Genomic DNA, 72089 nt, shown 5'->3' with positions numbered 1-72089 from the left:
CTGTAGGAAGGACAGCGTGAACTCCCCCCCACCCCACACTCTCTCTCACATCCGCCGTCGCGGATATCCGGGCCCCGGGAAATTCGTAGGAGGGGCATATAGCCGCCTCCTCCCCTGGAAGGGGCCAATGTCCGTCTCCCCTTAGGCGACCCATCCTTAGTGGGTGCCGCCTCCCAGTGGGAGGGGCCAATGGCCGCCTCCCCCCGGGCGCTCCCATCCATAGTGGGTGGCACCCCCCTCTAGGGACCTTGAAATTACTGCTCACCGATCATGACCTTACCGCCCGACCAAAATAAATACGACATTTGTTTACCTACTAAGGGAGAAAATATCATCCTGTCTACTTGTATCAATTGTTTACTCCTAAGGAAAACAGTACCTACAAACAGAACTTACATCTTTAAACTAGACATTCATTTTCTGCTATACGGAGGGAAAGAAGATGTTATCAGAGCCAAAACTTTATTGCAAAACTAACATTGCCATAAGGGGCTGGTGGGTGGGTCAAAATTGCTCCTTGTTCTGTCGAGGGCTCACGTGCAACGAGTGGGTGCAGCTTCCAAGCACAGGAACAAGAGGCCGCTTCTTCGGATTCCCGCTCTCTTTATTCTTCTTCGGGAGGGCGTGTACCCTCCGCCGGTACGCCTACTGGGCGTGGCCATCGGTGTAGGTGTCTAGGACAACCCTTCTTGGGTGGGAAAAGGGGCGCCCCGGCTACGCCGCTTCGGGCATACCAGCCGAGACACGCCCCCCGCCCAAAATGGTTTCCCGGGAGGATCGGGGCACCCAACCATACGTTCGGGGGGACCGAGTGGTCGCCCCTTTCCGTATGGCCGAGATGCCTGTCACCCCCTCCCAACACAATCCCCAAGGATGGGAAGACGGACGCAGTTCTGAACTTTTGGAAGGCGGGAGGGAGTCACCCTCCCGGCCGTATTTATTAAAATATGAAACAAAATTAAAACATTAAATAAAAGTTTCATATCATGTACAATTTTCATTTATTACATTTCGATGAAGACATGTTCATTGGCTAACCTTAACAAATCTCTAATACAAAGGTTTCCTAGCCGAGTCTAACATCCTGCAAATGCATACATTCTAAATAAAAATTGTACATCCTAGCATTAAGGGCCAACGGCAAGGTCACAACCGGTGTCAGATCCCTACTACCAAAACTCTCGCTCTCACGGTGTGAGTGGCGGCCGCGCAGAGGACTGTACCCTCCGTGCCAACTCCAATTTTTCTTGTCTTGTTAGGGGCCCCCATTTCAGCTCGACGCCATCTTAAAGGTCGTCCGAGCACCCGTGTGAGGTATCTGTAGGAAGGACAGCGTGAACTCCCCCCCACCCCACACTCTCTCTCACATCCGCCGTCGACCCTGGGAAATTCGTAGGAGGGGCATATAGCCGCCTCCTCCCCTGGGAGGGGCCAATGGCCGTCTCCCCTTAGGCGACCCACCCTTAGTGGGTGCCGCCTCCCAGTGAGAGGGGCCAATGGCCACCTCCCCCCGGGCGCTCCCATCCATAGTGGGTGGCACCCCCCTCTAGGGACTTTGAAATTACTACTCACCGATCTTGACCTTACCGCCACAGGCCGGATAGTTGACCGGCTATCCGGCCCCCCCACAAACTCCTCCTAAAGGTCATGCTTCCTCAAACCCTTTACCATGCTATGAAGTCTCCTATGAGTAAGACATTCCCCTCCCGGGACAGGTGAACCCCATCATTGAGATACATGTGATCACCCCGAATACACCCATGTGGAATGCTATGCAGCTGCGCAGAGCGAAACAATCTACCAATTTTGTTGTTAACCTTCTTCACCGAATGGTTCAGAGCTGATACTGAAACGCCCCCCCGCCAAACCCTTCCGGGAATCATGTGGGACCAGGCAATCGTGCACCCCGGGATTCTTTTTGCCAACCAGCTAACGGCAGACAAAACTCGCTCGAGTAATACTCGCCTACTGAGTGTCACCAAGTCATTGCCCCCCAGGTGTACTATGATTACAGATGGCGGTGACCTCTGCCGCCCTAAGAGACACTCAACAAAAGATTTGAACTGGTCAATACAGAGCCCGCACCTTCCGTGGAAGGCCACTCTGTACCCGTATTCCCCAGCTGCGTGATTCGTGTCACCTGCTTTGAATACGTCCCCGGCCCGCCTCACGTATGAGTGGCCCACGACCCACACCACTTTCTCCTCAGCAGGTGATCCATGACTGCTGGTCCCCTGGTGCTGGGCCGACTGCAAATTCCGCCCCGCATGATATGCTCGCGAAACTGTAAATCAAACAGAAGACAAGAAGCGTGAGTGCATGTAACTTGACTTCACAACATGTGCAATCGCACATACCTTTTAAAACAATTCGAGGACCATCGTCCTAACTTTTTCACCTCTTCCGCACTCTGACCCCTGGCTGCAGCCTCTGTGGCAGCCCCTATCCTAAAGGAGTGGGTCCCAAAATCGCACGGGTCCATGCCCGCCGCCGCGATTGTCAGTGCTAGCACCCTCTGGAACTGAAACCTCGTCAGTGGGGTGGCATCGATGTGCCTCAGCAAACTCCCCCCCCCCATGTATCCGCCCTCAGTGCCAAGTATTCCTCAATGCACCTAATCGGGCACGTGGGGGACCCTCGTATGCGCTGGACAACAACACTGTTTCCCATAGCTCCCTGGTCAGTCTTGGACCTAGCTATCGTGACTACCATCGAATCACCCCTAATCAGGATGTGATCTCTGCACAAGCCTCCCCCCACATCTTTCTTATTCTTTGCGACCAGTTCGCTCACCCGCATGGCCCCATGGAATGCTAATGCGAAAGCTGCCCAGAACAGAACTGCTTCGAACTGGGAGGAGCATGTCGTGACTAATTTCGCCACGAGTAGGGACAACCTTTCTAGGCCAATCGGGCGCCTCTCGTCTTGCTTACGACCCTCGAGGCGCTGCCTGCCACGAAGGGCTTTTTTCGCCAAAAAGGAACCTGTTGGGTCTTTGATGCCGTGCACCTGAGCCATGAATGAGATGGCTGCCCGGTGTCTATTGGCCGTTGCCGCTGATCGGCCTTCCCTGTGCAGTGCTACCAGGAACCCTAAGAAAGAATCCTCCTGACCCCAGTTCTGATTCCCTGACGGACCCAAAAATGCACAATAGGAACGAAACGCTCCTTCGTATGCCTTCCTCGTCCTGGGGGCTAAGCTTGCTGCCACGAGGTCTTGTAATCCGGGGCACTGATTAGCCAGAGTGCTTCGGGGAATGGTGCCGCCGCTAGGTCCGCTGTAGGTAGATAACCCCTGAACGCCTGCATATGTGAACGAGAGAGTGCATCAGCCGCATGATTCAGTACACCGGGCACATGTTTCGCCCTGAACTGTACATTCAGTCTCATGCAAAGCAGCACAATTTCCTTCAACAATCTCAAGATCCATTTGCAGCATGCTGCCTGATTGTTAATGCATTCGACAACAGTCATATTATCAGACCAAAATACCACAGAGCGGTCTCTGAACTCGTCCGGCCATGCCATCAGAGCAACAAAAATAGGGAATAGCTCGAGGAACCCTATGTTACCTGTGAGACCGCTGGTGTGCCACCACGCCGGCCATGTTTGCGCCGACCATCGATTACCCAAGATGGCGCCGAATCCCACGCTCCCCGCCGAGTCAGTCCACAAACCCAGCTCGTTCGAAGATGCTGGCGGGTTGTTCCACACTACTCGACCGTTGAAGTCCGCCAGAAATGCCAACCAGATGCGCATATCCTGGCGAACCTCTGCAGACAGTCTCGTGCGGTGGTGTCCTTCCTTGAGACCAACCATAGCTTGTGCAATAGAGCGTGAAAAAGGGCGGGCCATTGGTATCACTCTCAAGGCAAAGTTAAGCTGACCCACTGCTTGCTGTAACTGATGCAGGGTCACTTTCTCCTTACTAAGGCACAGTTCCAGGGAAGCCCTAAATGTAGCTACCTTTCCCACTGGCAAACGGAAACATCCCTCCACAGAATCAAGCTCAATTCCCAGAAACTCCAGTGAAGTAGATGGTCCAACCGTCTTACCTGGTGCCAATGGCACTCCAAACTCCCTCATGAGGATGCAAAATTCCTGTAGCGCCTGCGCACATTTCGTGTCGCCGGCTGCTCCCAAGAACAGAAAGTCATCTAGGTAATGCATAACATGCTTATGCCCTGTGGCCTCGGTAAATGCCCACTCTAAAAAACAGCTGAATTTTTCGAAATAAGCACAAGAGATGGAGCAACCCATCGGCATGCATTTATCCATGTAGTAACGTCCTTGGAACGCAAAACCTAGCAGACGCTGATCCTGTGGGTGTACCGGGAACAACCGGAACGCCGACTCGATATCGGATTTCGCCATCAGCGCTCCGGGGCCCAGGCGATTCAACATGGTGACAGCATCATCGAAGGATGCGTACTGCACCGAACAGACTCCTGGGTCAATCGCATCGTTCACTGAGAAACCCCTTGGAGCCGACAGATTATGGATCAGCCTAAATTCCCCCGGGTCTTTTTTGGGGACCACCCCTAATGGGGAACTGATGAAATTCGCTACTGGCGGGTGCTGAAATGGGCCAGGGTCACCTCTTTAGCGATTTTCCTCTCCACCACACCTGGATTATGCTGTGCCGAGAGCTGGTTTCTACACAAGGGTTCTCCCCAAAAATCCCCCGCCGGGATGTGGAAGCCACATAAAAATCCCTTCCTCAACACCCCAGCGGAGACATAATCAGGGTATTTGTTTAGCCAGGGAGTCATAGCCATGATATCAACGGGGGTAGGCAATTGTACACAACAATCCCCCTCAGTCTTATTTGGACCCTCCTCTAACTCCCGCCCGCTATTTTTTGACCTGCATGAACTCTCCGGGTGCGAGTAATTCCCACAACCCGCACACGCATGTTTAAACTTACATGCCCCCTGCGGTCTGGTACAGTTGCCTCTATTGAAGCCCCAACAGACCCCCCGCTTTCCACCGTTCCCGCCGGTTCTCGGCTGGTGATCGCCACTGGCGCCTGCTCGAAAGGGCACCGCGGGCTGCTGGCGGGAAAACCCTGACCCATTCCCACCTGGCGAGGACGTCCTCGCCGCGCCAGGCAGGAGCTGCTTTTGCCAAGAAATCGAGTCGAGGCAATCCCATGTCAGAGATGAATCATACTCTTTCGCCTTATGGGATTTCATGTCGTAACCCATCCATTCATTCCCCTCATATGTTTCATAAAAATCCATTATACGTGCCTGATAACAAGACAATTCGGGCAATACCTCGGGCTTACGCTCACCAATAATCGCAGTAAACATTGCAAAGGCCTTGGCCCAATTTGTTATCATCTCATCCACCCTGAATCCCGCCATTTTTGCTCGCCAGACACTCGGGTGCCACAAATCTTTTTGTGTCTTAGCATACTCCATCTCGCGATGGTCAGTCAACAACGAAAACATATTAACATACTTGTCTGCCCATATCAATTCTTTCGTGGCCAACGGGATACGCTGAACCACTCTCTCCCGTCTTGAGGGCAATGAGCCCTCCCCCGCCACTGGCAAAGCGAGCTTACCCGGTTCGGTCATTGTTCCCGCCGTTTTCCCGATGCCAGTTGCCGGTCCTTCCGGGGTCACCTGTGGGGAGACAAGAGGGATATTCGCCTTCGCGGCATCTCGCGACTGCTGCAACTGCTGGATTAGTAACTTGGCCTCTTCCGCCGTGTCTCCGGGCGCCGTGGCACCCCCTGCCTTTTTGTTGAGCCATGTGGCCAACTGGGTGGCCAACTCGGGAGGCATGTCCTCGTCGTCGGCAGGCGTAATCACAACCGGAATCGGTTGACCCGCGTCTGGGGTTGGTACCGGGGCATCAGCTGGTATGGCAGGGCTGACCGGGGGCACCTCAGGGACCGGAACCTCCCCTGACGCCACCCTCCTCTTGACCCGTTTCCCTCTACCCTCGGGGATGACTCCCGGCAATGACGGGCCTATTACCTTCTTCGGGTTACCAGGCTTGTTCATTGCGGCCAGTTGCTTCTTAATGCCCGCCGTATCACGACCAAGCGCTGGAATCTGACCGATGCTTAGTTCTATCCTCGTCATTCTGTTCACCAACATGCGAAGCACCTGGTCTGTCTCGGAACCCTTTCCTGCCTTCTTGCCAGACATGGTTTTGATTATCAACTCCGGGTCGATCAAGACGGTCCGGGACTCTCCTCTGTAAAATCACTGAAAGAGAAACACAAGAATTACAAGTTCTCAAAATTGCTCCTTGTTCCGTCGAGGGCTCACGTGCAACGAGTGGGTGCAGCTTCCAAGCACAGGAACAAGAGGACGCTTCTTCGGATTCCCGCTCTCTTTATTCTTCTTCGGGAGGGCGTGTACCCTCCGCCGGTATGCCTACTGGGCGTGGCCATCGGTGTAGGTGTCTAGGACAACCCTTCTTGGGCGGGAAAAGGCGCGCCCCGGCTACGCCGCTTCGGGCATACCAGCCTAGACACGCCCCCCGCCCAAAATGGTTTCCCGGGAGGATCGGGGCACCCAACCATACGTTCGGGGGGACCGAGTGGTCGCCCCTTTCCATGAGATTAATTAGCTGAGATTCCAAAACACTGTCTTGCATTTTTACTTTATCCATAAAGTCCTTTGCCGAAACATTTTGTAGATGTACTCCACTTTTCAGTATATGGTTCACTGCATAAGAAAGTCCAGGCAAGTCACTCTCAAACACTAGATGGAACAAATATAGAATGCATTGACGAAACCTTGGATCTTCTGCATATAATCTTGAAGTCCAGTATTCAGATGCAGGAATTTAAACAGGTCGGTCATCATATCGTCCACCTTGACCTCTTGGAAATAACTGTGGAAAACAACGAGCTTCCAAACTTTCTTCCCATACACTAATGGGACTTCCTTTTGCTTCTTTCATTTGAAACAAGTCAATAGCATTCCCCATTACTTCTTTGGAATGCAATGGATGAACACTATAATGTTCATAAATGTCTTCAATTCTAGAGACATCAACTTTTTCAATTTGCCCAGCTGAGAAATCACTGTCCTCATCTACAGTTGTTTCCTCTTCTCCTACATATACATTTTTGCAGTAGTGATAATATTTTACCAAATACAACGTTGCCTTTTTGACTTTCCTAACATTCACTAATTCTTGCCAGGTTTTCCTACTCTTTGTCGAAACACCATTAACTAGAATACCCAGAGGTTCCTCTTCTACTTTTTCTACACCAATTGTATCAATATTTTTCTTAAAATCTAGAGGCAAATAAACAACTCTTCCCTTTAATTCTCTCTGTAAATCTGAAGGAGGCATTTTCCCTGTCTTAGGCTCCATGCAAACAATAGCCTGAAAAGGATGCACACAATGAATCAGAATAGACTCATAGGTATTTAAATCCATCAATTCAGAAGGAATGTCTACCACCTCCAGATTAGTATGAACAGCTCTAGCAGGCATTCTGTTTTCATTTAATTTATTATAACAATATTTACAAATACGCTGATCAGAACCCAAATCAAAACAATTTTCTACCAACAAATAAGTTGCAAAATCCTTCCACTCAATATTATTTTCCATTTCACTTTTTACATATAAATCAACTAATCTAGTGTGATTCTTATAATGAGTTTTTCAACAACACACACACACAAGTAAAATTAGGCCTTTCACTTGAATTGACCTTAATCTTTGTAATTTCATGGTCACATTTTTCTGTACTTGAAATCTCTACATTCTCTTCCACATTACCTTCTATTACTGTATCAGTTTCTGCACTGTCCTCTTTTTCACCAAAGTAACAAAACTCAATTTCTTTACAAATGTTTCTCACATCTAATTCAGTTCCATCCAAAAGAGCACTGGAGTTTTTGCATAATACAAACTTTTCACTAATGTCCTCACTTTATTATGATGCAATGCTAACATCCTAAAATGGTAAAAAACACTCTGACATACTTTCTTGAAAGACAAGCCAGTGAATGTCCATGCAGACCTATTTTTTCTCTCACTCTACAAGGATCTAGCTCTTGTAAAGTTTTCATTTTGTTTTAGACTTTTCTTAGTATATGTCCGTAAGAAACTAAGAAACAAATCAATTGAATCCTGTCGCACACTAAAAATACTACTACAATTCCAAGTATACACTGGAGCCTTAGGACATCTCCCTAAAACTTCATCAGCTAACACCTCTTCTGTATTTCTAGGCACAATCTTTTCTTTTTCAACCAGGCAACCGTCCTTCACCTCATATGCTCGACCACTGGTGTCAACTGCCTGGACCAAATCATGATCCTGAAAGTAAATTTCTTCATTAAAATATGGCTCAAAACTTGAACTATGCTTCCATTCTCCAGAAAAAACATCACAAAAATTAGTCCGATTAATTACTCTTTTCCACTTACATGTTGATTTGAACACATTGATTACCTTATCTAGTGTACGAATTCTATTGATTACTAAACAAAATAATTTATTTTTCACTTTAAATGCTTCATCCACAATCTTGACTATGCTTTTTTCTTCTTGTAAAAAGCAGTCTTTTTTGATACAGCTTTACATTTTTTAATAAATTTGTAACTTTTCTGTTATAAAACATTCGTCTACGAATTTAAATAAATTGATATCTCCTTCTATTGCTAGAGACAATATCATCTCCTTCTACGGGTCTTTTTTGGAGGGGCACAGTTTTTTCTTTCTACTTAGAGATGCCTTATTCTTCTTTGAAACAACATCTTTTTTTTTTGTTTTGACATTTCAATAACTTCCTTTAAAAGTCCTTAGTTTGCTTACCAGGAGCATTATTTTTTTTCACTGAAGATTGTGTTTTGGATGAGTCTTGTTTTTCTGTTTTCTTGGACCGTAAATCTTGTTTATATTTCTTTTGACGTCTTTCTTTTGACGGCATATTCTTTTATCTTTCTATAGATGATTATAATCTGTGGTAAAGAAAGAATAATATATTATAGACCACTACAAACATTCTACATAGCAATTACAATAAGTAAACAATATAAACACTAGTTTACAACATAAGTTACTTTATACCACAGCAACTGTGTCACAGTAACAGTGCAGTACAGTTTCATTCTTAATCTCACTTTCTGTAAGCACCATCTCATTCTGTGCCTGTGTCTTATGTCACTCTGTGCCTGCCCCATCTCTCTCTCTTTCTGTGTGTTATTTGTCTGTCTGCGTGTGTCGCATCTCATTCTGGCAAATGTTTTATGGTAAAAAGTATGGCTTTAACATTTTTGGCAAGGATCACACTGAGTCTCTATATGAAATAAGGAATTACATTTTCACATTTTTAAATAATGTCACCTGTGTCTGCTCATAGTTTGCATCTCTAAAGTAAAAGGGTACTCTGTGCCTGTGTCTCACCTCACTCTGTTCCTGTGTCTCATCTCACTCTGTGCCTCCCCATCTCTCTCTCTTTCTGTATGTCATTTGTCTGTTTGCGTGTGTCGCATCTCACTCTGGTAAATGTTTCATGGTAAAAAGCATGGCTTTAACATTTTTGACAAGTATCACACTGAGTGTCTGTATGAAATAAGGAATAATATTTTCACATTTTTCAATAATTTCACCTATGTCTCCTCACAGTTTCCATCTCTCTAACTTTCATCAAAGTATTCACCCAGATCCATTTAAAAACAAGCTTGACTCATAGTGTGATCTTAGGCACATGACCAGGATGCTACATGTAATCTACCATGTCTGTCTCTGCATGCAATATGTGTGTCTCTGCTCATACTATTTCACTGTCTCTACTGGCAAAAAACAGACCACATATATATAAGCAAGACACAACATTCCTTTTTCATTTCAACAGCACACCCTGGATCTTAATTGCACAGCTTAGAGCCTATTTGTGAAGTAAGAGGCCTAACAGACATGCTGCCTTAGATTCCCTACTAGTACATATGCTAAAGCCTAACTGACCTTAAGAAAACATGTATTTCCATATTTCTTAACACATCAACTAAGCAAATTATTCACCCAGATCCATTTAAAATCAAGCTTGACTCACAGTGTGATCTTAGGCACATGGCCAGGATGTTACATGTAATCTACCATGTCTGTCTCTGCATGCAATATGTGTGTCTCTGCTCATACTATTTCACTGTCTCTACTGGCCAAAAACAGAGCATATATATAAGCAAGACATAACATTCCTTTTTAATTTCAACGGCACACCCTGGATCTTGATTGCACAGCTTAGAGCCTATTTGTGAAGTAAGAAGTCTAACAGACATGCTGCCTAAGATTCCCTACTAGTACATATGCTAAAGCCTAACTGACTTTAAGAAAACATGTATTTCCATATTTTTAAACACATCAACTAAGCAAATTATTCACCCAGATTCATTTAAAATCGAGTTTGACTCAAAGTGTAATCTTAGGCACATGACCAGGATGTTACATGTAATCTACCATGTCTGACTCTGCATGCAATATGTGTGTCTTTGCTCATACTATTTCACTGTCTCTACTGGCAAAAAACAGACCACATATATATAAGCAAGACATAACATTCCTCTTTCACTTCAACAGCACACCCTGAATCTTGATTGCACAGCTCAGAGCCTATTTGTGAAATAAGAGGCCTAACAGACCTGCTGCTTTACATTCCCTACTAGTACATATGCTAAAGCTGAACTGACTTTAAGAAAACATGTATTTCCATATTTTTAAACACATCAACTAAGCAAATTATTCACCCAGATCCAATTAAAATCGAGCTTGACTCACAGTGTGATCTTAGGCACATGACCAGGATGTTACATGTAATCTACCATGTCTGTCTCTGCATGCAATATGTGTGTCTCTGCTCATACTATTTCACTGTCTCTACTGGCAAACAACAGACCACATATATATAAGCAAGACATAACATTCCTTTTTCATTTCAACGGCACACCCTGGATATTGATTGCACATATTAGAGCTTATTTGTGAAGTAGCAGGCCTAACAGACATGCTGCCTTAGATTCCCTACTAGTACATATGGTAAAGCCTAACTGACTTTAAGAAAACATGTATTTCCATATTTTAAACACATCAACTAAGCAAATTATTCACCCAGATCCATTTAAAATCGAGCTTCACTCACAGTGTGATCTTAGGCACATGACCAGGATGTTACATGTAATCTACCATGTCTGTCTCTGCATGCAATATGTGTGTCTCTACTCATACTATTTAACTGTCTCTACTGGCAAAAAACAGACCACATATATATAAGCAAGACACAACATTCCTTTTTCATTTCAACAGCACACCCTGGATCTTAATTGCACAGCTTAGAGCCTATTTGTGAAGTAAGAGGCCTAACAGACATGCTGCCTTAGATTCCCTACTAGTACATATGCTAAAGCCTAACTGACCTTAAGAAAACATGTATTTCCATATTTCTTAACACATCAACTAAGCAAATAATTCACCCAGATCCATTTAAAATCAAGCTTGACTCACAGTGTGATCTTAGGCACATGGCCAAGATGTTACATGTAATCTACCATGTCTGTCTCTGCATGCAATATGTGTGTCTCTGCTCATACTATTTCACTGTCTCTACTGGCCAAAAACAGAGCATATATATAAGCAAGACATAACATTCCTTTTTAATTTCAACGGCACACCCTGGATCTTGATTGCACAGCTTAGAGCCTATTTGTGAAGTAAGAAGTCTAACAGACATGCTGCCTAAGATTCCCTACTAGTACATATGCTAAAGCCTAACTGACTTTAAGAAAACATGTATTTCCATATTTTTAAACACATCAACTAAGCAAATTATTCACCCAGATCCATTTAAAATCGATCTTGTCTCACAGGGTAATCTTAGCCTCATGAGACATATGTCATGACACACACACAAAGAGAGAAATGACACACAGAAAAAGAGAGATTATGCACGTGCAAAGTGACATGAAACACAGGCACAGACTACCTTTTAAGCTAAGAGAGGCAAACTGACAGCAGACACATGTGGCATTATTGAAAAATGTGAAAACATAGTTCCTTATTTCACACACACACTCACTGTAATCCTTTACAAAAATTTAAAAGCCAGACATTTTACCAGAAAGCATTTTCCATAGTAAATCATTTTTAACACAGAACACAGCCCATTTAAATGACCACTACAAAACAAGGCAGAAACCTAACTTATTTCCAAAATACATTTCAAATATGCCCCATTAAATTTTTTAACTGCATTACAAAAAAATATGACACATAATGCAGGAATAAATAATCACAATATGCTTCTTAATCTTCCCCATAGTACATACAGCAGTCTATCTTTATTAAAAGAATCATTACTCACCTTTAAAAATGCTTTGGAAGATGTAGAACAGTGTCAGTCACACACACCAGATTTTCTTAAGCAGAATATCTGAAAAATGCTTCTGTCACTGCAGCCTCAGAATAATGGCACAGATTACCTCTCATTTCAGCCCCATATACTTGTACATAACCAATGACAATTCTTCCCACGCAAATTCAAAACCAAACTGCACATTTTAATTGGTTGTACATTTCAACACTTTGAAATTCACATAATATTCACCCATCCCCCCAGTGCTCATTCACCCTGGTAACTCCCACCTAACCCAGCACAGAGTTGAAAAGTTCATCGTACTATGTTGCAAAAGAATCCAGCAAGGGTGTTTGACCTCTCAATGTACTAGCTAATCATATGCAATGTTTCTTTAAATGACTTTTTCTCAACCATTAAAATGACTTCTTTCAAAAAAGAAAGCATGCATTCTAATTTTCAGTGGTGAATTTTAAGAAAGCACCAATCATTTATTGTTTTTCAAGTGCACTGAATCTCAACCACTTTTTTTCATAATTCCTACTTGAAGATGTCAAAAGTCTGGTTTGTGGGTCATAGCTTTGTCTACTGGAGTGAAAAATGTGCAAGTAACAGAGGTATTTACAACCTTGATTTACCAAATGTGGACATTGTGTGGATTGGACAGAGAGGATTAAAAAGTCACCAATTGATACCATTGATAAAATCCTTTATGCATCTACCACACCCTGACCTCATAATTGTGCACTGTGGTGGCGATGACCAGGGCACTTTGACTGGGGTACGTCTGGAAATGCTTTTAAAGGACATCTTTGGGCAATAGATGTCACTTTTTCCAAAAACTGCCTTGGTATTTTCTAATATATGTCAACGGCAAAAATGGAACTGGTCCAACCAATTTTGTCCACAGATTGAGAAAGCAAGGAAACATGTGAATAAATCTGTTTCTGCTTTAATCAGAGACTATGGTATGGGTTCCATTTACCACAACTTGCATTACAACATGCAAGGCATCTATAGGAGAGATGGTGTACATTTTACAGATGCGAGGAATAGAGTCTTTTTCTTGAATTTGAGACTCTGCATTGGTACCTACTTGTATGTGCAAAAAACACCCACATAACACAACAGCTCTTTTCAGAGCTACCCTACCTCTAAACACTCTAAATTATTTTTTTACTCTAATTTTTTACACTGTTTTTCCCCGTGGTGCGCTCAGGGTGCGCGTACCGGTGAGCGTACATGGGAACGCACCCAGCGCTTACCCTGCAAAAATTGCACAAAAAAAAAAATGTTTTTTTGCCCTTCAGGGTCCTTCTAGGCCCCCCTCAGAAAACCTAGGGGGTCAGGGGGTGTCTACCCTACCCCTTTTAATAATTTCCCCCTTTTTTTTCACCTCTTGTGTCTCGATTTTACCGAGACACAAGATGGCGGACTCTCCGGACTGTTTATAATGTTGAGAGCCAATCAGCTTTCCGCTCGCGCACTTCCGTGGCGCGCCGGGTGCGCTCCCCGGTACGCGTACCGGTGAGTGCTTGGAGCATGCCTATAGATATATATGTGTTTTTGAAGTTGCTTTTCATAAAAACCACTGGAGCAATTTTAAATCAATATGGAAAAGGCCCTACTACGTACCAGTGCCTACCATTTTGCTAAGTTTGGTGTAATTCCATTCAGCCGTTCGGGCTGTAGCCGTGTCTAAATGTCCTATGGAAAATTGCATGGGGAAAACACATTTGAAAGTATTGAAATTTAGAACCAATCAAAATGTTACTTTCTTTTTTAATTTGTGTGTGATGAAGTATAATTGGTTATGTATATATCTTAAATAAGAGGAAAACACGGCCATTTTGTGATACTCCTGTCTGAAGTACTTTTGCTAGGAATTTTGGGTGCTCAATTTCTGGAGTTTGAATTACACAGTACTAACTCTTCTCCTACTTTCAAAAAGGTGAGTTGTTAATTTGTAAGGGGAACTATGTTGTACACTTTAAGATAATTTGGAAAATGTTTTCTGTTAGCTATTTACAGTCATTCTGTTATAATTATGGATTAAGATAGGCTTCATCACATGCAGTGCTTTATATTTCTAGTTCCTGCCTGATACTATACACCACCAATTAATTTTAAAGAACTAAATACTTCATTAAGCTACTTTTATATTATGTATTACTAAAAACGATAAATGAAAGTGATTACTTTTTTCTGCAATTTACAGCAAGAAATTTGAAATTAAAATGGATCAGAATGAGGAGACCAAGGAAATTTCTTTTGAAATTTCAACTACATTTATGGAAATTCAAAATGTCACGGATATTGACAGCACCATTTTATTTACAAGGAGGAGATGACATTAATGATTTTTTTGATGAATCTCTTGACAAAGAATTTATCGAATGATTGGATACAATAGAATTCCAACAATCATCATTGCACACTTTTCCTGATCATATGATTGAAGAGGAAATTCCAGATGAGGACATGCTACAAGTTCTATTAAATTATGAAAATTCTGAACAATAATTTAATATTTACAAATTAAAAATTAGTTGACATATTATTCATTTTTATTTCTAATTTATGAGGTAGTAGCGAAGTGATTGTAGTATAATGTGATACTTATAGTATAAAGTGCAACATTCTTATGTTATATAGTAAGTTTACTGATATTTACTTCCCTTCTCCCACTATATTTTCTCCAATGTGCATTTGGCATCTCTTCTTTATCTCCTGCCTCCTTTCTCTCACTGTCTATCTCTGATGCACCCTATCGCCGCCATTTTGTGTAGTTAAAGAAGAGAGTGAAATATAATAGTTCAAAACATGAAAAGGGAGCAGGGTAGAGTGCCCCTCACCCCCTAGACCTTCCCAGGGGGTCCCAAAAGGATCTGTTTCTGCTTTCCTGAGAGACTATGGTATGAGTTCCATATACCACAATTACTTGCATTACAACATGCAAGATATCTACAGAGGAGACGGTGTACATTTCTCAGATGAGAGGAACAGAGTCTATCTCTTGAATTTTAGACTCTGCATCGGTACCTACTTGTAGGTACTTAAATCACCCACATAACACAACAGCCCTTTTTAGAGCTACCCTACCTCTAAGCAATAAAAATTCTTATTTTACACTATTTTCTTTCACTGTTTTACCTGTGGTGCGCTCAGGGTGCGCATACCGGTGAGCGTACATGGGAACGCACCCAACGCTTACCCAGCAAAAATTGCAAAAAAAAATTTTTTTGCCCTTCAGGGTCCTTCTAGGCCCCCCTCAGAAAACCTAGGGGGTCAGGGGGTGGGTACCCTGCCCCCTTTTAATCATTTCCCCCTTTTTATTTTCACCTCTTGTGTCTCGATTCTACCGAGACACAAGATGGCGGACTCTCCAGACTGTTTAGAATGTCAACAGCCAATCAGCTTTCCGCTCGCGTACTCCTGTAGCGCGCCGGGTGCGCTCCCCGGTACGCGTACCGGGGAGTGCTCCGAGCGCGCCTATAGAGATATATGTGTTTTTGAAGTTAATTTTCAAAAAAACCACTGGAGCAAATTTCACCAAATATAGCAAAGGCACATCTGCGTACCAGTCCCTACAATTTTGCAAAGTTTGGCGTAATTCCGTTCAGCGGTTCAGGTTGTAGCCTTGTCAATTCGTCTATGGAAATTAATATGGGGAAAACACGTTTTGGGACCCCCCTTTTTTCTCAGCCCCCACTTCACGAATCCCCCGATAATTTTAGGGAAGGAGCGGAGCGGAGCTGGCCTACATTTTGGAAAATTACACGCAAATTCCTCAACCGGCGCCAAAGTTATTCCCAATAGAATGTTGCGGATTTCCTATGGTAGCTAGGTCCTAACTATAACTACCTACTGGAGACTGCCAGTAGGTAATATATATATGAAGAAAATATTCCTGCTCTCGTCAATGGGTGACGGAAACACCAGGTGCAGACCTCCAGACCTCGTAACAGCAGCGAAAAGATTCGCACAAAAGCAGATCCAAACCTCAAATAGGTGGCAGAGTAGAGATTTTTATTTCAATTCAAGGATAAATGCCCATCCGATAACGCGTTTCACTCCTCTAGGGAGCTTGATCACATACCACGCTCAGGGAAATGGAACATTATATACTAAACATAGTGATAGGACAAATGAACTAAAGTGCACGCCCTCTCAGTGAAAGACAGTGTGAACATAAATGACAGACCAATTTCTTTGGCTATACACATAATATGTACACTTTTAGACGCCATTTTTTTTTTGAAAAAACATTTTTTATTGATAGATCACATAAAAAGTCGGAGATCCCTGTACCCCAGAGGTATCTGTAGGACACCAGCATACATAAACCATAACGTAATCCATCATTATGTTCATAATCAATACATCGGGATCAATGTACATTACTCAACTTTCCCCTTCCCAACTCTTATCCCCCCCAAACTATCCCAGACTCCATCCCACCAGGATCCCCCCCCCCTGCATGGTACTCAACCTGTCCTGTTCTACACACACACACAGTCCAAACCAGAGCGGACTCAAACCTCAAGATCAGGGTCTGGTTCCACTGGTGGCTCCAACCAAATACCCCTGTAATTGGTCCATCTTTTCCAAATCTTGAAGTGCTTGCTGGGGCAGCCCTGAGCCAGGAATATGGGTTTCTCCATCCCCATACAGAAATCTAGGCCACTCTATCATGCTACGAGCGATGGGGCCTGCGGGTTCTTCCAGGCCCTTGCAATGTCTCTCTTGGCCACAGTGAGACCTAGCAAGAGCAAGTGTCTCTCATATATGTTGCCTCCCACCCCCTCTAGCACATGCAACAAACCCAACCGCGGCGTGCGCGGGAGCACCCAACCCAGCGCCTCGTCCTACCCATTCCAGACGCCATTCCAGAATCTACTCAACCGCTCGCAGCTCCATACCGTATGGAAGAAGGTGCCCTCCTCTTGTCCACACCTAGTACAGTCCAGGGAACTAATCAGGCCCGCCCTCCAAAGCCTCTGTCTGGTATAGTACACCCTGTGAAAGTATTTGAATTGTATCAAACAAACACAGACCAATATGGTGGCCCCTCTGGGACCCCCCATCGCATCATTCCAGTCCTCCTCCTCCAGCGGCCCACCTCAGCCTCCCAGGTTTCCTTAAGTGTCTGCAGATCTGAGGACCAGTGTATGATCAGGGACTGGTAACTGCGTGAGATTTTCTTTGTGTCTATGTTCCCCATAAAGACTCGGGCCTCCAGTGGGCTAAACTCAGGAAGGGACGTCAAGCCCTCCAGATCTGGGGCTAGTGCATGGCGCAACTGTAGATACCTGAAGAACTGCGTGTGGGGCATGTGGAATTCTGTGCTGAGCTCCTGGAATGACTTAAGCGTTGTTCCTGACATAACATCCCCCAACCGGGAGATACCGATTGCGTCCCAGCCTGAAAAACCGGAGAGGGCCGCCAGACCTGATAACCGGCCGTTGCCCCACAGGGGGATTTCCTCAGTTAGGGTCTGCCACAACCCCATCCGCCGCAATGCCCGTCTCCAGACATCAAAGACCACTTTTGTCACTGGCGGCAGGGTCTTGCGCCCCCTCGTCTCGTACAGCCATGTGTGGAGCGTACGTGGTTCCATCAGCAGCCTTTCTAGTGCGTATGCCGGGTCGCTCCTTTCCCCATACCACCAATCATTTAACACTAATAAATGGGACGCCTGGTAGTAGGAAAGAACATCTGAGGTCGCCAGCCCCCTACAATATGATGAGCGAAAGCACTTGCGCAACGCCACCCTAATCGATCCTCCTGCCCAGAGGAATTGCCCAAGGGCGGAGTCCACCTGTTTAAACCAAGAGGGCTGGATTGGGTACTGGTGAATTCGTAGCTGATACAGCAGTCTGGGTAGGGCCACCATTTTAAAAATGGCCAATCTGCCATAGATGGTCAGCGGCATCCGGGACCATACCTTAATGTCCGCTTGGGTCCGTTCCCAGACCGGCGCTTCATTGCGCTCCCACGCGACTGCCGGTATCTCTGTCAAAAACACTCCCAGGTATTTAAGGCCTCCTGCTGCTTTCTGCAATTCTGACGTCCAGCCACCCAGCGTCGGACCTCTCCCCAGTACCCAGAGCATAGATTTGCGGGGATTCATATAGAGGTCCGAGGTTTCGCCAAAGATTTGCAATATACACAGCAGGCGGGCCCTGATCTGTAAAGATCCGTAAAAAAAAACAGGACGTCATCCGCGCATAATGCGATGCGGTCTGACACTTTCCGCGACCACTCAAGCCCCCGCAACTGCGCATCGATCCGGACCCAGGCCGCCAGGGGCTCCATGGCTAGGGAAAATAAGTATGGAGAGAGGGGGCAGCCCTGTCTGGTGCCCCTCTGATTGGCAAATTTTGATGACACCGCCCCCGCCACTCTAACTGAAGCCGTTAGCTCGGTATACAGTAATTTCACATAAGACACAAACACCGGCCCTAGGTTCAGGCGTGGCAGGAGCGAGAACAGATACGTCCAACTAAGGGAATCGAACGCCCTGTCCATATCAGCCAAGAATAATGCCGCCTGTGTCCCAGAGGACTGAATTGCCGCAACCGCGACAAGGGCTCTCCTGATGTTGTGCCGAGTCGCCCGCCGGGGCATGAACCCAGCCTGATCAGTGTGGACAAGGTCGGAAATATACGGTAGCAATCTATTGGCCAGCGCTTTGGCCAAAACCTTGGCCTCCACGTTCAGTAAAGAAATCGGGCGATATGATGTGTACTGCTCAGGGGGTCGACCCGGTTTGTGAAACACCATCACCTCGGCATGCCTCCAGTCCGGGGGTAGACTACCCTGTTCCCTAGCCTCCTCCACCACTGCCCTGTAATGGGCTCCCAGTTGCAGATGAAATTTCTTAAAGAATTCGCTGGGGAAGCCATTGGGGCTGGGAGCCTTCTCAGTGTTCAGTTCCCCAAGAGCAACCCCCAATTCATCCTCTGTCAAAGGCCTGTCTAGGCGTTCGCGGGTTTCATCGGTGATCGCTTTTGGCAGCAAGTCGTCTATAAATTTGGCGACCAAGTCCCCGTCTATGCTTTCATGTGGAGAGTAAAGATCCACATAGTATGCCGCAAAGCCCTCCGCAATCAGCTTGGGGTCTGTCATCAAGGAGCCTTTGTCATCTAGAATCCTCGGGGGAGTCTGAGCATGGAACTGTCCCTGACATAGTCGATGAAGCATCATCCCTGATTTATCTCCCCACTGGTACACTCTGCTGGGAGTAGCTAGCCACATCTCTCGTGCCTCGTCCATTAATAATGAGGCATAGGACTGCTGCGCAAGTAGTAACTGCTCCACCTGTCGATTCTCCCCATCCAGTCCACTAGGTCGCTCCAATTTCCTGATATCTAACTCAGCCTGAGTCAGGGTCTTCCTACGCCTTCTCTTAGCCGCCGCACACCAGGCAATGTCCACGCCCCGTAGCGTGGGCTTCATAGCCTACCAAAGAGTCCCCTTGGTCGCCACTGTCCCTACATTGTCTGCTAGATAGTGTGCGATTGCCCTTCTCATATGTGCTTGATAGTCCCCTAACTGCAAATGCCAGACCGAGAGACACCAAGGAAACGGCTGCCGCCGTTGATTCAGGCCTATGGTAACAGTCGTAGGGGAGTGATCCGACAGTCCACGCGGCAAAATATCCGCGGCCGCCACCCTATTCTGGGCTGCCAGGGGAACAAAGATATAGTCTAGCCTGGAAAACGACTTGTGGACCGCTGAGAGGAATGTGTACTCCCGTCGCGTATACACTTCCAATACCCACCTGTTCCCCCTCTAGTGTGCCCCAAACAAAGATGTAGCGACCCTGTGTGTCAAGCCAGTGTGTGGAGTGGACATATGGGACCCTTGGATGTATCAGAATGGCCACCCCTCTGGAACCTCTGGTACATCCAGCGTGGAAGACCTGTGTATAGCCAAACCTCTGAAGGCACAGTGTTTTAGACCCCAAGAGGTGTGTTTCTTGCAGCAGTACAATATCTGCCCCCACTCTCTTGGCCTGTTTCAAAACCGCCCCCCTCTTGATCTTGTCCAGCACGCCCCTTACATTCTAACTAAGGACACAAAGTGTGTCCCTGGGCTCTGCAGCCCCATCATCCGGGCTCAACATCCAGTACCCTTCACATCCAATGAGTCCTGCTCCTGCCCTCCGTGCATGTTCTCAACCCCCACCAGAACATTGTCCAGACCGTGCAACCCCCCCCGAAACAACAACAAACTGTTCCCCGGAACCCTCCCCCCAACCCCATAACTCAAGAAACAATGCAGTACCTGTCGCGGTGACGGAAGGCCTCCACCCCAAACGCGGAGTCGACGACCCTCTCCACCAATGGATCCCCATCCCCCTACACAACTGCTCTAGAACCTACACCCACCCACCTACCCAGAAGGACCCCTCCCCCACCGCTAGAATCCCCCCAATTCCCAGTCACCCCCCAGACGTTCCCCAGAACCTTCATTAATGCATCAACGTTGTACACTCTTCCCCAGATTGATGAGGCCCCCCGATATGCCCCACGAAGGGGTCTCAATGAAGCAGAGGGCTGAAAGAGTAAATCCACTAAATGTCTCTCAGTTCACTTCACGTACCCTTCTTCTGCCTCTCGGTTGCCCCAACACTGTCTCGGAGGCTACATCTGACGCCGACCGCTGCCTTTATCTGGATCTCCAATTGCCCTTGCGCCACCCCTCCCGGGGGGGTTCCGTCTGTGTCTCGTCCTGTTGGGAGTCGGTGTCTCTCTGCTGTGATGTGTTAATCTTCACTGGTCTAATTTCATCTGTCCACTGAAACACCTCCTCTGGAGAGTCGAAGAAATGCGTGCGGGATTGAAACACCACTCTCAACCGGGCCAGATATAGCAGGGCATACTGTATTTTCAGGTCCCGCAGTCGGGCCTTGGCTGCTGCAAATGACTGGCACTGCTGTCGTTCCATGCGGGTGTAGTCCGGGAAGACCATGACAGTGTGATTCTCATACCGCTCTGGCCTGCTTTAGGATCACGTCCCTGTCATGATAATTTAGGAGCTTAGCTATTACAGGTCGCGCTCCTTCCGGCAGTTTTTGCATCAGAGCCCTGTGTGCTGGTTCAATTATAAAGCAGCGAGAAAGAGTGTCCGGCGACATCTAACTTTCAAGCCACCGCGTCAGGAAGCCCTCCATATCTCCCTTCTCACAGCCCTCGGGTAGTCCGACAAAGCGGAGGTTGTTGCGCCGGGCACGCCCTTCTGCTTCCTCCACCCGGTGCGCCAATCCTTTCTGGACGGATTCCAGATTAGCCACTTTACGTTTAAGTGTCACTATATCATCCTCTGCCCCCGATTTCCGTGTCTCGACCTCCGTGAAATGGGAGACCGCGTTGCGCAGATCCTGAAGCAATAGAGTAACATCTGACCCCACCGCCCCGATCTTCGCATCAAGCGCGGTTTTGAGCTCGTGCTCCTCCCACCAGCCCACATGTAAACATGAGTAACTGGAGGAAAAGCACGAGCCCATTGCCACGCCTCGAAGTTGTTGGTAGATGTGACCTCGGAAACGGAAGAAGTTAGAAGTGAGACAGATTCTAATCATGTCTATCAACATTGCATTCTGATCTTGAAAACATATATCACGGTTGTTTAAGTAAAATTCACAAGTATTGATACCATCATGATGAATAATCGATGTATAAAGTGATTCTATGTCCATTACTAGAAACAGGTAATCATCACACCATTTCAAATCCATAATTTTGGTCAAAAAGTCAGTAGTGTCCATATATATATATATATATATATATATGATTAGTATTATGTGTACAGTTTAAGGATGGTAAAGTACCTCAAGTAAACAATGTCCACTAGTTTAAAGTAAATATGATCACTGATGTGTAATGCTATTCACATTTAAGAGAGTACTATAAAAGTAAAAAATGAGAGAAAGTAATAGAAAGTATTGATTGGGCCCTGTTGTCATGGTTCTATACCTGAAGTAAAGAAAAAGTATGCACTAAAAGAGGGAGCCTTTCCCATTCGCAGATCCTCATGTTATCAAAACTAGTTAGTTAATTGGGGCATGACAAGAAGCATAGATCCACCTTTCAACATTGCATAGGAAAATGTGCAAAGTGACGAGATGTAACAGTATCACAGTAAAGTACCTGATTATTTTTCAACCTGAAGTACTCTCTTTACAATACTAAATTTCAATAAATCAAAATTACATCAGAATGACCATGGTACTAATCAAAAATTGTGTTATAGACAGATTTCAAAACTGTTGACCACCTCATCTCTTCTTTTCCCGAAGTGCAAAGTTTCAACTAAGAGCAACTCCTTTAAAAGCAAACTGGTTATTTCAGATTGAAGATTGTATATAGACAGTCATAGTTATAGTTTGTTATCCCCAGTCGTGCTTTCTACCAAATTCAGAAGAGATAGATACCCATTCTTATTTTTAATAGACATTTCTGGGAAATGATGCAACTCCGCATCTGCATTAAGTCCCCAGGGTATCTCTGTGCCTTTTTTAGATAATACATTTTGATTCTGCCTTCCTTACCAAAAGGTTCCGATCTCCACCTCTGATGTTAAGAGGGATATTTTCAACTCCATTGAATTTGATGCTGTCACTGTTCCCTTCATTCTCTTTCCATATGTGATTGGCGATGGCGTATGCAAAGTCTTTGTTCTTAATTCCCATGAGGTGTTGTATGATGCAGAGTTTTAGTTAATTGACAGTACTCCGTATGTATTCCTTTCCACATCCACACTTAAGGGCATAGACCACCTGTATAGTTTCATGTAGTTTCACAGGTGATCCTTTCTCTAATGGTCATCTGTTCTCCCAGCATGTTATTCATTTTCTGCTGGTTCAAGACATATTTACAAGCTTTGCATTTTGGACATTTGTAAAATCCTTTCGCTCTCAACCATTGTACTTTGCTGCCACTATTATCTGATCCCCGATAGTGGCTGTGTGTTAGGATGTCTCCCAAAGAGGGTGCTTTCTTATAAGTTATATTAAGATGATACAAGGTCACTTTCTTTATGTCATCGTCCCTTCTCAGAATTTTCCAATGATCTTGGAGCACATCCCTTATGATAGTACTTGAAGAGTTTCACTGTGCGATGTATCTCACTTTATTAGCCTCAGGGTCATCATCTTGTCCCAGAGTTGATCTTTTTGGGTGTAGGAGAGATTCTCTTCTCTTCTTCAAAGTTCTTAATTTGGTGTTTGAAAAAACTGAAATCGGGTATCCTCTGATCAAGAATCTAATATACATTTGATCCAGTTGTAAGAGGAATTCTAGTTCTTTAGAGCAATTCCTTTGTGCTCTGAGAAATTCCCCATATGGCACTCTCCATTTTAAGCACCTGGGATGGGCACTGTTCGCCTGAAGAATGATGTTACACGCGGTTGTTTTGCGAAAGAGTGCCATGCATATCCTCTGTTGCTTTATGTAGACGTGAACATCTAAATAGTTTATCTCTGTCTTGTTGATATGGTACGTGAATTGAAGTTGGAAACTGTTATCATTGAGACTCTTTAGGAAGTTGTGTAGTTCATCTGTTTCTCCCTCCCAGATTAAAAACAGGTCATCTATATAACGAACGCCAAAGAACGATCTTCTCCAGGAACGGTTTGTTTTTATCCGACCAGATTTGTTCAGCCACCCACATACCCATGGTAAGGTTGGCATAAGTGGGCGCAAAGGAAGTTTCCATTGCAGTGCCTCTGCTCTGTCTGTAGAATTTTCTATCAAAAATAAAAATTTTGTTTGTGAGCCAGATTTTCAGCATCTCCAGTATCATATTGTTCTGTTAGAGTAGATTCAAAGATCTTGCCCAAAGAAAAGATTCACAGGCTTTCATACCGTCTTCATGCTTTATCGATGTATACAATGATACCACATCAATGGTTATCATTGTATATTCCTCTTTCCATAGTATGCTAGCGATCATGTTGAGTAAATGCATAGAGTCGATAATATAAGAGGGTAGGTCTAGTACGTATGGGAACAAGAATATATCTAAGAATCTTGAGGTGTTTTCTAGTAATGAGCTGAAGGAACTGACAATTGGAAGACCTGGCGGATTGTCTAAACTCTTATGTACCTTTGGCCGTACAAAGATAGTAGGAGTAATCAGATGTTTCACCAAAAGATAGTCCCATTTATTATCATCTAGTAGCCCATTTTGGTGCCAGTGTTGGAGCATTTTGTGGAACTCATTCATGATCTTGGGGGTTCGATCTTTCTTTAACCTTTGATAGTTGGTTGAGTCATTGAGTTGCCTCTTGATCTCCATATGATATTTCTGAGTGTCCACGACAACAATATTTCCCCTTTTGTCAGAGGGTTTAATGACAATCCTATTATATTTTTTTAGGTCATTTAGAGCCCATCTGTCATCATTTCCTAGTTCAAGATGGTTCTTTTTCTTTTCTCTGATGTAGATGGTGCTTAGGCCGTACAAAGATAGTAGGAGTAATCAGATGTTTCACCAAAAGATAGTCCCATGTATTATCATCTAGTAGCCCATTTTGGTGCCAGTGTTGGAGCATTTTGTGGAACTCATTCATGATCTTGGGGGTTCGATCTTTCTTTAACCTTTGATAGTTGGTTGAGTCATTGAGTTGCCTCTTGATCTCCATATGATATTTCTGAGTGTCCACGACAACAATATTTCCCCTTTTGTCAGAGGGTTTAATGACAATCCTATTATATTTTTTTAGGTCATTTAGAGCCCATCTGTCATCATTTCCTAGTTCAAGATGGTTCTTTTTCTTTTCTCTGATGTAGATGGTGCTTAGCTCTACTGTCATAAGTTCCTAGAAAATGTCAAGCCTGTTTCCAGCTGGCAATTGAGGACAGAACTTGGATCTGGTCCTACAGTGGCTACTGAGACACCTTTGTACATTTCTACTGCTCTCTCTGATAGGGGATATGTTCATATTATTTTCAGATTCCAGATTATGCAATATTGTTAATGGCCCAATTTCATTAAGCGTGAGTGGTGTCAAAGTTTCTTGGTTTTCACATACTCTCATCCTAGTTGGCATGGTCGCGAAGTACGTTGTTAGTTTTAGTTTGCGGCAGAAAAGGGATAAATCTACTCTTGACATTACTAGATCCATGTTGTTAGAACGGCAGAATGTTAGTCCTTTATTCAATAGTTTGAGCTGTTTTGGTGTTAAGATTTTCGAGGAGAGGTTAATAACCAAATTATTTTCCTGTTGTTGGAGAGTTTGGCTCAAAAAAATACTCTCTATTTTCTTGAATTTCTTATCTTTTTTGGTTTGTATTTTGCGCCCCCATCTGGTTCTTTTTGTTGGTGTTCCATTGTTTGGGGGGCACCTCTTCCTCTTCCTCCCGTCGTCATCCTGACGAGGCACATCTCCCCAGAAAAATCCAAACCCAATCTACCTGTTGACAAACCTTTTTCTCCTAGGCTAATTTCAGAGCTTTCTGCGCTGGAGATCCTAGCTGCTTCTGCTCGTCCAGTGCGTGTGTCTAATGCCAGATTTTTTTTTAATTATCATCATATTTTCTGGCGAAGGTGTAGACTCTTCCTGTTGTGTAATCTATTTTATCATGCTGGAATTTTCTTACCTTTTAATTCTGTACTTCTTCCTCGTGTTTGTCCATTTTTTCTCCAGGTCATCAAAAGCTTTAATACCCTCCGTTGCCTCTTTGTATTTTTCCAATGCTTTTTCCAGTTCTTTTCCTTTCTCCATACTTTGTGTTAATCTCCTTTCAGCATGTAGAATCAGTGTATTTATCATTCTCACGGAGCACTCATTTGTGTCTGATTGCCACTTTGCTAGAAGATCTGCTTCTAAATCACTGAGAGTTGGCAAAACGAAAATTTGCAATCCCCTGGGCATTCTTTTACAATCGATGTACTTTTTTAGAGTGACACTCTCCCACCATTTATTGATTTCAACTATCCTTGCTTGTTCCAATTCTTTTATCAGTTGTTTAGATGTATTTGTAGTCCCCGTTTTTTTAGTGCTCAGTTGGCTATGTGCTGTAGTCAGTTCTTCATCATCGTCGGACATATCTTTCAATAATTGCTCGCGTTTTGACCAGCGGTCTGTCATGTTATCATAAAGATTATTTGTTGCAATTTATATCTATTATATTTGGGCCATACTCAAGTTTTAATTTTAACCTAGGTGCGTTGCAGGAGTTGCTACAAACGTGTAATTTCTTGATGTTCCTTTAAAAATATATATATCCAAATTGCTCCTGATGCCGATTGTATAAAGAAAAATAGATAACAGTGAGCGCTCTAACTGTTATATATTTATATTTATATATATATATTACCTACTGGCAGTCGCCAGTAGGTAGTTATAGTTACAACCTAGTTTCCATTGGAAAAGCATTTTTGATTTGCGTCGTTTGACAAATCTAAGCAAAATTATCTAAAAAAAAGTCGATCCAGGTCAGCTCCTATCCTGAAAGTTTGGGGGTGATTCGTCAAATGGGGGCTCAGAAAAAAGGGGGGTCCCAAAATGTGTTTTCCCCATGTTAATTTCCATAGGTAATTTTGCAACGAGCTACAGCCCGAACTGAACAGAATTACCCCAAATTTGGCAGGAGGGTAGAGCTTGGTTCAGAAAATGACCTTTTCTTTAAATGGTGTAAGTCCATTTAGTAGATTTTGAGAAATTAAAAAAATAAGAGTAAAAACATCAATTTCCCATAGGAAACTTTGTGCAAGGCTACAGCCGAAACTACTGAACGGAATTACCCCAAATTTGGCACAAAGGTAGTGCTTGGATCAGAAAGCGACCTCTTTGTAAATGGTGTACATCCGATCAGTAGCTGCTGAGAAATTAGAAAAAAAAGTTCTGATATCTGGGAGGAGCCTATGTCCTGTGCACAAGCTTCACTGTGATTGGCTGCAACATTCGAAACCAGAAAGTGTTGGCAGCCATCTTGTACTCGGTAGGAGCAAGTCACCAGAAAACAGAGAAACACAGGTATAAAACAAGAGAAGGGGGTAGGGTAGAATTACCCTGGCGCTTCTAGACATGCTTGGGGGGTCTTAGAAAGACTCCCAGGGCCAAAGAAAGCATTTTTATAAAAAATCTAAATCAACACAATTCACGCTGGGGTCGCGTGTTCCTGCGTTTTATTTTAATGAGACTCTGGGGTGGGTCAGGTCTCATGGAAATTAAAAATATATGATAGCGGGGGCTTGCTGGCCCTGCGGGGGCCCGCTGGGGTCCCCACAGTCCCAGGGCTTCACTCATGTTGGTAGGGGGGTCGCGCAGCCCCTGTCCTGGAACCCTCCATGTTCTTATAACTTTGGCGTAGTTCAATGAATGTTTACGAAATTTTCCCCAAAGTTTCTCTTTTTTGATCGGCTCCTATCTTGAAAGATTAGGGGTCATTGGCCAAGGGGGGTGCTGAGAAAAAAGGGCGGTCCCAAAACATGTTTTCTAAATGCATTTTCTATAGGAAACTGTATACAAGGCCACAGGTTAAATTGCTGAACGGAATTACGCTAAATTTGGCCGGGAGAAAGGTCTTGGTCCAGAAAGCACGCTTTCATTGAAATGGTGTACATCCATTCACTAGTTTTAGAGATATTAAAGGAAAAAAATATATATATATTGGGTCGGTGCCTAAATCCTGAGCACGATCTTGCCTCTATTTGGCTGCTAACACTTCAAAGCAGGAAGAGTCCTTTGATTGGCTGGAAGTATTGGCAGCCATCTTGTTCATCGCATCGAGTGAAAATATAAAGGAAAGATCCCAGGGGCACTTTAATATACGGGAGCTCTGCGTAATGATGATATGGACGCAGTAAAAGTTTATGATTTATTAACAATAAAGGAGAAACTGGTGAGTGCCAGGCGGCACAACTTCCACTCCAAGACACCAGTAGGAAGATAACCCTTTCACACTCCCTCTGTCCAACATCACTACTTCGCAGCTATGCCTTTAGAAGCCAGTCCCTCGCCTCACAGCTCTCTATACCTTTGCGAGCTAGTGCACTGCTGTGCCTCTACGTCTGCGAGCTACTATGCTGCTGTTCCTTTGAGAGTGGATGGCCCGTAGTTCTCCCTCTGCGAGTCGAGTCCACGGGCCGCAGTTGTCCCTCTGTGAGCCTGGGTGCAAACTGTTCCTAAGTCACACTATATGAGCATTGAAAAGCCATTTTGTGATTCGGTTCATCTCCTGGCATCTGTTCGAGGCATTTCTGAAAACATATTTGAGCTCTGTCTGTGAGAGATACCCCTTTCACGCTGCGTCTCCCCACATCAGCAGGTATCGCACCCTCTTCCCACATCACCAGCATACCCCCAACAACCTTCTTGGGCCCACAAGTGTCCCTCTGTGAACCATAAATATGAAGATGCTTGTGAGCTTGGACAAATAAAAATCTTAGTCATGTATGGATTTACATATAAAACATTTTATTAAAACAAAAAAACAACAAATAAAACTATGTACAGCCATGGTGTGTCATCACTGGACCATTTGTGAATCACAGCCTGCAAGACAAAAAGAAAGATAAGATGGTGCATCATGTGTCTAGCAAAGGAGAAGGAGAAAGAGTGAGAGAGAGGACGAGAGAGAGAAAGAAAGAAAGGGTGATAGAAAGAAGACAGACAAATAGCGAAAGAGTGAGATACAAGGAAGAGAGATAGAGAGAAACAGTGTGAGAGAGAGGAAGAGCGAGAGAGAAAGAGTGAGAGAGAGGAAGGGAGAAAGAGTGAGAGAGAGGAAGACAGACAAATAGAGAAAGAGTGAGAGGGAGAGGAAGTCAGACAAAGAGAGAAAGAGTAAGAGTAAGATACAATGAAGAGAGAAAGAGAGAAACAGTGTGATAGAGAGCAAGAGAGAGAGAGAAATAGTGAGTGAGAGAGAGGAAGAGAGAAAGAAAGAACGAGAGAGAATGAGAAAGAATGAGAGAGGAAGAGACAGAGAAAGAGAGAATGTGTGAGAGAGAAAAAGGAAGAGATGGAAAGGGAGAGGAAGTGTTGTGCCGGGACATAGTGGACTCTCAAGTTTAGTGATCTGAAAGATAGTATAGAATTAGTAATTGCAGAGTAAATACAAATACACACGCATAATTCTCTGTTCAGGCTGATGCACTCCATCCACTCCCATAATTGGAGGTGTCCGTGCGCCCAGGCTGCTCCACAAAGTCCACTCCCACCGCCCAGAGGTGACTGCCCGCTGCTTCGGAATGAAGTCTCTCTAGTCACCTTCCGGCACCGGTGTGTGAGTAAGAGGGTCCATAACGTGCTTAAGCAACTTTCTCAGGCGTTGTGAAGATGGCCAAGCATCATCGCAGGTTCTACACACATTCAGCTCTGGTATTGTTGGGGGGGAACGTTGATTCAAGAATTACAGCCTGTTAGATAAAACGCAAGATAAGATTGTGCGTCATGCGTCCATCAAAAGAGAAAGGAAGAGAAAGAGAGATAGAAACAAAGAGTGAGAGGAAGACAGAGAGAAAGAGAGAAACAGTGAGAGTGAGAGGAAGGGAGAGAGGAAAAGAAAGAGTGAGAGGAAGACAGAGAAAAAGAGTGAGAGAAACAAAGGAAGAGTATGAGAGAGAGAGAAAGAGATAGAGGAAGAATGAGAGAGAGAGGAAGAGAGAGAGAAAGAGAGAAACAGTGTGAGAGAGAAAAGAGAGAGCAAAAAGAAGGAATGAGTGAGCAGAAGACAGAGAAAAAGAGAGAAATAGTGAGAGTGAGAGGAAGAGAGAGAAAAAGAAAGAAAGTGAGAGGAAGACAGAGAGAAAGAGTGAGAAAGATGAAGAGAGAGAAAAACAGTGAGAGAGAGGAAGAGAGAGAGAAAGAGGGAAATAGTGTGAGAAAGAGGAACAGAGAAACAGAGGAAGAGTGTGAGAGACAGAGAAAGAGAGAGAGAGGAAGAGAGAGAGAAAGAGACAAACAGTGTAAGAGGAAGAGGGAGAAAGAAAGAGTGTGAGGGAGAGAAAGGAAGAGATGAGGAGGGACACTGAGTCCCCACAATGTAGACAAAACCCTCACTGCTCGCTTTTTCGCCACCGCTCTGTCTCCAACCACGTGTCGGGACCTAGTAGAATTCTCAAGCTCCAACAGCTGAAACATAGTACAGAATTAGTAATAGCCGAGTATATACTACTGCGTACACTTGAATCGCAGTGCTGTCTATTGGCATCCAGGCTGCTGGACCCCATTTATTCCCGCCAACTAGAGGCATGTGCCCGCGCTGCGTACCCAGGTCTCACTGCTCACCTTTTCACAAACAGGGCACCCTCCACATCATGGAGTACCGCTTTCAAGCCAACAAGTCTTACATTTGGTGCTGTGTCTTGATTTTGCCATGGTAGAGGTCATACTAGTGTACCTATCATCATCGCAAGTTGCACACCGCTCAGTCCTTGCGGTGCTACTAACTCAGTGATCAGTGAGGCCACGCATGTGGCGGTAGGCCCCCGCTGTTGCATGGCTCAGGCCTACACTGCAGTGCAGCAGGGCACACAAAACATGAGATGAGGTGTCCGGACCACCGGGACAGGCCATCACTGTGGATGTGTGACTGTGCGGTGGCAGTGCATGCGCTGCGAGCAACAAAATGGTGGACATAAGGACATCCTGAGCACGTAGCCCAGCTGTGCATTGCCTTAAAGCAAGAGTGGTCACATCAAGGGTAGAGGCCCAGAGGCTACCACAGCAGGCACGCTCTGCATCTCCCGGAAGCCTAAAGCGTGGTAGCTACTTAGCACCCAACCCAAACAACAACCAGGGCGGATGAACCCACACACAACCCACCGGCTGCACCAGGAGCTGCGCCAGTGCCACACGGCCAACGCACCGGAGAGCAACCATACCAACAGCGTCAACACAGCCTTCACTGCCCTCTGCACACTCATCCCCACCGAGCCCGCCGACCGCAAGCTATCCAAGATCGAGACGCGCCTCCAGCTACATCTCCCACCTGAGCAACGTGCTGCTGGTGGGCGACGGGCAGCCTTGCCACACCACCACCTTCTACCACTACCACCAGCACCACCAGTAGGGAAGCAGCCCAGCCCGGGAGGGTGATAACTCACAGCCCAAGCAGATCTGCACCTTCTGCCTCAGCAATCAGCTCAAGCAGAGCCCTACGTCTGTGGCAGCCCCTGCAATTCTGGGCCAGCAGAGAGGGCTGGTGCGGAGCAGCACTCAGGGCACACACCCCCCTCCCCAAAACAGAACAGCGGGCCGTGAAAACACCAGATGCAGGCAGCAGCCCTGCAGCCACATTCGAATGAAAGAAACTATGCCACGGACTCTTCTGGACGACTTTAATTTTTGTTTTGTCCTGGCCGCAATTTTGCTGCTGATCTTGGCCGTTTTTCTGTGAACTCTGTACCGCCATCTAGTCCATTCCCTCGTCCTTTAACCCTTTTCCTTCTTGACGATCCTCAAATGTTTCTTCCCTTTTCTGATTTGCCTTTTCTCCATACCCTTGTATCCCTATCACCCACCCTTGGTGCTGTGACTGCATCCCCCCTCTGATCCCACTTAATGGAACTATGCTTTTCTGTATATAGAGATAACTCTAATCACTAGTATATGCAGTAGACCTTTGTACTCTCTACCATTCCTATGGGACTCTTAGAGTATATCCATTCATATCCCTTCCCTATGTATATAGAGATAACTCTAATCACTAGTATATGCAGTAGACCTTTGTACTCTCTACCATTCCTATGGGACTCTTAGAGTATATCCATTCATATCCCTTCCCTATGTATATAGAGATAACTCTAATCACTAGTATATGCAGTAGACCTTTGTAGTCTCTGCCATTCGTATGTGACTCTTAGAGTATATCCATTCATATCCCTTCCCTATGTATATAGAGATAACTCTAATCACTAGTATATGAAGTAAACCTTTGTACTCTCTAACATTCCTATGTGACTCTTAGGGTATTTCCATTTGTATCTCTTCTTTCTGTTTGTATCTCTTTCTTGTGTGACTCTACATCTTGTACATTTGCATTTTTTTCTGTATGTATCTTGTATGTAACACATGTAATCCTTAGTCCTTATGTTTTGCAACTGGTTCTTATGTAAAGCGCTCTGAGACCTTCGGGTGAAGTTTGCGCTATATAAAATCGCATTAAATAAAATGAAATAAATAAATAAACTCTAAAATTGCGTAGAGCACTTGCGCCCGGTCTTTTTTATTGTTAGGGTCATGTGTCTTGTGACGCCTGTCCTTGATGGTTGTGGTGTTGGTGTATACCACAAGAATTAGCTATTAGGGTAGTGTTTTCGTACTATGTGTTTAGTATGGGAAACCATTTGGTTTGTTAGGAAGGCCCTCACCCACCAGCCTAGTTGGTGGCATACTTCATCAGCGGGCCCCACCCGAGGCACCGAGTGCGCCTCAGGTGTGCTGCGACGCCAGGCTACTGTAGAGCGGGTTTTTGGAACGTGAGTGTGCTGTGCTGATGCCCAATCTGTGGGTTGAATGCTGTCCTTGGGGTCCCAAAGCAGTAAGTTTATTGGTGGGCCCCAGGCAGAAAATAAAAACAAAGGCTAAGGACTTGTAGGGGTAGACTTATGGTCTCCCACGTCCAGTGTGGTTGAATAGTTTCAGCCAGTCCTTCTATTTAAACTGGCTTTCATCAGGACCTTTTATGTGTGGGCTTATTTACAGGGAAATATATTATTCAGTACCCTGAATGTGTGGCACCCGCTAAGGTGCTCTATGTGTGAGAGGTGTTTCCTCTCAGTTCGTACTCCTATCATCTGGGGACAAACACTCAGGATCTCCTGCCGGTAGGTCGGGACTCTATGCACTTTTCTATGGTCTCCTACGGATCCCTCGGCCGGACGACAGGTGTTTCAGCGGGTCAGGAGACTATAGCAAAGTCTTGGAGTTGAAAGAGCTTTAAATAAATTCCCAAAAGAGCACCTGGAGGGCGTACCCAGTATGAAGTGCTTTTTGGCACCAAGATGTATGTTTCAGAACTTGATAGCCCAGACATTGTGGTATCACCTGCATCCTTTGAGGTAGAGAACCATTGTGCTGTCTTACAGGATCTCTAAAACTCCTTTGACTCTCAATATCACGGATATTTGCCTCAATCTCTCTCTCCCTTTTCTGTCTGGCTTCCAAAAGTTGGAGATTTGTTTTGGGAAAAAGTGGCCATCAAAAAAGAATTCAGTCCACGGTCTTTGGCATGCAAAGTACACAAACTGTGATTTTGCTACCACCTCCTAGATATAAACACAACATCTACGTGACCCCCTTGGCCAGGCTTATTAGATCTTTTGGGATGGAGGTAGTCTCCTATGCCGACGACACTCAGATCCTGCTGTCCCTTGCCCAGGCTGTTAGTTCTTCTGCCTCCAAGTTCAGACACTGTATGGAGGCAGTCGCACAATGGATGATTGGCAATTCATTGAGTCTAAACGGCGAAAAGACGGAGATCCTTGTGTTCGGCGGGAAGGAAGACATCTGGTCGTCGGAATGGTGGCCTGTATCCCTGGAGACCGGTCCAGCTCCAACCCTCGTGGCACGAAATTTGGGGGTCATGATTGACCCGGCCCTTGACATGGGTCTTCAAGTAAAAAGGACCATCTCCACTTGTTGGGGCATTATCGGAATCTTGAGGAAAATCAAGTATTATCTGTCTGTGCAAGCCCGGAAACAAGCTGTGGTAACACTGTTAGTATCTCGGCTCGATTATTGTAATGCCCTATACGCGGGAGCTAATAAAGGCCTTTTGCAAAGTCTTTAATCGGTGCAAGCTATTTGTCAAGTCCTACTGCTGAGTCACAGCCTCCTGTTTTCCAGCAGAGTACCTCTGAGTACTATATGACTCAAGATGTTATTTTCTTCAGACAGTTCTTCTGCTTTACAACTGCCTCCTGCATGGATTTGTGTTTTTATTTTATGGTTAACACACATTTATCTGTTCAAGCCTTGCACCTATGACTGAATCACAATTTCCTTAGTTTTTCTATTCATGTGGATTTGGTTTGTGACTGTTTTTTTCTTGATTGTCTGGGGTAAGGTTCCTTTTGACATATTTGGCCCTATGGCGATCCTGCAGATACCATAGGTGTTCAAAATTTCTAGGGGTGATGTATTAGTACTCGGGTTACATTTGGATGATTGGGATGTTGACACTGTAAATTCTATGCTTTCTGAACTTTAGTATCATACTGTTTTTAATCAGATGATCTATATCTTATTTCTGCTAATTATTCCGATATGTTCTGTTATTTTCATCATGGACACCATTTTCTGCACAGAGCCTGTGGTCAATATCCACATTGTAATTGTACACAATGGGAACATTGTCCAACTCCAACAAGTTCAAGTATTTTATGGGATAAGACATTTCAAACCCTACCTCATATTATTTCAAATAAGTTCCAACCCTACAAAAAAAATATATGCTTTCTCAGACTAAGTTCATTTATACAGCTTAATTTGTCAACCAGTTAATCCTTAAATGCTATGTTTACTGTAAGGACTACATTGATTTGAAATCGATTTGAGGTACGAAGTCCCGGCAGATTCAGGGCACAGAAACCTTATTTGAATCATGTTTAATTCCCACAAAAATGATTTTCTCAAAGGATATGATCCATCAGACTACTGTAGTGTAGTTCCTATATTCCCAATAGGCTCTGCGCATTGGAATAATATATCCTATAGTTTAGACATAGGACTGAGGTCTACTAGGTCTCTATCGAATACATTAGACTTAATTGTGAGTGCCAGCTAGCTCAGAGGTCACTAGAAACTTTCTCGAATTCACAAGAAGGGATTAGTTTCTGACAACCGCATAAACATGACAACTTTGTTTCCCCAAGATAAATTGAACATCAGAGTCGTGGAAACAATAGATAGATATTTCACTCAGTCATTTGTGCATGCTTCGTTTTACCAGAGGTGCAGAGAAATAGAGAGACGGGTGTTTTCAATAAAAAGGTTTTATTGAACAGTCTTCTTTCTCAAGCGTAAGAAATTAACTGCTACAATCGTAAAGCTGGTTGTAACATATAATGCATACAGTATAAATAGTAGAATAAAATAATACTGTAAGAGCATTGTATGGTTCCTAAACCATAGATAAATACATGCATAAATAACAGAGGTTAAAAGTACTCAACTGGTACTTCTAAAATACGCCTACCCGGATGTACCTAACCTAAGCTTAGTACGAGGGAAGAGGTAAGTGAGGTATAGCATAAATGTAGTGTTCTTTTGCCAAGAATCTGTCCAAGATTTCTTTTAGGGTCTAATCAGCTCTGTGCCTTAATTTGGAATGAAGAAGGTCAGGCTCAGGACTCGATTTCCCAGCAACCCGTAAGGGTATGCTAGAAACACTGGAGCTGGATTTCTCGGCAGGAGAAAAGACAGCGTCTCTCTCAGTGTGTCTGCTGGAGGGTCAGCTTCCTTGGGTACTTGCTGTAGCCGGATGCGTTGGGCAAGTCGATAGTCGAACTGCTCCATACCACTGTGTGTTTGCTAAGGCAAGTGTGGGCATATTTATACCTTGAAGTTGCAGAGTTTGACGTAAAGGTGGACATAATAACGTCATTAAAGACTCTCGGTTCTTTGAAAACTTCATTTAGTTCTTGGACAAGTCAGTTCTCTAGCAGGGGAAAGTCCCTAGCTGCTGAAGCCGAGTTTTGCAAGAAATCATTTCAGATTTTTGGAACTAGTGAAAGTAGGCCTGCCATATTTGGACTGCATGAGCTATGTCTAAATATGGTTATGATTCTTATGCCTATATCAGGACATAGTGATTTATATCTATATAAGGGCATGAATCGGGAAATTTACAATAGTGTCCTAAAATGGTTTACAACACTACCTGTCTTGGGTTGGCAGAAATGAATGAAATTAATGCCCTGAATAATTCCTTTGTTTCCTGCTTTGATAATTGTCAGAGTTTGACAAACGACACTGAAGAACAATTAAATAGGGTGATGCAGATTGGTACATTTAATTCATCATTGTTTAGTCCAGGCAGGTTGTTGTTGCTGCCAGTGGACAATCAATCAATCAATCAATCAATCAATCAATCAATCAATCAATCATGTAATTTATAAAGAGCACTACCTTCCTGTGAGGGTCTCAATGCACTGGGGTGTGGGGGTACAGTTACTGCTCAAAAAGCCAGGTCTTGAGGAGTCAACTAAAGGTCAGCAGGTCTTGGGTCTGCCGTAGGTGGATGGGGAGGGTGTTCCAGGTCTTGGCAGCGAGGTGGGTGAATGATCTGCCACAGCAGGTTGCTCTTTGGATGCGGGGTACTGTGGCAAGGGCGAGGTCGGGGGAGCGTAGCTGGCGGGTGGGGGTGTAGAAGCTGAGTTGTCTGTTGAGGTACGCTGGTCCAGTGTTACGGAGTGCCTTGTGTGCGTGGGTGAGGAGCCCGAAGGTTATCCTCTTGTTGACTGGGAGCCAGTGCAGGTCCCTCGGGTGGGGTGTGATGTGAATGCGGTGAGGGATGTTGAGGATCAGGCGTGCCAAGGTGTTCTGGATGCGTTGAAGCCGTCTCAGGAGTTTAGCGTGGCTCCTGCGTACAGGGCACTTCCATAGTCCAACCTGCTGCTGACGAGGGCCCGTGTGACCGTTCTTCTTCGGTGGGGATCCACTCGTAGATCCTGCAGAGCATGTGAAGGGTGTTGAAACAGGAGGACAAAACGGCGTTGACCTGCTTAGTCATGGAGAGGGTGGAGTTGAGGAAGACGCCTAGGTTGCGTTTGTGGTAGTTGGGCATTGGAGCAGTTCCCAGAGTGGTCTGCCACTAGGAGTCATCCCAGGCCGAAGTGGTGGATCCGAGGATGAGGACCTCCATCTTGTTTGAGTTCAGCTCAGGTCAGTTGTTCTTCATCCAATCAGCGACGGCCTTGATTCCTTCGTGGAAGTTGTTTTTGGCAGTGTGGGGGTCCTTGGTGAGGGAGAGGACCAGCTGGGTGTCATCGGCGTAGGAGATGATGCAGTCGGGTGACATGGGCGAGCGGTGCCATGTAGATGTTAAACAGCCTTGGTGGCTTCGGAGCGGAAGGGGGAAAGGTGGACGATCTGTGTTCTGCTGGAGAGGAAGGAGGTGGTCCATTCCAGGGCTTTCTCTTGGATCCTGGCAATGTCGAGGCGTGTTCGTAGTGTGCGGTGGCAGACCGTGACAAAGGCGGCTGACAGGTCCAGGAGGACAGGGGTCACTGTTTCTCTATTGTCCAGCTGGACCCTTATGTCATGATAGAGGCTATGAGGGCAGTTTCGGTGCTGTGGTTGCTGCAGATCCCAGACTGGGAAGGGTGCAGGATGCTGTTCTCCTCGAGGTAGTGGGTGAGTTGTTTGCTTACCTGCTTCTCGATGATCTTCGCCGGGAGCAGGGGGTCTGCCATGGGTTTCTTGAGTAAGGCATTGATCTCGGCGTGCTTCCAGCTCTCCGTGAAGGTTGCTGTCTCGAAGGAGATGTTGATGACTTTCCAGAGATGGGGTGCGATGGCTGTGCTGGCTTTGTTGACAATGTGGTGTGGGCATGGGTCTGACAGAGATCTGGAGTGAATGGTGTTCGTGATCTTGATGGTGTCGTTGTTGTTGATGTTGGTCCGGGAGAGTATGCGGTTGATGCGGGTGGTGGTCGAGGGGGGGAGGTCTTAGTTGTTTTGGGGTGGCCATGGTGTTGAAGTTGTCATGGATGTCTGCGATCTTGCGGTGAAAGAAGGTGGCCAGCGAGTCGCACAGGTCTTGCGAAGGTGGGATGTCGTTGGTATTGGAGCTGGGGTTGGAGAGTTCCTTTATGATGCTGAAGAGCCCTTTGCTGTTGTGTGAATTGTTGTCTAGGCGGTCTTTGAAGGAGGCCATTTTGGCAAATCTGATGAGGTGATGGTGTCTGCAGGTGGTGTTCTTGTGGGCTTCGTAGCTGTCCGGTGTTCGTATGCGGAGCCAGTTCTCCTCCAGTTTTCGGCAGGTTTGCTTGGAGGCCGGGCGGTCTTCTATGAAGCAGCTGGCTTTCTTGCTGTTGTGACTGTTTGAGGGTTTCTTGCACGGGGCGAGGATGTTGGCGCAGTCGTTGATCCACTGTCTGAGGTTGCGGGCAGCGATGTCGGGCTGGTGGCTTTGATGGGTGAGCTCTGGGCAAGGGTGGTGGTTAGCTGCTCTTTGGTGACTTTGCTCCAGCAGCGCCAAGGCATCTGTTTTGAGCGGTGGTACGTGTTGGGCTTCTTGAAGGTGAAGTGGATGCAGAGGTGGTCGGTCCAGTGGAGTTTGGTGGTGTGGATGAAGGAGATGCGGGGGCTTGTGGAGAAGATGGGGTCAAGCGTGTGGCCGGCAGAGTGGTTGGGTGCTGTGAGGAGTTGTCTGAGTCTGGTGAGGTTGTTGATCAGGGAGGTGGATTTGGTGTTGTTGTTGTTCTCAGGTGGAAGTTTAGGTCCCGGAGGAAGATGTAGTCCATGGAGGCGAGGGTGTGTGTCCTGATGAAGTCGGCGATGTAGTCGCTGAACTGTAGACGGGGTCTGGGGGTCTGTAGATGAGAGTTCCTCTAAGGGTGGTGTTGGGGTCGGTGTGGATCTGGAAGTGCAGGTGATCGGCGGTGCTGAGGGTGTTGTTGGTGCTGGTCGAGACTCTAGGAGTGTTGCTGTAGACGATGGTGATTCCTCCTCCTACTCCATTGATGCGGTCCCTGCGGGTGATCTTGTGGCATTCTGTGACGGCTATGGCTATGTCGGGTGCCAAGGCGGGGTTCCGCCAGGTCTGGGGAGATTGAGTTGAGTAGGTCCCAGAGTTCAACGGCATGTTTGCGGGTGGAGCAGGTGTTGAAGAGGATGCATCTGAGGGAGTTGAGTTCTTTCCTGGTTGGCGGCTTGGCGGTGCGGATGCTGGAGAAGCTGCAGTGCTGGCAGGTGAAAGGTCCATGGTGCGCTTCAGAGCGGCCAGGAAGCTGGTGTGTTATCGTTTGGAGTTGAGTGCGAGGAGGGCACTGGAGTCGTAGCGGTGTAGGGCATTGTGGCATTGGTAGGAGTCAGGGGTTTTGGAGCTGGGCGCGGTCCAGGCACGGACGGGCATGGGTGGGCTTACCTTAGGGCTGCCTTCGGAGCACCAATGGCCCGGCAGCACAGCGGGCGCCATATGAGGGGAGGTGGGAGGGAGGAGCAGCAGGGAGGTGGGAGCAGGGTAGCGAATAGGTGAGCAGGGGGCTGGGCCGCAGAAAGGCAGCGGCGGAAAGGAAATGGGCAGCAAATTGGGCACAAGAGAAAGTAGTTAAAAAACAGTGACAGTGATAAATAATACGGGGAATTAAAACATGAAATGAAAACGGACCAGGGGACAGGAGACAAACCGGGGGCACAGGCAAAAAAACACAAGAGGAGAGAGAGAGAGAGAGAAATACCAGGGGCAAGCAGGCAGGAGTGCAGCTTGAGGCACAGGGGCCTCGAACCAATGGCTCTGATGTGAGCAGAGGGAAATGGGGGAGCGACACAAATGACTGTCATGCTCATTTTCTTAACTTCACACCTGGGATCAAATCAAGCAGACCTGATCCCTGATACTCACAGTCAAAACATTCTGTTGTTATTGCCACCTTTTCTGTGGGAAGGTTATGCCAGCAATCGTTGGAACATTCCTCACTGTCTGCAGTGAGACAACATTTTTCACTTGTGTCCGAAGACATGAATTTACCAGATTTTCCTTTAGGTCCCAAATCCCTACATTCTAAAAAATGTATATATGCTAATTTGGAAATGATCCCAGGTGGAAGCAGTTTTGTGTTTAAGACAAATTGACCAGATCATTTGTTGTTAATAATATTATTAATAAGCTGTCATCTCACATTTACAATGTAAACAACATTGTATCATCTGTCATTGATATTGTGCAAATTGACATGTCAACTTTGTATCATGGGCAAAGACAGCTTAGATCTATTATGCAGTTTAGCTGGACACTTCAAATAGTCAAGAATTAGCGTGTTCCATGGTATGACGTGATTTGCAGTGATTCATTTCTGGTTTTTAGCTTAACACTTAAACATTAACTGATGGTCATGAAAGATGAGACCTACACTATGCTGCATTTGAAAAAGTTAGAAAAACTCCCATTCACCATAGCAGAAAGCCTTCAGCGATGTTGTAATTTAAGCAATGGTGTCATTTCACTTCCTTTTTCGACATGTCGATTCACAGCTTTCATGAAACATTTTCTTGTCAGTAGATATGAACCCCTTGGAAGCAGCATCATTCAAGAATTTTGGTCACTTCCCTTTACATATCGTTGTGAACGTACTATTAAAGAAGTTTTTATTTCCAGAGAAGAATGCGACTCTACTGTTGGATATTTACTTGTTTGTAAACAGGTTAAAATTTACAGGGCATGTAATAATTCAGCACCTAATTTAGCTTGTTATTTAAAAATAATTCTGGTTCCCGCAATACTCCCTTTCATTACGGTACTCTCTAATGGTGTTATCCCACACTTAGCGATCAAGAGTGTTGCAGAACGCAGACTGGAGTCCTGTATATTTTTTCCGTTTCCTGGTTAGTCACTTCTTGAAACAACATCTTGTTTCCCCCACCGCATGGGATTGTAGATAGCTCATTGTGGCCTTGCATTCCACAATTGAAGGCAGATTTCAACAAGCTAAGGAGACTTAAAGCATTATTGTTCCAACAAGAAGTTGCTTTTACATCTGCTTAGGAGACCTTCGAATTGCAGGTGGCTAAAACTACTAGTCATTGTTAAGTACAAATCTTCCCCTGCTTTTCAGAGAATTAGTACATTAAAAATGTAATGCCGCTAGTACTCCGGTCTTGTCCACTTTTTTAAGGATGTAGGCTCCTGCCTCGTTAGTTCTTTTTAAACCATCTTTGTAGAAATACCAGCGTCTATCCACTCCATTTTCTCTAGTGTAGTTAGGGAATTCCCGTTGCTGTCATTCCTAATTTGCAGCATTATCAACCTGTTCCTGCTTTTCAGCAAAGTATGCCTCTTGTGGGTGCTCTGGAACTGGCACCATGAGTGTATGCTTCTGATGTTTGGATGCAGTGGCAGCCGCTCCATTAGGGCATCAGAGCGCCGCCCACCGGTTTCTCGCAGTGCGAGAAGCAGAATATAAAATGGTATTTGAAATACCATTTTATGTTCTGCTTCTCGCTCTGCGAGAAAGCAGACGTCAGGGGTATGCCTGATTTGGGGCGGGTGGGAGGGATTGCCTTGTTTGGGCGGGCATGTGGGCGGGTCAAGGAGGAGTGGCTTGCACCACTCTAAGTGTCCTAACTTCTTGGTCGGCCCTGGGGCCGACCTAAGCAGTTATGCACAATCTACATTTTCTCTATGAAGGCTGCATACAGCCTACATAGAGAAAATGGCGTCCCTACTGGTGCCTGATGGGCGCCAATCACAACGCTACCATTGCAGCGTTGTGATTGGCTAAGGGGAGGGGAGGAAGGATGCACCATTTCTTCCAGTTCCAGAAATCCCGGGTGGGACCGTCCCTCGGCCAGGAACGGAGGTTGCGCAAGACAAGTAAAAGTAAAGTAAGTTTTTAATATATTTTTTCAACCCCCCCTTCGGTATCCCCCTTACGCAACCCCTCCTCCCATTCGCATGAACCCCCCTCCCCTCCCCTCCCGTGAATTATCTGAGCTGCGACTGAGGCTGGTGTTAGTGTAGTGGTGAACAGTGGTGAAAGCAGCAGTCTCGGCCTTAAAGATAATTGGTCAAATTAATTTCTGCAACAGTCACTGATATCAAATTTTCTATTTCTGCTGCCAATCGCTGCGTCTGACTAACGGCTTTTAAATTTTACACTTAAGCAGTGCGCAGTGAACTCCTGCTGCTCTCTACGCATCGCTCGGTTCATGATGCTATAAAACTCCGATTATGGATCGGATACAGAGAGACAAGATCAGGCCTAATTTTATTAGGAACCCAAGATGACTGCTGAGACTTCAATAATATTGCACGATTGATTGTTGAAAAATGGAATACTCCGGATAAAAAGAAATCAGTGCAGGCTGCTGGCACTAGAATCCCTGCACTGATGGTAGTGTCCCAAGCTGGTAGGATGGATGCTACACTCTCAGCAATGCTGCAGGTGGTAGAATCCCAGGGCCGCACTAGCTGCTCCTGCTTCCCCAGGCTAGGCTGAGAGCAGCGCCTCTGGCTGAAGTCTGGGCTGCGAGTTCCCATAAAGGTCCTCTTCCCTGGTCATCACCCGCATTCCAGGCCATCCAAAATCAGGTTTCTGCTGTTACAGCACACGTACATTGCTTTTCCTGTTCCCCACTCACTGCATCTCCAACCTCCCCCACATGCACTTCACCTCATCTGCTTCCCTAAACTGCCCGACCACAAACGGTCTGTCACATTGTCCCTCCTTGCTTCCGGTCCCTACATTACAATGCCTGCTGCTCAATCAACAAACACCCCCACACACTTACCTGTTCTCCTGCAGAGCACGTTCAACCTGCCTGGAACACACAGTGAAGACTGTACAAATGGCCTTTGTTAGCTCAGAAATGGACATTCGGCCTCACACATATCTGTGATCCCACCTTCTGTGCTATGAGCCGAAGCTGCACAACAACACATACATAGTCCCCTGTTTCTTCACACCGCACCACTACCCACCCCCTGTAAACGCACACTGTTCCTGTTCCTCCTGTCTTCCAGGCACACGCAACTGGTAGTTGCTGTGTACTACGCTGACTCCCGATCATCTGTTTGGTCACATGCCCACCTTGCCAGTAGCACAAATGTATGCATTACATTTTTTTGAATGAAATAATCCGCTTTTCAAGAAGTTGTATGCAACTAAGAAAATTGAAAAGTTTTGCATTCATTTAAGTTAGTGTTTTTTTTCTTAAATTCTCAGTAACCCAGCTGCCTAAAATGTCACAATTTGGTAAACTGTACTATGGTCGAACGGCCTTTTTCAATCTATGCATTGTGCAGTTGCCTGGTGAAGTCCTGCCATGATTCAAACATCAAAGGCCAGTAAAGTGCGCAAATAAATCCCATCCGTACAGATTTTATGCCACCTCCAAGCACATGAACACAGAATAGATGCCATTAATGCTAATGATATGTTGCTTAATTATTAATGCCTGAGAACACAGGCCATTGGTAATGCTATTACTGTATTACACTCTGAAAACGAGCGGTAGCTCCCATGCATGAGATTCCCTTCTGTGGCTGTCCCACCTTCAGCTCTGTGAGTGTAATGATGACACATAATAATGTCCCTGGATCTGTAGGATGCATGTCTGTGTGCAAAAAGCGCCTGAGAATGATTATGACAGCGCATAGGATGAGGCCACAGGCAGAGTCCTGTAGCTTGTCATGAAACACGTCACAAGCAAGCTTGATATCTGATGCAGCCTGGGGCCTCATTTATGAGCCCATGCGTCACGTTTACGCCGCCGATGCGTCACTTTTTGTGACGCACCAGTGGCGTAAAAAATGCGCCTTGTTGCGTCATATTTACCAAAGTGACACATCTAGGTAGATGCGTCACTTTGTAAACCCCTGCGCCACATTATACCTGCGCCAGGTATAATGTATGCAAGGGGGGCGTATTTACGCAAGGAAGGGTCGTAGAAGGGACGCAGTGAAATCTATGAGATTTCACTGCGTCACTTTTAGGACACCGTTGCGTCAAAATCCTGCGCCTGCCTCACAGCAGGCGTAAGACTGATGCATGCCCTTTCACATGGGGCTTGCCCCATGTGAAAGGACGCATTGCTGGAGTTGAGTCACTTTTGTGACACACTCCAGCAATGCGTCACTTTTGCGCTTACAGATACATCAGAAATACTGACGTATCTGTAACTCCTTGCGACATGATGCGTCATACATTAAATATGACGCATCAGGAATGTCGCAAGGAGTGCGCACTGAGAAGTGACGCATCGCTGCTTTCACACAGCGATGCGTCATTTCTCATAAATGAGGCCCCAGGTATCTAATATATAAGATACTCAGAGCCATACCAGTGCCTCTTGGTGGTATTTATTCAATAAACCCTTCCTCTCCAGTGCTTCCCTGTCCTGTCTTCACCAGTGACAATTAATGTATGTGTGCAGTGTTTTGTTTATGGCCCAACAAATAGCTTGCAGCCTATTTAAAGTGGTTTGGTGAAAGCTCGGGCTTCCAAACGCAAGCAATAAAATGCAAGTCATTTGTCCAGACAAACAAAATCACAAGGCCTGGTCAGAGATGTTTTGAGGCATGAACAAAGTGGGCTCGTCTCTGGCCCAGCAACCCAGAATTTCAGGGGCCTCCCTGTGGAACCAGCTCTTTTCTGCAGATATTCTTGTCCTGGTGATATTGAATTTTACTTAAACAAATTGATTTAAATACGTTTTCCTTTAATTTATTTTAAATGTAGGTGATGTGTGAGACTATTCTAGATATGTTGCAGAGAAATGTTGTGTTTGTTTCATGTAACAGCCATAAAAAAGTGTTCTTTTAGATCTAAACAGGATCTCACGTATAAGAAATGGTAGGGCGTCACAGAGATTATTTACAGTAATGTTAGTGAGCATTATTGATATCATAATTATACTTTCCTAATTACTTAATTAACCTTCTTGCTTTCTTCAAATATGCTTGAAAATGCATAATTTTCCCATTCTTTTCTCAGGGGGAGAATCCCACTCATCACTATCTTTTATGCCTCACCACTCCCAAAAGTCACCAGCCGCCACTGTTTGGATGTTTTAACTGCAGGAAATTAAATAAGTTAATCAGGCTGCAATTCATAAACTTCTCTTCGGCTAGGAAGGCCAAAATCTCCACCCTGAAGAAAAGACAAAAAAGGCTCTGCTTGAAAGAAAATAGTACAAAAATGGAAAGATGCTGGATAGATCTGCAAGAAGCAGTGCATCAGAAAAACATAAAGTCCTTCTGGTGCATAATTGCAGAAGCCAGTGGAAATAAAATACCCCCAACAGCAACTCCAGTCCCACAAAAAGAATGGGTTGCTTATCTGTCCAAACTGTATGGAACCTGCAGGAGATCGATCAGCAGATAAAGTTGCCTAATGAACAGCAAATTGCCTTATATATAAGGAAAGCGAAAGACACAGCAGCAATGGGACCAGACAGGATCCCAGTGAAGGTCCTAAAGAGAAAACATCGAAGGATGGAGCAAGTTCTTGGCCCCTCTATTAATGTACTGCTATCAAACGGGCCATATTCCAAGCTCATGGGTGGGCAGTATAGGGGTCCCCCTTCTGAAAAAAGCTTCCCTATTCTGCCCAAATAATTATCACCAAATTGCCCTCATTGACGCTTGTTTTGGATCACCTGAATGACTGGGCCACAGACAGGGGGGTAATTTATATGGTCCAAGCAGGCTTCTGACAAAATCATTCAGTGATTGATAATATTGCTATCCGGCAAAATATTATCAACACATATGCAGTTAGTAAAGCCTGGGTAGTCCATAGTTTGTTTGTGGATTTTTCTGCCGCTTTTGATAAGGTGGGTAGGTCTTCCCTGTCGATAAAATTATTGGAGTTAGGTATTCTGACAACCTTTTTAAGAATAATAGTAGCTCTCCATACATCTACCGGGTGTAAGGTGCAGATGGGAGGTGATAAGGGTTTAATTTAAGAGATTTACATTCAAAATGGCCTTAAATTGTGATGTTTACTTCCTCCCCTCCTCTTCTCACTATTTCTTAGTGATTTATCAGATTGTTATCAGGAGGTAAATAATTTACCACCTCAATTAGCATCACAAAAAATCCATCTTTTAATGTACGCTGATTACTTTGTTATATTTGATCTTACCCCAATTGGGCTGCAGCATAATATGGAGGTTCTTTTTAGTTTCACAGAGAAAAACTTTTAAAGAAAAAATATTTCAACAAAAAAAATAGTACCAAAAGGCTAAACCTTTCACCTGGAAATTAGGACGCGCATCAGTAGATGTAGTATCTACTTACTTTTCCATAGGGAGAGTTTTCTCCCAGTCTATTGGAACTGCTTCACATTTTCAATAGACTGAATTAAAAATAGTAGCATAGGTTAGTGCTATAAAAAATTTTACTGGGAGGAGACATTTTTCAGCCCTCCTAGAAATGTATTGAACAAAGATTAGCACTATTTGAACATATGGTTTAGAATACATTCCCATATATCAATGGGGTTTTTTAAATCTCAAGGAGGGAAAACTCTTACGCATGATTACTACTGCAAGTCAAGCCATTCCTGTTAACGTACTCTGATTGGAATTTGGGTAGTGAGCTCATTTACACGAGCCATGGCAAATCTTAGCAGGTGGGCTTATAACATACTGTTTGCACGTGAAGGTACATTGAGAACAATTATATGTCAAGAAACTTTTAAGGCTGATCCAGGAATAAATATGTTTAAAGAAAATGTTGAGATTGCTTTGAAGCACTTCCAATGCTCTACAAATCTTTTACAAAGTTGGTCTCCAGTACTCCTGAAGTTCTTTCGTAAAAAATCTACTCCGAGATTAAGCAATAAAATGGATACACTTTATTGCCAACAGCCATCTTATTATAAACTCTCAATAGCCATTGTGGAGTATAAAGAGATTCCAAAATATTTCAGTTTCACATTAGACCATAAGGTTAGGCGTTGCATCCTGATACTTAGGGGCCCATTAGGATGGCAGGCGGATTGACCCCGCCGGGCTGGCGGTAGCCACTGCCAGCCTGGCGGGGGCAATCCGCCCGCCATCCGCACCTAAATTCCTCCGCGATATTAGGAAGGCGGGGGGACCGCGGCAGACAGAAAGACCGTCCGCCACTTTTCCGCCCCGGTCGCCTTGCGGCCGGGGCGGAAAATATTTAATATGGTGGCGGTGTCTATTAGACACAGCCAGCCATATTAGGATGCGCATTCAGACATGCCTTTCCATTGTACTTTGAAATGCACAACGTGCATTTTTACCATTGCGGCGGGCAGCGCTTTCAGCACCGCCCGCCGCAATGGTAAAAATACAGGATGCGCCCGCCAGTGTGGCGGGCGCATCCTAATTGCCAAGGCGGGACCGCTGCTCCTATGGTGGTCTGTCCCATTTTGCACAGGGATGGCGGGCGGGCAAAGTCCGCCCGCCATCCTAATGGGGGCCTAAGACTGAGGACATTACCATTAAAATATATAACAAAAAATTAGGACAGAAATGTTGATAAAACTAGCCAATGTGATTTGTGTAGTGTAGGAATCCAAGATTTGGTGCATTTCCTCTTTGTCTGTACTAATAGCAGCTTCCTGGATGCCTGCTCTTGATTCTTAAAACCTATTTGCACAAAATATAATATTTTTAGAACTATGGATCGGATTAAGCGAATAAGAACTCTACCAGAAAAATGTGTATGTTATAAAGTTTTCAACTTTTTAAAAGTATTTCTTCTGCTATTTTAGAGATGGTTGAACTAGGAATAATAATCTCTTATATAGTAAATCATGTATTTTTATATCATGATACTACAGAATTGGAAATCTGTATATACCATTTTAACACATTGTGGATGGTGAACAACCAAAATATAGAATCCTAAATATAGACGGGACAGAATATCGACTCAAAAATATAGATAGGACAGAATATCTAATTACCAAAATATAGATAGGTCAGAATATCGAATTTGGGGTAAGAAATATCGATTTCAATAATATCGAATTTAAAATATCGATTTCCATAATATCGGTTTTTTGTGTGTTATGTATGGTAGTATATGTGTTAAAATTATGTATTAATTTTGTAATGTATGTTAAATTTGTTTAAAGTAATAAATGTTATGTAATGTAATTTTTACGTAATTTAATTCTGTAGCGGGTTGTGGGTTTATAGGTGAATAGGGTGGGAAGTAATTTAATTATAGTCAATTAAATATTAATTTTCATTTATATGTATTGATTATTATTTGATTGATAAATGTTAATTGGTAATAATTTGTATTAATTGGTTATTAATTTTTATCAATGGATTAATTGATAATGATTGGTAATGATGTTAATTGTATTGTTTATTTTGGATCGGGTTGTGCGTTTATAGGGGAATAGTGTGGGAACTAATTTAATTGTAATAAAGTAAATATTTATTTTTATTTATATGTACTGATAGGTACACTAGGAATCCTTGGTTGAAAATCGGCATCTGGCCAATGAAACACTTGTATACATTTGTACATAGGAATTCTTGTTACACTGTATATTCTTTCACTCATTGAGCATCATTGACCAAAAAGTCACACTATTTCACTTTTCCTGACGGTCATATCATGCATTGAATGTTATCCTTGAATGATTCTAATTCAGATATTAAATGAATGAATTCTGTTGTAAATTGTACAATATAATCTCTTGATCGCACGACTTTGTATTTTGAGCATTCATTTCTCAAGAGAGCGCTTGTTGTTGATTGCATTAATAAGCATTTTTCAAAACAATTGGTCTTACCCAACACAACCACTTTTTGACTGACACAGCGCCAACAATGACTGGCCTGAAACTACAGCTCACAGCACAAATCACATGCAGAGACACCTTGATCTAAAGTAGTTGTACACGTGTTCAGTGTGTACATAGCGAGTACCCCCGAAACAGATTCAGACTATGCAAATGCTAAAGGGTACATTCCAACATCTTGTGTCACCAGCCCTGAGAGTAGTTGACACAGCACATGTCTCAAACAGCAACACTGCTGTCTTGTACATAGCTGATGTACCTGCCACAGCTTGTTGCGTGATTCAGACAGGGCACACATTAACAACATAATGAGCACAGAGTGTGCATAAAGATCAAGTATCAGCATGAGTTCAGCAATCTACACAGTAAAATATGCACATTATGTAGTCAGTCCTTCATTACTGTGGGTTGCATAGCCATCTCACACATTGACATGTATTACATATTTGAGAGTCCATCACACAACAGATCTGTGTACATGCACAACAACATTGTAAGTCACATGTGTACTGTCATGGCATGTATAGTCATCAGTGAGTTAAATGTCACTCTAGCTTTGAACTTAACTAGCTGGTGGCATGATTCATAATAAGTGTCTAATGTTCATTGCTATCAACTGGACATTACCATTGCCATTGCTACAGCATGAAGTGTCCATAGGTGCCGTAAGTGTGCAGCGCCACTGCTATCATGGTCATTGGCACTGATTTAAATATGCCAATTTGCAGTAGGGACCGCATGGCCTCTGCGGTGTGAGACCGCCAATGCCCATGCCCTTTCAGCCAATGTGAACCACGATCGCGGTAGTGAAACCCACATTTGAATCCCACGGTAGGCGTGCTCTGCCGCTGCAATCATGGTCATTGGCACCAATTTAAAGATGGCAATTTGCGGTAGGGACCGCCTGACCTCTGCGGTGTGACACCGCCAATGCTCATGCCCCTTCAGACAATGTGAACCGCGATCGATGTAGTGAAACACACATTTGAATCCCGCAATAGGCGTGCTCCACCTGAGCAATCACAGTCATTGGCACCATTTTAAAGATGCCAATTCCCAGTAGCGAGTGCCTGGCCCCTGGGCTTTGACACCGCCAATGCCCATGCCCTTTAAGCCAATGGGATCCACAATTGCGATAGTGAAATACACTTTTAAAAATCGTAGTAATCGTGCAAAGCCACGGCAGGGCCGGGCATTGGTCACATTTGAAAAAAGCTGACCTGGAATACCAATTGCAGTATCTGAGTACCACTGAAACAACACCAGGGTCTACATATGTCTGGGAGAGAGCCACACATTTCCACTGCATCCAGACACTGCTGCCTGACATTCTTCAACACCAACTGCTGCTGTTCCTGTCTCCTGGACCCAGTGATGGCGAGAACAGAGAACATCAGGGCCCGTCCCTTAACCACAGAGGAGCTGGAGGTCCTGGTGGATGAGATAAGTTCACAGTATGGTGCTCCTGCTGTAATGGTAAGTGTTTCAGAGGGAAAGTTGGAGAGTACAAGGAGTGCTCACATGATGATGCTCTGCTGTAGTATGTGCCTGTGAGTGCACATTTGTGTGATACACTGCCTAGCATGCTGACTTCATGTCAATTGGATGTGTAGCCTTATTTCGACAGATCCATAGCTGAATTTAAGGATGGGAGGAACATGCAGTGTTTTTGCAGCCATACAGTAACACTGCTAGTTTGGACAGTGGAAGCCAGAATGAACATTGCCTGTGCTAATGAATGTCAGAGTCCATGAGGTTTTTACATGGTCATTTGTGACATTACAAATATGTTTCTTCCAGAGGGTACTAGGGATTTGTGTACACATTTCATTTTGCAATCATGGATATGCTTGCATTCTGCACAAGATTGAAATGCCTGAGGGTGACACTCTTGGTGGAAATTCACCTATGACACATCAGATTAATGTACTTCTGAAACATCCTCCTTCTACTGTTTTTATTATGTGTATTGACTCGCATGTATAGGCACTGTTTGCCCTCTCATATTGTACTTGCATGTGATTTTTCTGATGGCCCACGTTTAACCTCAGTGTGAGTCCCCCGGCCTGAACAGATACTGCCCAATTTGGCAAGGACTCATCAGTAAATGGACAGAGTGAAACATATGTGTTGTCTGCCACCCTATTTCTAAATGAGCTATCTTAGGCATGATAAATGCACAAGACAGTCCGTGTGAGAAGGGTGTGAGAATGTAAGATCCTGTCCCTAAATGTGACCTCCGTGACACAGTGAGGCATTCACCGGCCAATGACATTGAGGGGTGTGTGGTGTTGGACACAGTGAGTCTACCCAACACATCATTTCCAATATAATGTATGTCTTGCTCCCTCACATACTGCATCACAGATGAGGGCCTTCTTCACATTGCTTTCTGTGCTAGCATTCTGCATGTGTATGAGATGGCCAGGTACGGTGTCCCTCCTCATACCTGCAAGCATTCCTATGCGATTATCTGATGCAAATGTACTACGTGTCATGCTGTATGGCCTCTGATCAACATTTCTGTATAGCTGTGCTATGTTTTTGCATGCTCCTGTACTGACACACAGTGGTACATAACACAGTGTCACTGAAACTTCCTCTTTTTGTCTCACATGCCTGCAGCTTAAAGTCCACCAGCGTAAAGGCCTCATGGAGGGCCATTGCACGCAAGGTGCGGGCTCTGTGTGTCTCCAACCGACGGCACACACATTGTCACAAGAGATGGGATAGCATCTGCTGGCTGACCAAAAACGTGGCAGAGATGACGCTGGGTCTGCTCCCTCAGACTGGAAGGTTAGCGCGCAGGAGCATGACACCACTAATGGCCTGCATCTTGGCAGTGACATAGCCAGAGCTGGGTGGATGTTTGAGGGCCCATCAGCAGCAAGGCGGGGGGAGTATTCTGCGAACAGTGACTTGGGTGTGACTGACTGCATTAATCCCAACCCTGAGCCAGTGCGCAGCTCTGTGATGTTTCTAGTGTTATGCAATCGCTTGTAAGTGGCCTCTGTGTTGAATGTTAATATAATGGCCCTTGACTTGCAAGATGAGATGTGGCCTTATGACATCTGTTGCATTATGGGTGTCTTAGACATCACCGGGCAGTGAACAGCAGTGTGACAACATGTTGAGATATATATATATCTCACCTACATGCACATAGGTATTCTTACAGAGACCAGTATATTAAGTTACAAGGAGGCACTGGCCAGCTATTTGGCTATGTGAACATCACATGGGTCATTAATGTCAAGTATGCATGTTTCCATGCATCCTCTGAATTTTTCATTAAGGTTGCAGATGCAGACTGGACAAGGTGGTGTGCAACATGGGGGTATCATATTCTAGTTTTGTGCTTTGCTTGCATATGATGTTTGTGAGTATGGCACTATACTGAACCTACGTCTCTGTCTATTGCAGCATCTACAGAGGGCACGGAAGGACAGGGGACGGACACCAGTGGTGAAGGATCTGGCACGACTGCTACACATAAGCTCACTGACACTGATGTGGCCTGTGCCTCGGAGGGGGACAGGAATGCCCTAGAAGAATCACCCCCAGAAACACCAACCTCATCATCATCTGACTCCAGTGGTGTAGGCTGGCACAGGTAGTTGCCTTCATGGAGGGCATTCATTCTGACATGGGTGGGCTACACAGAACTGTCCAGTCTTTGTCCATTCAGATGACAAAGGCTCAAAGTCCAGCTCCAGTCCCTTCAGCACCCACCCTGCCAGTGGCAACATCGTATGAGAGTGACCACAAACCACAGCCCTCAGGCTCCAAGTACTCCACACGCAGCACACAACAGCAGCACCCCAAGTGGCCCAGAGCACAGACACATCCCAAAAACAAAAAACAGGCATACAGTAGCACAAAAGCCCTTCATGTGACACTCAGCGTCATCAGGCCATGAACCAGGCCTCAGGCTCACATTCATCCAAATCACCCCATCCAAGGAAACTCCCATCCCACCATGCCACAAGGTCCAAGCAGCCCTTCCATGGCCACTGATGCCTCTACCTCAGCTGGTCCTCTCTCTCTCTCCCTGCCCCAGTCCTCCAACTGGCCCGACAGTCAGCCACGTCCCAGTTTAACTGACAGCTAAGTCTGAGGCAAAGTCCCTCTCCCAACCCCATCTCTCTCACAGTGGTGCCTGGACTGCCCATATGTATCCCTTGGGCTGTGGTGATTCCGATGACAGTGTACGGTGTTACCCATTCCCTGTGCAATTTCTCATGCACACATGTACATACTTTGAACTATGGACTGGCTAATGGCTTTGCTGTTTGTCACTTTGGATGTCCATTCCCTGTGCAGTTTCTCATGCATACCTGTGCATACTTTGAATTTGTACTGGCCAATTGCCTTGCTGTTTGTCACTTTGGATGCCCATTCCCTGTGCAATTTCTCATGCACACATGTACATACTTTGAACTATGGACTGGCCAATGGCCTTGCTGTTTGTTACTTTGAATGCCTATTCCCTGTGCAGTTTCTCATGGATACCTGTGCATACTTTGAATTTGTACTGGCCAATGGCCTTGCTGTTTATCACTTTGGATTCCCACTCCCTGTACTGTTTCTCATGCACACATGTACATACTTTGAACTATGGACTGGCCAATGGCCTTGCTGTTTATCACTTTAGATACTCATTCCCAGTGCACTTTCTCATGCACACATGTAAATACTTTGAACTATGGACTGGTCAAGGGCCTTGCTGTTTATCACTCTGGATGCCCATTCCCTGTGCAGTTTCTCATGCACACATGTACATACTTTGAACTATGGACTGGCCAATGGCCTTGCTGTTTGTCACTTTGAATGCCCATTCCCTGTGCAGTTTCTCATGCATACATGTGCATAAATTGAATTTTTACTGGCCAAAGACCTTTCTGTTTGTTACTTTTGATGCCCATTCCCTGTTCAGTTTCTCATGCACACATGTGCATTCTTTGAACTATGGACTGGCCATTGGCCTTGCTGTTTGTCAATTTGGATGCACATTCCCTATGCATTTTCCCATGCACACATGTACATACTTTGAATTTGTACTGGCCAATGGCCTTGCTGTTTTCTACTTGTGATGCCTAACTGGGTAATATGTAATGAAGAATGTTACTCCTGTTGTCTCATTTGTCAATGTCCTTGCTAAATAAAATGTTTTATGTATGGGTATGGTTTCATGTGACACATGCTCAGTATGCCACTTTGACATTGCCAATTGCTTGTTTTACTTTTTCAGAGTTTGCCAGAGGTGACAGGCACTTTACTTCTTGTTAACTCTGAGGCTTGAGTGAACATTACTCATTGTCAAAACCGAGGGAGGCACCCAAGATCAAAATCAAGATGCAATTTGATAACATCACCGGGATAACGGAAAATAGAGCCACAGTCATGGCCTATACCACTGAACAAGCTGACAAAATATATTCTTTAATCAAGGAAGTGAGAAACATGGATGCCCATGGTGGTTCAATCAGCCAACAGCTGAAACAATTAGAATACTTGACGCGACGACAATTAAACCAAAGGATGCACGCAACAACATTGATCCAATATCATAGAGCCAAGAGAATACCAAGAGGACTGCGATTAGCGATTAAGCCAATGTTATTTTGCTTCAATCTGAATGCAAAGTTCATGGAAAAATGGTACAGCATCTTGAACAAGTGCTCATTAGACCTCATTCTGCTAATCATCGAGGAATTAGCAAAGACAATTCAAGAGCTTGAGGAGGAAATCTTTAATTTGAAAACAGAACTGGAATTGAGATTGGAGGCAGACACATGGAAAATCAACTTAGAAGGAAGGTATCAACCAGAAACTTGATAAGTACGAAAAGGAATTACAAGAGGGGAAATTGCGCAAGTATAAACGGGATACTATAGATTACAAGCTTAATGAAGTTTATACTTGGGCCGACATCTATGCCCGACGACAATTCATTCCTAAAAAATCGACATTAACAACACATTCATCAGAAGAGAGTGTAGTCACGGACAAGGAAACATCAATACGGCGGGGACAGGTTCGTGTCTCCACCGAGGGAGCATCAGTCACATTAGAAATAGTGGAGCAATCCACAAGCAGTGCAAGCGCGCCTTTTTTGTCACTGGTACAAGATCAAGATCGACCGCCCACGCAGCAGTTAACAACAGTAACAGAAAAAGCAAAACAAGGAGAGGAAGAGGCAGGAAAGGCCTTACGGAGCGGACGGAAAGTGATCTGATCATAAACATATCTTCCATTAAACTCACGAATCAACAACTCGCAGTGTTAAACAAAGGACTTACATATGTACCAACTACACAAACTAATGAAATGGAGATGGAGGGAGCTTTTTTTCGGTTCATGAGGACGCTCAGGTTATGACACTATTTCACCAATATAGTGGAACCATCAGAACCAATGAACATAGCTACGAATGGCCAACTTGAGAAATTTAAGCCAAAAAGTGTGTTTCAACCTCCCATCTCACACAAAATGTTAGATACCTTTGAAGTAATGGTCAAAAAAGATCTACAAAAATTGGACTATAATAAACCTAAGCATAATAATCTGACAAAAACAGAAAGAATCACCTTGCAAAACTTATCCAACAACAGGGAGATTATGATTCAACCGGCGGATAAAGGGGGAGCCCTAGTGGTAATGGATGCACAGTTTTATGAACTCAAAGTTGATCAACATGTATCTGACCAAGAAACATATCTACGGTTACCATCTGATCCTATCACAAAATTACAAGAAAAGTTGGATGACCTACTACAAACAGCAGAAGACAACCACTGGATTGACCAGAAAGTAAGAGCATATTTGACGACCAAGTATCCTAGAACCCCAAAGCTTTACATGATTCCAAAGGTGCACAAACACCTAATAAACCCACCTTTTAGACCGATCGTGTCGGGGTGTGGGTCATTATTTGATCCCCTCGGCCGATTCCTTGATCACTTTTTACAGCAGTTTGTTCAGAATTGGGGATCATATATACGTGATTCCACGGATTTCTTAAACAAACTAACATGGACAGAACAGGGTTTTCAACCAGAGTGGATTCTATGTACTATAGACGTAGTGGCTCTTTATACGTCGATCCCACATGAAGCAGGCCTTGAATCAACTGAATGGGCTCTTTTGAAAATGGGAGAATTGTCAACAAACAAGGTATTTTTGTTACAATTACTAAAGTTCTGTTTACACAACAGTTACTTCATCTGGAGGGAACATCATTATGCCCAGCTGACTGGTACGTCTATGGGATTTGCGGGAGTGCCAGCCTATGCCAACATATTCATGGCCCAGTTTGAAGCAGAGAATATCATGAACACCGAAGACTGGAAACATGTGAAAATGTACTGTCGTTTTATAGACGATATTTTTTTAATTTGGGACAGCACTGAAGAACACCTAGAAAGGTTAATCCTGATGACGAATTCAATTAACCCCAGGATCAAATTCACACATAAAATAGATTCAGAAACAATAGACTTTTTGGATGTGAGAATCACCAAAGATGCTTTAGGTTACTCTACACAACTATACACAAAACCGACGGACAAGAATAATGCATTAGGATACACTAGTTTTCATCCTAGGAGTTTAATTAAAAATCTACCGAAGTCCCAATTCATAAGGATTAAAAGAATATGTTCTGACAACCAAGTGGCCATAAAAACCATCCACCAACAGGCCTCTAAATACGAAGCAAGAGGACATCCACGGAAGGAACTTGATGAGAGCATAGTGAAAGTGATGGCATTAGACAGAAATGATTTACTGAAGCCTAAGCAGAGAAACACCAAGGAAAAAATGGTTTTTGTAACAAAATACACTACCCAGTCGAAAGAAATCAAAAGAATAATTAACACCAGGTGGAAACTTTTAATGCACGAACCAGATTTCAAAGGACTATTCAGAGACTTACCGGTACACGCATACACAAGGGGGCAAAATGTGCGTGAAAAACTGAAGCTGAAACCACCAACATCTTTAACTGCATCTCACAAAGGAATGAGTAGATGTCTGAATTGTACAAACTGTAACAATGTGATAATGGGCAATACTATCAGCCATCCTACCACAGGAAAAGTCATAGATTTGAGACACACCAGTGACTGTAACACCGCAAACGTAGTGTATGGAATTAAGTGCCCATGTGGCAAGCTCTACGTGGGCAAGACGGAACGCAAGATTAAGGTTCGAATCACGGAGCACAAGAGCAGAATACGCAACTTAAACTTAATGTCACCTTTAGCAGTCCATTGGAGAGACACAGGCCACACAATCTCTCAATTACGATTCTTTATCATTGAACAAGTACCAATGAAGGCAGGGATCAATAATCACCAAAGACTGTTGCAAAGAGAATTATTTTGGATTAAAAACTTGCAAGCGATGGCTCCCATTGGTCTTAACAACAAATATGACTTATCTTGTTTTCTATGAGAAAACTATGTGTCTGATCAGCACATGTAGGACATTAACAACATAGCCCCTACAGGTTAGCATATATCAACTGAAAATTATGAATATTAAGAACATATGAACTAGTACAAGTTCAACTAACTCAATTATAGTATAGTATCGAGATAAGCAACAAGGGTATCAATATTCAATTGCGATGTAAACTAAGAAATGTATTCGTGATTGCACCTATCAAGAACTTTTTGTGTAGTTGAACACATTGGTTTATGAATATCCTGTTATACTTTATAACACACAGTGACTAGTAATAGTCACCAACATTGACCATACACTTTCTTAAAAATCCTCACGGTACTACAATACATTAACCACAGAGTGAACATATTGACACGACACTTAGTACACTAGCTACGATGAAGTTTGAGTACATTGCGGAAGTTATGCGAACGGTGTTATTGTGTCAGAAACCCATAGAAAGATGGCGCCCGCAATCTGATTTATGGTAGCGTTGCAGTCCGTTGTTTATGTTGGTAACTGCAGGAGACTCGCGGGAGCATTGTGATGAGATAATATATTAACCACAGAGTGAATATATTCACTTGACATTTAGCATACTAGCTACGACGAGGTTTTGTGTACAATGCGGAGGTTATGCCAACGTTGTTATTAAGACAGAAACCTATTGAAAGATGGCGCCCGCAGACTGAATGATGGTAGCGTTGTAGTCCGTTTTTTAGGTTGGTAACTTCCGGAGACTCGCGGGAGCACTGTTATGAAACGCAGTGACACTAGCAACAGTTGAGACATTCTTTGAAGGGAGAGTAGGTCATTTTGAAACGGAGAGGATTGTTTGAAAACTAGGTAAGAACAGACTTTGATTATACCGATAGAGATGATGTTGTGGTGTAGTTACTCATAGCCAGTCTTGGTACTGACGGTGTATTTGTTTGTTTACTTTCCATAGTGAACATCGCACAGACGAATTTAACAGGTATGCGGGAGCGGAATGTATAATAAGTTGAAACATAATTAGGAGTTTAGAACATCGGAGTTTTAATATAGGATATGCGACTTGCTATTATGTCTTGCAGAACGTTACAGTGCTGGAATAACAGGTATACCTGCCAATACACAGGAGTATCTTGTGATACACGTAGGTATCTTGTAGTAGTGAAAAGGTCACTGAACATGTTTCTTGTTTGTCGTTTAGGGAGCTTTGAATACATGAGATCTGTGGTAAGCTAATGATTGTAACTTTGACTTGGTCTATTCATCAATAACAAGGATGAATTGTATATACATGGCTTGGCATAATGATTAAATAGACATATTTTTCTACACAGGATTTGAGAATTGAGCATCACGCGAACAGGTATGACAACATTTAGGGCATACACAGAACAACACCCATGGGCAACTTAAACTTGAAATTACATGGTCATTTTTATTTATTTTTACAGATTCGCCCCTGATGAAGGCACCTTGGTAGTGACGAAATGCATTGGGAACTGGACATTTTCTAGAAATTGTACAGCAAGTTACACTATTGAATATTACATGAAATGCAATGTTTATGTTTTGGTTTTGTGAATGTGAATGAAATATAATTCATTGAAATATGATGTGTTAATACACAGATGTGAAAAAAAGAAAAAAAGATAAAAAGCACTCAAAAATAAATAGAAGCAACTGAGAAAACAGAAAGCTTATATTTTTTGTTGAAAAAGCGCAACTGGTTCAGATGCATAGCACCAAGTGGATAGTGCACGGTTCGTTGGGCCAACATACCCAACATAACAAGCCTTTCATACCAAGGGACTGACAACCCCTATGAACCGCAGCACCATTTTGAAAATAGTGCTCCCTAACCCAGAATCAAACAGACAGTATGCCACTTTGACATTGCCAATTGCTTGTTTTACTTTTTCAGAGTTTGCCAGAGGTGACAGGCACTTTACTTCTTGTTAACTCTGAGGCTTGAGTGAATTGAATTTGAATTTAAATCATTTCTAAAGCGCACGTACACCTGACGATTTCATGGCGCTATGGTTCACTGAACCTCAATTAGCAGGGGAGACCAGGGGGCAGAAAGAGGAGTTATTGAGGGAAAGCCTGTGAAAAAAGAAAGGTTTTTAATGCCTTTCGAAACAGAGAGTATTGGGTGAGGGATCTGAGGTGGGGCGGAAGAGAATTTCAAAAAGTGGGGGCGAGTGTGGGGAATTTAGAGCCTCCCCATTTTTTTCGCCGAAACCGGGGAACAGTCAACAGGTGTTGAGAAGAGGAACGCAGTTCCCCTGCGGGGGCATAGGTTTAAATCTCAGAAGAGATAAAGGCTGGGGCAGATCCTGACAGAGCCTGAAAAGTAATGCAGCCCAATTTAAACTGGGAGCGTTCGCGAATGGGGAGCCAGTGCAAGGATTGAGTGTGCAATGATCGTTGTTTGTGATGATCTACTGTTATCCTAATCATTCTATGGTCAGGTTTGCTAAATTGTACAAATGCCATGTTAGGATGCAATACCAGAACAGAGATGAATTCTATCCACAGGATTACTTGTGGACTGGCCAGGTTCCTTCATATCTGTATTTTATTTCTTGACAGTACACAGTCTAAATATCGATTCCTAATTGTCGACCTACACAAATATCGAGATGGAAATATCGAAGGTACAGAATTTCGATGTCAAGAATATCGTTGGACAGAATACCGACCCTTAGGTAAGTAATATCGAATTTATTTATATCCATGTAAGTACTATCGAAGTTAATAATATCAATAGCATATATATCGATGTAACTTATTTCGATGTTACTAATATCGATATTTGTATTCTTTTTATGTATTTAATTATGTATGTGTAATATGTTTTTAAGTATTTTAATTTTTTTTAATTATATGTATATTATTTTTATATATTAATAATGTTATTTTTAAGTACATTTCATGTTTTAGTACCGGAGCGGGTTGTGGGTTTATTGGGGAATAGGGCGGGAAGTAATTAAAATATACTTAATTAATTAATAATTTTTAGGAATTTTAAATTAATTTTAATTAATTTTTGTTTTTATTTCTGTATCGGGTTGTGGGTTTATAGGAGACTTGGGTGGGAAGTAATTTAATTGTAATTAATTTATGATTTATTTTTTTTTGTTATGGGTGGATCTTTTATTTATAAATATTTATTAATTGGCAATTAATTATTTAAATTGATAATAATTTTTTTAATTGGTAAATAATGTGTTTAATTGTTATTTAATTTTTTAATTGGTAATTCATGTTTGTAATTGGGAAATCATTTTTGTAATTGGTAATTAATTATTTAATTGGTACATAATTTGTTAATTGGCAATTAATATTTTTAATTGGTAATTATTTCTTATTAATTGGAAAATATTTGTAATTAATTGGTAATCAATGTTTTATAAAAAGTATTATTTGGTATAAAAAATAATGTTATTGATTAATAATTTTTAATTGAGAGTTATTTTTAAGTAATATTTTTTTGTAATGAAAAATATTTTATTGTTTAATATTTATTATTTGGTGAGTAATATTTATTAATTAATACTTATTGGTATTTGTTTTCAATGTATTGTTAATTGATTATTCAAATGTAATTGCTTTTAATAATATTAATTGTTTGTAAATGATATAGATTTATTTTAAAATGTAATTAAACATTATTTTAAATATAAAAATTATTTATAAGTATGTAATATTTTAATTATACGCTATCCAACGCTTTCCCTACTGTTGCACTCTCTGGAGTTGGAATAGTAATTTTTACCCCTACGCTATCCAACGCTTTTTCCACTGTTGCACCCTTTGGAGTTGGAATAGTAATTTTTACCCCTACACTATCCAACACTTTCCCTACTGTTGCACCCTCTGGAGTTGGAATAGTAATTTTTACCCCTACGCTATCCAACGCTTTCCTTACTGTTACACACTCTGAAGTTGGAATAGTAATTTTTACCCCTACGCCATCTAACGCTTTCCCTACTGTTGCATCCTTTGGAGTTGGAATAGTAATTTTTACCCCTACGCCATTTAACGCTTTCCCTACTGTTGCATCCTTTGGAGTTGGAATAGTAATTTTTACCCCTATGCTATCCAACGCTTTCCTTACTGTTACACCCTCAGGAGTTGAAATAGTAATTTTTTCCCCTATGCTATCCACTGTTTTCCCTACTGTTACACCCTGTGGAGTTGGAATAGTAATTTTTATCCCTACGCTATCCAATGTTTTCCCTACTGTTACACTCTCTGGAGTTGGAATATTAATTTTTACCCCTATGCTATCCAACGCTTTCCGTACTGTTGCACTCTCTGGAGTGGAAATAGTAATTTTTACCCCTACGCTATCCAATGCTTTCGCTACTTTTGTGCTCTCTGGAGTGGGAATAGTAATTTTTACCCCTACGCTATCCAACGTTTTCCCTACTGTTTTACTCTATTGAGTTGGAATAGTAATTTTTACCCACCCGCATTTAACGCTTTCCCTACTGTTGCACTCTCTGGAGTGGGAATAGTAATTTTTACCCCTACACTATCTATCACTTTCCCTACTGTTGCACTCTCTGGAGTGGGAATAGTAATTTTTACCCCTACGCTATTCAACGTTTTCCCTACTGTTTCACTCTCTGGAGTTGGAATAGTAATTTTTACCCCTACACTATCCAACGCTTTCCCTACTGTTGCACTCTCTGGAGTGGGAATAGTAATTTTTACCCCTACACTATCCAACGCTTTCCCTACTGTTGCACTCTCTGGAGTGGGAATAGTAATTCTTACCCTTACGCTATCCAACATTTTCCCTACGGTTTCTGTTAGGGTTTGTGCACAGCAAAGAGCATGTCCCCTCTCATTACACTAGTGGTCTCTGTAATAGCTCTCTTTAAACATGCTACTGAAAGCCTTTCTTGTTATCTCAGCCCCTCCCTAGGATTTCTGTATATGCTGCTCAATGTATTCACACGTTTTTACATTGCTGTCTTGTTTGCACATTGGACCTTGCTTTTACCAAGGCTTATTTAGAAAACATTGGACCTTGCTTTTACCAAGGGGTATTTAGAACACTCCTCCATAGGCCATGTGTTACTTCAACTCATTAGCATAATAACTGAAGCTCTGCACACCTGCTTGTGAGAACCACACCCAGTTCTTTGAGCCACACCCAGCTCTTCAAACCACACCCAGTCCTGTCTATAAAAGGCAGCCCCTGAGCCTCACCCAGTGCTTGTCTACCTCCCACTTACCTGAGAACAGATCCTTCGGCGCTGGCACTCCTGCTCTCTCCAGACCTTCATTGTCTTCAACGGGCGCGGCTTCTGGCTCTTCCTTCTTCTGGTTTTGGGCTACTTTTTGCCTCAGCCCCTCTTCTGTCCACTGCAATCGACTTGCAAAAGAGAAAGAGGTCAAGGTTAGACTGATCAGTATCCCTTTTCAGCAACAAGTAAGTGCAAAACCTTTTATTACCTGAAAGAACTTTATCTGCAATTTCTGGATTCATGTAAAGACAATTTGGAACAAGATATCTCCCACGAACTTTGTGGTTCAAACACTTTGTTACAAGAATACTTTGTGGAACTTTGTGAAATAAACATTGTTTTACATGGAACTTTTTTAAGAATCGAACAGAGGAAACCATTGACAGCAAGGCAAACAGTAAATCAAGGACTTGCACAAATTACCTGCTGTATTTTGATGTAAAAGTACCGTATTTGTTTTATAAAAAGTCTGGAAATGTGTGAAAAGTAAGTTTGCTATTAAGAATTTAGGCTTTAGTTATATTAAGGTGAATGTTAGATGTTGGTAATTCTGATAATGATATTCGCTTGATTTTACAGAAGTTTTACAGTAATAGAAAACACATCCCAGAACAGTAACACATTCCAACCCTGGAAGCTTGAGACCAGGATCCAAGAGGTACTTTTAGAAGAGAATTTCTAATAAGATTAAGGTTTAGTCAAGAACACATTTAGGGATAGGTTGCACTTATCTGTTCTTTGTTTATGTTTCATTAGGCACCAGTTTCTACAGAAGTCAGAGAGGGCCACAGATTTTAACAGCTCTTCTACAGAGGAAACGCAATAGCGGTGTTGTCTCTCTTTTTTTATTTTATCCACTTCCTCCTTTCCCTTGAGCTTCTGGTTCTTAGTGCACTGTTTTAAAACTAGTGTGCTGGAACAAGCAGTTTCAGGGTGGGGTCAAACTGTCTTCAACCTCCATCAGAAATGAACAGAAACTCAGGTGAGCTGGGCTTTGACAGTTTCACTCTCTGGAGTGGGAATAGTAATTTTTACCCTTACGCTATTTACCGCTTTCCCTAATTTTACATTCTACGCTATCCAATGTTTTCATTACTGTAGTTTTTTTTGGAATTTAAATAGTAGTTTTATTTATTTATGTATTTAATATTTTTTGTATTATTGTAGATATTGTTGTATTTAATTAAGTTTAAAAATATTGAAAGTATATATTTTTTTAATTTATTAAATATATTTGTTTATTTTTATTTATGTTATTATTTTATGTGTGTAGATATTTTTGTAATTTATAGTATACTTTAATAATGTATTTAATAATTTATAAGATAATCCCAGGCATTTCCTAGTTAGCCTCCCTGGTTCCCCTCTGTGAGTCTGGTCAAGTCCCTAGTGCCAGGAAGCCGCTTGGCCGCAGTGCGCTCTATTAAGTTCTTTTTCCATTTCCATTTCCATTTCCAAATAATAAAATGTATTATTAGGTAAGTATATATTATATGTTATGTTTATTTTTAATTAACGTTATATTATTCAAAATGTATTGTTTATTAATTTTAAACAGTATTACATATATTTAAATATGTTTCTTTTATTTATAAGTATTATTTACTTTATTTTACTCTTTTTTTCACAGAAAAAAAACAATAATTTTAATTTCAATATTTTTAACATCGAAATTTTGGTTTCAATATTTTTGTACTTACCATGTTGTAGATAGGGTGTCGATATACTTGCCTTCGAAATTCCAGCGTATTCTGTCATAGATTAATTTCTTGACGTGTGAACAGTAGTGTTGATGTGTGGTCATCTTGTGTAGGCCTGTCTTCCTAGTCACATGGGTACATTTGAATATGTGAACTTGAGTGGTCATATAATGTGAATGGGCTGTCATTGTCAGTAGTATTGATGTGTGAGTGTGCAATGCCAAATGCACATATGTATGATCCAGGTAATGAGTGCCTGTTTGTTTCAATTGACTGCCATGTGCTTCAGATTGTGAGCATATTTAGGAGTTGTAGGCTGGGCACTACTGTGTAGTGTGTTTGTGTGTCCTTTCACTCCTGGGGGACACCTACATGTTGTGGCTGCCAGTTGTGAGTGTGCAGAGTGTGTCACTGCCGAGTCTGTTTTGTGTTTTGTTCATCAGCCATACATCTTGTTACTGTTTGTGCTGACTGTTCAGACCTGCTCAACCACACTGACATTATTTTTGAGTTTTCTCATGCAAATCTGTCACTGGACTCATTTTCGGCTACAGTAAGGTATGTGGAGTTATGCCATTCCCTATATGTATTTCTGATGCCATCACATTGTGGGTAACTCCTCTATGTGTTTGTGTACTGTACACTCCTCACCTGTCCACTACTGAAGTGCACACCACTTCAATCTCGTCTTCCACCCCATGGCTTGCCAGTGTGTGAGCCTCCCCACCACTTCATAGTGGACACTATGCTGTGTGAGTCTTATCTGTGTACATGACCAATGTGACAATCAGGACAGTGACACAATTAGTAAAGTGTTAGTTTCTTCTACAGGTTTGCTGTCATGGTTGCTCATGTGCAGTGTGTATGTTTTTTAGCAGCACATTTGTTTGCATCTGGGTTTACCTGAGTTGTGCATCTGTTGGTGAAGGCTGAGCTGTATGTGTGTTTGCTGAGGTACTGCTACACTACCTTAGTGTGATGTGATCTGTGTGCTGTGATAATTTGTGTTGTGTTGTGGGAGTTCATGGTGTGGCAGTCAGATATGTGTGCTACTGGTTTGGTTGGTGTGCACACACTGCTTGGTGTGTATGCAGTGCTGTTAGTGTACGTTGCCTTGTACTTGCCTGGTCTGCATCCCCTTAATGTCCAGCTGAGTTTGCAATGTGATGGATTGGTATGGGCATCTGTTGTGTTTTTGTTGTGGATGTATGCAGTGTTTGGCCTGTGTTGGCTCTTTCTACTGACAGATGCTATGTGTGTGTAATGACATTGTGTGTGAGTAGTTGTTACTGTGTGATACATTCAGATGGGTGTTTCAAGGGTAGTGTGCATTACTTGTCTGTCTGTCACAGGTAGCAAGGTGGATTCTTGTTCATGAGCTTGTTTTGAGTGCACATTGGTGGTTTGTCCTTCCTATTTTTGACCTCTCACTTGTCAGGATTGTGCATGTGCATGTTTGTGGTACACTATGACACCATGTTCACTTTATGAGTGGTGTGGTGTCTCTGTCTGTGTTAGCTGATTTTTCACATTGATCCCAGTTAGTGTTCATGATTGTTTTTTGATGTTGCAATACTTGTTTTTGTTGGGGTATGGTGTCTGTGCATTGGCCCTGAGTGACAATGTTGTGTACCCCCTTTCTGTCTAGGGTCACATTGCCTTTCCACTGTTTGGCTGCAAATATCTGGACGTGTTGGACTACTGTGGATGTTGATTGTGAGTTTTGTGTTTGGCTATTGTTTTTGTGTCACCATTGGTTCTGGCATCCCTGCGTGTGAGTCTGATATTTGTGGATGCAACACAGGGAGTGTGATTGGTTGTCAGTGAACTCACAGTACATCAATTTAAACATGTGTGTTTCTCACAGGTATTGAGTGTTACAGGTGTGAGATGGGCAGAGGAGGGGAATGTGTGAAGGTCCTAATTGTGTTTGACAGTCAGAGAGTTTGACAATGAGCAATGTGTGTTATGCTAATGACATACACATGTCAAGTTAGTTGACACAGATGTGGGGCTGGTCACTGTATGACTTCTGACACTTCCTATTATTCCTGTGCCTATGCATGGCTTGCCTTGATGTATCCCTGAGTTGTTGCACAGAGGTCACTGTGGTTTAATTTCACTCACAGCCTTCTCTTGCAAGTGATGTACAGATGCTATGTGGAGTTAAGGTTTTCCAGCACTGTCCACTTCACTTTTGGCCTGCCCATTTCTTTTCCTCCATTGCTGCTGACCTATGGTATGAGAATGTGGCTGGGTGTCAGTGTTGGGTGTTTCTGAGTGACTTGACAGGCAGGGTGAACAGTTCAGTGGATGTTCATATGCAGTCTCCGTCTTTATTTTGTAATCATACTCAGTTTTCTTCACACAACTTTGATGTGTGAAGTGCGAGGTCTGGCTAAACCTGTCAGATTAATTGTGCGGGGGCACAGGAGGGGCACACAGCATGGGCACAAATGGGTGTGGGAAGAATAGTGTTGGAAGGGTGAAGGTGGAGCCCTGTGAATCTGTCTGGAGCCGGCCCTGCCTGCTACATTGTGCACAGCTTTTCCCACGTCATGACCATTGCGGTGACGTGACCGGGACATGGTAGTGATTTTGCGGCTGATGGGTGACCCGGATGTGGAGGGGTTGAGTTTCTGACAGGTAGGACATGTGTGGGTACACTGGGGGATATGTTCCTGTCCACACCAGAGTGTCTGATGTGGACAGGAACCGTATGTCAGCACTGGAGTTGTGTTATGTGGTTGTGTGCGGAGTTGTGTATTTGCATACCTGCGGTATTGTCTGCAACGGTGTATTATTTGCTGGTAGTGGATGAGGTTCATCAGCAGCGGAAAGGTTTGAATGCTTGATCCATAGTGGTCAGGACTGCATGGTGGTGACCAGGATTTTAGTTTCGCTTTCTGCAGTTGTGCTTTCACCGTCTCCGGGTGGCAGGATTCTCCGCTGAGGTGTGATGGGCTATTGTGATTTGTACAGTGGACGGGTGATCATTCCACATGGCGGTGTGTCTCTATTGGCTCCCTCCACCGCAGTGGCAAATTTCTGGCAGTTCACGTAACTCCGTAGCAGACAGGAAATGGGTTATGTTTGCCCATCTGAATATGTTGGGCGCATAGACCACCCCTGGATTGCGGAAAAGGCAATTTTCCGCCTGCACCGCAGATGTGCCTCCGCCCGCCATCCTAATGAGCCCCTAAGTTCTTGGTAGCTTTGCTCATTTGAAGGGCCTCTAGTAATTTGTAGAGCATAGGTTGAGTTCTGCCTAGTGTGGCTTGGAAAGCGTTATGCCATCCTTGCACTGCATTGTTTGTTTTTGTCTCCTGTGCCAAGGTGCTGTCATAGACATTCCATCATGATATCTAGAATTTTGGCTGGCATCTGTGTCCTCACCTATGTAGTCTGCCTACCCATGTGGCCTCGAAGAAGTCCATTAGGGAGTAAGTTTGTGTTCATTATTTTGGTAATAGGAACTTTCTATTAGCTACTTCTGTCACGCGGACATAGGCTAGTGCAATAATCTTTTTGACTTCAAAGGCATATTGACTGTTGGTGGCATATTCTGCACTTAGGGCTTCATTAGGATGTGTGGCGGACCACCACCAACAGACCTTCAGTCTGACATCCAGAGAAACGATCTGACTGCTGTATTATGGTATGGGTGGTCAGAGTGCAGCGGGTGGGGGAAAAGAGCACTGCTTCCGACAAGGCAGTGGCCAGACAGCAATCTCTAAAAATGAAGGGATTACGATGTCCATTTTAATGGCAGTCCCACCACCATGGAAAGGTTGTTAGAAAGGGACATTTGGTGCCGGTAGCAGGGCCCATGCCCGTGAGCCTCCACTATGTGGCCAGGAGGACATGGATGTTTAAAAACATGAGTTTTACTATTGCAACTTGTCTGCAGCCCTTTTCTGGTCGGCAGCAAAAGCCACAATATTAAAAGGCATGTTTCCGACTGCCTGAACAGCTGTCACATCATAATATTGTAGTTGGAGCCTCCGACTACTTGCCAGCCGGTCTCCGTCTCGCTATGAAGGCAGTCGGAAGCTTGTCTGTCTGCTATCATAATGAGGCCCTTAGTGCAGATTTCTGGAAGTGACGCCATATACTTTCAATAAAATTATAGCAATGTCCCTGCATGGCTATGTGTGGGTATATGTTTAGCATAGATTGGATCATAGCTTTTTCAAAGTCAATAGGATTATTGGGCAGAGAGAAGTTCTTTATTGCTTAATGTTGTTTAGCAGCTCTATGTAGGCACTGCCTTATTTGTTTAAAAGTAATGCATATACAAAAGGTAGATTTGTTTGTTTTTTAATTCACCATGTATGGTGTATAGTTGATGGAGTGGTTTGGGACACATTTTAAATGTGCCATCTATCATCCATGTTTGAAATTGGGCTAGTTTGAGTACGTTTTCAAGGGTAGCAAATATAAGTATACGTTTGTCATTACTTTTATCAAATATAGGAAGTGTTCCTCTTTGAGAGTGGTTGTAAGCTGTGGTGGTATGTCTATATCTCGGTATATTTTAGGAGCAAGTGGGGTGATATTTACTGGTGGCACTTTTAGTTCATGTTACGTGGCAATTTAAGGTGGGTTAACTGGCCTGTTATATGCTCAGGTATGTGGGGGTCTATTCTAATATTTTCTACTACTTCTCTCACTACTATTTATGTTACATTGCGAGGGTGGTTATGCACTTTTAAATTAATTACCACAGTTTATTTGGTAGTTGCCCTCCCATAGCATGCATTAGAATAATATTAGGCATATATCTCCTAATAATATGTTCAGCAGAAGCATTTTCTTCACTGTAGATGTATCCCATGCAACACAGTAACAATGTCCCCTTCTGTGATGTTACGAATTTTGCACACTCGGCCATGTCTTTATTTACTGTAATAATATGAATATCAAAAAATAGTTTTTTAATATTTTTCTTTGCCAAGCTACTTCTTGAAACTGGTGTTTTTTTTCTTGTGGAAAGAGAAAATATAGTTTTAATTATTACTTACTTGGAGAAGTGGATATATATGATTGTTTATGTTGCAGTCTTCTCTTTTGCTGGGAAAATCTAGCAGAGTTTCTTCCTCTTCAACTGTTTGGCATTACTTGAACAATTTTTTGGTTAACTTACTGTGGCTTTTATATTTTTTGTTTAATTAACTAATCTATTTTATTGGTTGTACCTTAGTATAGTTGAATATTATTGATTGTTATAGCTTCATTTAATTTTTTTCAGTTATGTCCTTATTTGAAAAACCCAAATTAATTGGGTGTTCTTTGTTCGTATTACAAATAACTTAGCTTATTTAATGTAACATGTATTTATTTTTAGCAAAGAAACAATATTGTGTGTAAATAAAAATATGTGTTGTATGTAATTGGGCTGTAAATATGTGTAATGTATAATTTAGAGGAGGTTTCTGCCTCTATATTTTAAGTGTATTATTTTAGTTAAGTAAAATATATTTTATTTATATAGTGCAGTTATTATTGTGAAATATATGTTTTGCTGTTTATTTAAATATTGTGTTCTCTATATTTTTTACTGCTACTCATTACTTGTTTTAACAATATTTACATAAACGATTAGATATTTTTTACATTGATATTTTTTAGAACGCTACTAGTGTCTTTTTTAATTATCTACATGGTTTTGATATTTCTGTAAGTCGATATTTGTTGTCGCGATATTACATCAGTGATCCGATTGATTTAGGACAATCATGTTGGGGATTTGTAAGCACTTCGCAATGTTAAAAAACAACAACATTAGGATGTGCTATGTGTTTAAATCCCTAGCTTCTACTTGCAGTGTATATAGAGATATGTCTATGTCTATGTTTGGATTACATGTGAAATATAGAAATCTGGGAAACAAAAATGGGTTGCTGAACCGTTCCTGAGTGAAGAAATTATGTGTATTTGGCGTGACCGGGGGTGTAAATATGACACCCTTTGGCATCCATTTTGTTGGATGTATTTGCCTCACACACCCGAATGGGTGTCATGCTTCATCATTGGCGTTGCTCCTCGTCGGGGAGGCGGTGCAATCCCCGAAGGGCTCACCTCAAAGAGGGGCTCTTTATCGGAGATCTTTTGAGTCCAACTGCCTTATGGTGAAGTGCGGGTATGTGGGAAATAGAGCAGATAGCCTAGAAAGTGATAAAATGTAGTAGGGAGTACCAAAAACACTCCTTTATTCTGGGGGTCTCCCGCTACGGTTAAAAATGTGAATCCAACTCACTGGGTGCCACCTAGTTAGGTACGGTGGCCCTAGATGAGATTGGAAAAGAGATTGGTCAACATGTTTCTCGCATCAGGAAATTCCCCGGGATTCATCAGGACCTATCAGGTGTGGAGATTATAGAAATTGCAGTCATTCAACAGCATGCTAGTGTCATGTGTGAAATACAAGCATTATGTGTCTTGGTTACCTCTGTGGTATTGTCCTATGCCTCAGGGTTAGGAATTATATACTACATGAGTGTTCGGCGGTTTGTGAACATCAGGGGAGAACCATCAGGTGTGGCTCAAGCTTCCTGTGTTCCTGCATTACGACCTCCGCATCGCCCACGAGCTCAGATTTAGGACATTCATGTTCGGGATTTGTAAGCACTTCGCAATGTTAAAAAACAACAACATTAGGATGTGCTATGTGTTTAAATCCCTAGATTCTACTTGCAGTGTATATAGAGATATGTCTATGTCTATGTTTGGATTACATGTGAAATATAGAAATCTAACATCATGTAAAGTAGAAAATACATTATACAGGGCCTTACTATGAGTTTGGCGTAGGACCTCATCCACCCCTGCCAGCAGCCAATGGCACTGGCAGTACAAAGGCGGCCGTATTACAAGATGACCACGGGCCGGGTGTGGATGCGGGTATTTTGAAGTGGTGGTGAGTACTTTTCACAAACATATAGGTGCCTTTATGTGCATTTTGACTGCAGATTTGTCGAGTGCACACATATACATGCTATATGTAGAAAAAAAGATACTTTTTACCAGGGTTCTGTCCATATGAATGCAATCCTGGCAATGGGTATATGGTTTGAAAAGGACTCAACTGTAGATTGCTGCAAGCTGGTTCATAATTCTTAGTTTGAAGATCCTGCTGCGAAGGGGGGACTGAAGAAAGGGATCCACGGCAGAATCTGCCAGAAGCAGGCCCGCCATGGTCCACTTAGGGAACAGGCAACTCATATTACGTATGGTGGTGTAGCTCCCCTGTACCTCCCTATGGTGGCTGCTTTTCCCCGACCCGAGGTCTGCTGGCGGTCACTGAGGTCATGCAGCGGTCTTCACAGAGCTGATCTTTTGAACTCGTAATACAACAGTTGGATCACAGAGCTCTCCAAGGTCAGACTGCCACCGCTGATAGAGCAGTCCATGGAACTGCCAAAATTGCCATAAGGCCCATAGTTTTTACAAATATACACATATGTGTTTTCAGTACAAACCAAATGAAAATGAGGTTAGCTATATCAGATGTCTTCAAACACTATTAAGGAGCTACCAGAAGCTCCCAGACCCTTTCAGAATCACGCACAACCTTGAGGCCATTTTTTCATATAAAAGTTATGGGAAGGCTTTGTTCATTTGACATCATGATAATCAGGATGCAGCTAGCAGGGCCTGACAATGAGCAGTGGTCAGTCAGAATCATGGGCAAGGATGGGGCTGAGTCACAGGGACAAACAGCTGAAGCACTGTGGTATAGCTATCATACAAATATTTTCTTGTCAACAAAAATTTGAAGGTGTGTGCAAAAACATGCGTCTAGATGCTTTTAAATGAATGACAATGGAAATAGAGAGTTACCTCACTTCTTGAGCTAAAACTTTATTTCATTGTACTACAATTTCAAAGTGTCTTGTGTCCAAACTGCAGATCCCTTGCTCGCATAG

The sequence above is a fragment of the Lissotriton vulgaris genome, chromosome 6 (assembly GCF_964263255.1).
Source record: "Lissotriton vulgaris chromosome 6, aLisVul1.2, whole genome shotgun sequence".
NCBI lineage: Eukaryota > Metazoa > Chordata > Amphibia > Caudata > Salamandridae > Lissotriton > Lissotriton vulgaris.
This window is presented reverse-complemented; position numbering follows the sequence as displayed.